At 40.0% G+C, this 55,436-nt stretch overlaps 2 protein-coding genes across 2 annotated transcripts; one reads left to right on the top strand and one right to left on the bottom strand.

Moving 5' to 3' along the window:
• Positions 1-8,402: 8,402 nt before the first annotated feature.
• On the bottom strand, positions 8,403-22,119 carry Clec12a (C-type lectin domain family 12 member A). Its single transcript, XM_051155451.1, has 6 exons — positions 21,960-22,119; positions 18,920-19,018; positions 18,193-18,381; positions 17,258-17,409; positions 11,598-11,695; positions 8,403-8,793 (listed from the first exon to the last, which is right to left on the bottom strand). Exons 1-6 carry the CDS (start codon positions 22,060-22,062, stop codon positions 8,625-8,627), a joined length of 810 nt encoding a protein of 269 aa, XP_051011408.1. The 5' UTR covers positions 22,063-22,119; the 3' UTR covers positions 8,403-8,624.
• A 3,913-nt stretch (positions 22,120-26,032) lies between these two features.
• On the top strand, positions 26,033-42,665 carry LOC127197701 (C-type lectin domain family 2 member F-like). Its single transcript, XM_051155670.1, has 5 exons — positions 26,033-26,171; positions 34,448-34,534; positions 38,717-38,904; positions 39,695-39,807; positions 42,288-42,665. Exons 1-5 carry the CDS (start codon positions 26,033-26,035, stop codon positions 42,400-42,402), a joined length of 642 nt encoding a protein of 213 aa, XP_051011627.1. The 3' UTR covers positions 42,403-42,665.
• The last annotated feature ends 12,771 nt before the right edge of the window (positions 42,666-55,436 follow it).

The raw sequence follows: 55,436 nt of genomic DNA, 5'->3' as shown, positions 1-55,436 counted from the left end.
GGCAACTTACAAAAGGACGGGTTGTTTGGGGCTTGTAGTTCCAAAATGATATGGGTAGACATGACAGTACACGGAAGGCGTAGTGCCGCAGCAGAAAGCTAAGAGGTTGTATCTTTAACTGAAATTAAACTTGAACTTGAAGTAGAGTGAGGCTCTGTACTGTACTTGCAAAGCCCTTCCACAACCGACATACATTCTCCTGCAAGGTTATGCTTTGCAAACCTCCCCAAGCAGTGTCACCACCTGGGGGATAAGTGTTCAAATGCCTGAGCTTATGGGGACAGTCCTCTTATCCAAACCCCACCACAGACAAAACTACTAATGCTAGTGTCAAAGTAGATGTCTCTGTCTGCAATTCTAGCAAAAATACTTCTTATTCAGGAAATCATGCACAAGAGAAGGCAGAAGGATTGTGGGCGGCAGAAGAGACAAAGGACACAAGAAGAAACCAACTGAACAAAGCTCATATGAACTCAGAGAGACTGAAGCAGCAAGCACAGGGCTTGTATCACATGGGTTTTCACGAGGTCCTCTGTATATTTCATAGCTTTCAGTTTAGCTTGCTGTGGGACTCCTGAGCGTGTGAACGTGTGGGTCTTTGATTCTTGTACCTTCTCTTGGGGTTCTTCTCCTTGTGATGGTTTTTGTTTTATCTTATTTTGTTGTTATGAAAATTGAGAAAATAAATTTCCCTCTCCTTATAGTCAAATCAACCCCAAGTGAATTAAGGAAACAAATTCAAGACTAGGATCCAAAATTACTGAAAGCAAGCATATGAGAAATGGCTCAGCACATTGTTCATTGGAAAGGAGTCTTAGATGTGTCCCCAAAAGCACAGGTAAGGAAGACTAAAGGGATAGATGGACCTTTGTTGTGTTTAAAGACTATCAGTCAAAGGAAACAATCAACTGAGTGAAGAGGAGGCCCGCAGAATGGAGAATGACCCCCATCTAAACAAAGATTATGACCAAGAATATACAAAGAACTCAATAGCAAAATTAAGTAAATAATTTACTTAAAAAATTAAGTAAAAAAATTAAGTAAATTAAGGGGCAGGAAGAGAAGTTAAAGTTTTGTGAGAAGGGAGAGGAAAATGAATAATTTGGCTATGGAAAGAGGTGTGGAAGGGATGAATATGTTCAAATAGCATTATAAATTCTCAAATAATCAATAAAAATACTATTTTTAGAAAAGAAAAGGGTGAGATAGGAGGATCACTACAAGATTGAGACCAGCCTAGCATTGGGTATATATAAAAGTATATCATATATAATATAAAATACTTCAACTTCATGTTGCAAGCCTTAGCACCACAGCAAAGACCTGTCTAACTTCAAAACAAAATACCACCTATAAATAACTAAATGAGAAAATATAGTACATACACAGAATGAAATATTATTCAACCACAAAAAATGAATGAAATGCTCACATTTGTAATGAATAAAACACGACTATTATGTTAACATGAATGAAACTAGAAAATTAATGAGGGGATAACAATTTAGATATAATCTGAATAAATTAATTTTAAAAAGAAACTAGAGCATTATGTAAAATGAAGTTTGTTATGTTAAAGTAATTAGGTATAGAAAAAGGCAAATACCACGTGTTCTTAATAACATGTGGAGACTAAAAAGTTATCTCCTGTAAGTAAAGAGTAGAGGAAAGGTTGTCAGGACTATGGATGAGGGCAGAAGAAGAAGAAAAAAGATGGCCATAGGTACCTGATGCGATTTACTGAAAACCGTAACTTCTAATACTCAATAGCACATTAGATAACTACGATTAGTAACAAATTCTATAATTTCAAACACCTACTAGAGATTTTGAATGTTCTTAATGTAAATAAAGGATAAATATATGAAGTGATGCATGTGACAACTGTTTGCCAGGTCATCGAACACAGAAAGGCCAGTTGGTACCCCACAGATATATGAAACCTCTGTCACTCAACAAAAATCATAATATATATATTTATATATATGTATGTATATATGTAATTTTAAAATCCTCTCTTCCCTGGCAAGGTGTGTGTGTGTGTGTGTGTGTGTGTGTGTGTGTGTGTGTATACAAAGGAGGTGTTGAGTGAATATCAGTTGAGTATACCTGTTATTTCCAGCACCATTCCCTGTGTGTACCTGAGCAACAGATCCCTCCAGTCCTTCTGGTCTGTGTCCCACCCCCCAGTGCTCTTTGCGTGGTTCTCACCACTGATGCTCTTCCTCCATGGAGATGCTCAACATTGTGCTCAACATTTTGTTTTATTTGGTTAAGTTTGGTTTGGGTATTTTATTTCATCTTATTTTATTTTGTCACCTTGGCCCAAACTTGAGTCATCTGGGAAGGAAACCTTAGGTGAGAAATTGCATTAATAAAATTGGCCTGTAAAGGAAAGTCTGTGAGGCATTTTTTTTTGTGTGTAATGTTTGATGAGGAAGGCTTCATCTCAATGGGGGGGGGGTGCCGCTCCTGGCCAGGTGGTCCTGGGTTGTATTAAAGGCAGGCTAAGTAAACCACAGAGAGCAATCCAGTAAGTGGCTCTCAGCAGGGCTCTGCTTCACTTCCTATTTCCAAGTTCCTGTTCTGGGTTTTGAAATCTATTAGGGAAATAAACCATGACTTTTTGGCCATGGCGTCTTTATTATAGAAATAGAAAGCAAATTAGGACGAATCTTTACTTCTCTGTCTACTGTTTGTTCTAGGAAGATCATCAGAGTGTGGGGAAAGACATTTTCCATGTGCCCAAGCACCAGCTCATGCTGGATGAAAGACCAGGAACTAAGGAACAGCACAGGTAGAGGTTTGCTTGGGCAACTCCTAGACCTGAGGCTACTGAACGCAGACTATTGTTATACTTCCTGTGTCCGCTATGAGATGGTGGCCAGTAAGGAAGTGGACAAAGCTAGCGTCCATGTCTGTTCATGTTGCTCATTCTTTCTCAGTTGAAAATGAAATCTCTGCAGAAACAAAGCAAACCTTGGAGGAACTGATTTAAAAAAAAAAAAAAAGCCATCATTCCCAGTCAGTTAAGCAACTGTGTTTCTGAGTGAACTACCCTCACGAGTAAAGTCCTGTGGGAAATCATCTACCTCTTAGATTTGATACAATACTTCAGTTGGCTTGTTTATTTCTAAAAATAGGGGGTGAAGAGAGAGGGGTGGGGTGTCTTCCAAAAACCGCTTCTGTGTTCTTTCCTCTTGTCTTTGTTGTCTGCTCTTAGGCATGACTTAGCTGCTCTAATTATGTGATGGTAATTTGTCTTCAGGAGAAGCTTTTCTTAGGCTCCAAATAAACAGGAGGTTTATTTGAACCCATGATCGAGTCAGTCAGAAACACACAAGTCTGATGCTAGTGTGGACTATATGACAAAATCCTGTTTCAAAAATTAATAAGAAATGAATAACAGGTTTTATTAGGGTATATTGTAATATCACACAAGGAAAGAGTCAGACACAAAGTGAAGGTCTTTAAGGACACAGCTGACATCACTGTGGTACAAACTGGGTTCTTAAGACAAGAGCAGTGGCGTACAACAGCAATAAAATTAGACCACCATGGAAAGAAATGGTTTGTGTATCATTTCTTCCAGAAACAAACTTTGGTAGGCAACAACTAATGCTACCCTGGCAAGTCTCGTCAGATGTGCGGTTCTCTGGAGATGGAACACTGCCTGACCACTGTGTGCTGTGTACCATGTAAAATCAGTAGATGGCAGACATTAGGAATAAATCTTCATAATGAGTAGCATCTACCTTCTTTTTGTAAATGTAGAATTTACTTCATTGTTCTCCCAAACAGTAAGTCTTTTAGTTTCTCTACCAGCATTCAATTCTTTTCTCTTCACCGTGCCCATCTTTTTCTTTCATTGATACATTCAGTGTGTTTTCCCATCATTAATTGAGTTGGTGAAGTTGCACATTTTTCTCTAATGAAAAAAATCCATAATTTGTGTTTTGGAAAATTCTAGGATGACAAATTCTTTAACATATCCCTGACTCTTTTATGGTCATAAGACATCCAGTTAAAGAGCATTAGAAGTGTAATTTTTCATGACAACAGCATGTTCTAAAACAAGTTTGGGGGTCTGATTTTATTATATTTTGGATTTTGGTCCAAGACCAATTGACTGTTGAACATAAGCTGTGGAACTTTAATCATTGCTCTCCTCGGTTTCTGTGGGGTTTAAGGTGAGGCAACATAAAGGATGCAAAGAGTTTTAATTTAGTAAGTTAAACATTTCTATGAATTTATTAAATCCTCATACTGAAGGTTCTGCCATTAAAGCATAATTAACAAGATCAAAGACAGGGATGGAAAAGTGTAAAGGTTAAGGAGCTTCCTGTAGTATCATGAAGAACGCACACAGGACTGCAGCATCCAGTTGTCAGGGCAGGCCTCCTACCCAGGCATGGTGGAAGTACATGCAACTGCGATGCCCTCTTTTGGTCTCCTCATGCACACATACACAAAGGATACTTAAAGAGAGAAAAAGGAAAGGAGAGTTTTGCTAGTTCACTCTGTAATTCCCTATCTCTATATTAATATTCTGAGAGCCCTTGTGGTTTTCTCTTATTAATCTGGATCGTGCCTCAGAAATGCTCTTAGCTTTTTACACATCTGTTCTCTGGGATTACATTCGTTTGAAACTTCTGTGTTTTGGTTTTGTTGTTGTTGTTGCTGTTGTTGTTTTACAATGTATGCTGTTCAAAGAACAGAAAACACACTGAGACTTCTACTTTAGTGGAGCACCATTTATATAGGGGAGTTCAGCTTTCTTCTTTGGGGGTTGCTTTTTGTTTTTCTGAGACAGGCCTGCTTTCGCGTGCTGCAGGCTGGTCTTGAGGTCACTATATAGGCAAGGGTCACCTTGAACTTTTGGTCCTCTTGCCTCCACTTCCATGACAAACATGGTGACCGACCACTATGCCCTAGACATAGTTATGCTGCTGTGCTTAAAAACTATTTTCTCTTTGTCTACCCAAAGGTAGTTTCATCTAAGGATGTAAGTCAAATCCATATGACCAATTAAATATAGCTCCTCAAAAGTATGAGGGCTGGAAATCTCCCCAGAGTTCATAAATGCAGCAGGAAAGACCGTGCGAAGATGACTGAAATCTAATAATAAATAATAAATAATAAATCTGCGAAGACCAATAAAGGTCCCAGTTTGCTCCGTTTGAGGGAGGTTGGTCCAGAACTCATCTGTCACTCTGCATCAGCCTCTGTGTGTTGAGACGTGCACCACCCCTGCTTTGTTGAATATTATTCAATGCCTTCCACATAAGATAGGACTGGATGGCTGTGGAGGGAGTGGGAGTGAGGGGGAAAAGGGGTGAGGGGGAGAGGGGGATGACGACTCTGCATGTGGAGACCAAGTCTTCTGTTTCCAGCAGAAGCAGGCCTATGATTTTATTTGAGCTAAAGGCTTCCTTAGTAAAAAAAAAAAAAAAAAAAAACAAGAGAAAGTTCTTCCATAACACCACCAGGGGGCAGTATCTCTCCAGGGAGAAAACTGGTTCCTCCCAGCCTTGTGAAGATTTTCTGGTTGACATTCCAGATTCTATTCCATGACAGATCTTCTGCCAAACCACTCATTCCTGCCACAGTTTTGCAGCTGCTAGCACTAAAACTTGTTTTAGAGAACTAGTTTAAGAACAGAATCCAAAACTTGTGGATTCAAAAGTATAGACTTAAAAAGACCAAGGTTCTGTTTCTCTGTTGTAAGGTGCATTTACAGAACACTGTACACGATGGCAAATGCTTATAAATTATTTTCACCTGGAATCAAGTGTCAATAGTCTCATGAGTTTCAAAGGACACACACACATAACGCGTGCATACACACACACACACACACACACACACCAGTAGTAGAACACTAATATGCATGTGGAGAAAATAAATAACTTGACTTTTTTGTTTCTTCTAAAGTTTGCAAAACTTAGCAGAAAATAACAGCCAACTCAAAGCTTTTATTATTCTCAATGCTTCTGTAAGGACATAAAGGTCTGTGCATGCTGTTAACTCCTGTCTTCTCTAGCCAAAGAGCTCGACACCAGACAACAAACTCTAACATTGGAACCCCAAGGCTTTTGACTTACAAGTTAAGACAACCATACAACCTCCAGAGACTTCTCCAAGTAATTACAAACCAAGAGTAAGACAGGGTGGGACTCATGTAAGTTTTGGACACAGCTAAAGAAAGACCCAGAGTTTTCAGTACACTGACCTCTTCTGCAATATTTTCTTATCTTTGAGACTTCATTATCCTCTCTTTTTTTTTCCTGAAGGCTAATGTTTTGTTTGGATGGAAGCATATCTCTCTTGTGGATTTCACTCCTCTTAATAATAATCAATATCTGTCAGCTCAACAAGATGTAAAATCACCTAGGAGACCTGCCTCTGGGCATTCCTGTGAAGACTCTTCTAGATTAGGTGACTTGGTATAGGGAGACCCATTTTAACTGTGGGAGACACCATTTCTTGGACTGGGGTCCTGAAGTGAATGAAGACAAGAAAGCAAGACAAACCCAAGCACTGCTCTCTGTTTCTATGGATGCAGTGTGACCAGCTACTTCAAGCTCCTGCTATTATGATTTCCTTGTCATGTGACCATAGCCGGAAAAAAATACTCATGGACCAGTAGGCTATGAAATTTAATAGATGCTCTCCAAAGGGGATCCAGGAGATATAATAACTTCTCTGACAGAATAAAAGAGACTTATTCTGTTCTGTTCATATCTACACCCTACTCAACACAAAGCACTTCCAAGAAGACTGACTTTTAACCTTCCGGTCCCCCTTATGAATTAGAGAGAAAAATCTTTCAGGGAGAAGTTCCCCCTGGCCCGCGAGGTCTTCAAACAGAACCTGGGAGGGGGATGCCAGAGTGAACAAAGGACAAGAGACATGAAGAAATGAGGGCAAGTCTGAATTGTGATCAAGCCCTGTTTATTGAAAAATCTCACAGGGTTTTTATTTCAGAGAGGCAAGAGCAGGTAGCCTGGTAGTAAAAACTTCAAGATAAGAAAGTAAGCAAAAGTGATAAGCAAGTGGGTTCCTAGGACCTAATGAAGATGTTCTGCTATATATCTCAGTAGTAAAAACTTCAAGGATAGGAAGGTTAGTCCTGAGGAATGCAGCTGCAGAGATAAGGTAAGCAAGCAACTTCCTGGAACTGGGACTGGGATGGGGTGGTGTGTCCCCTGGCTGACCCTCAGCCTGCTACATGCCAAGCGGAGGTGTAGAAAATGGAGCCTACAGGCAAGGTGGAATTGCCTATGTTTTAAGCCAAGAGGCACTAAAGGTGGTCCCCCACAGAAGTTGAGGCAGGAGAGTATAAAAAGTAGTTCAGCAACACAGGACTAGTCTTGGCATGGACTTTGTATACACCATTCCTCTAATCATGTACTTGGAAGCCTGAGAATTCATTTGCATAAGCTAGTGACATCCAGAGTCTCCAGTGAAACTTATGCTTTTCTTCAAAGACTCATGCAATGACTTCTCAGGGGCCCACTGCAGGGACTGTAAAAATTCACATGGAGGACACAGCACCCTTTATATGTGCATGCAATCAAAACCAGTTCAGAGCTTTTATACAGTATTCATCTGTGTGTGAACCAGAAGATTCTTGGAATAGAAATAAAAGCTACCAGTTATTTTAGTTTCATCTCAAGGCCAAAGAAGTACATGAAGCTCACATTCTCACCTGAAATTAATGATAAACTTTCTTATCTAAGAAGTTAGCCAACACAAGTATCTTATCAAGGCTGTGTGAGGGTTTGCAAGCCAAGACCATAAGTTCTCTGGCCTGCTTCTGTTAAGCACTCCAAAAATGGCTCCCTACAGTCAATTGAAAATTTTATGTTTCCTTTACATCTTTTTTGTGAAAATGTTAATAAATAAATCTTAATAACATTTTTTTCATATCATACTATTCTTTCCATATATTTCTAGACTTAATTTTCTTTGAGGTTGAAACTTGCCTAGTCTATCTTTGGAAAAAGAGGAAAAATGGGCTGCTTGATCTTCTGTTCAGCATGCTGTAGTCTGAAAAAACATTGAGATTAGCTATGACTTAGTATCCTAGCAGTCAGAAAATAAGGCAAAGAAATCTAGACAGAAGCATTAGGAGAGGCAGAACTGTAGTCACATTGATGTCACTATGTTTATATAAGGTAGGAGATACCCACTGGCTGAAGTTCCTCTGAGTGACAGATGTCCAGCAACTATTCAATTGTTGTGACAAAGCACTATGACCAAGGCAATTTATAAAAGGAAGAATTTAATTTGTGGGTTCTGGTTCTGGGAGGTTAGAGTCCATGACCAGTGAGGTGGGGAGCATGACCGCAGGCAGGCCGGCAGGCAGACATGGCTTTGAGCAGTTGCTGACCGCTCACAGTGCAATCCTCAAGCACGGGACAGAAACAGAACTAACCAGTAATGGCATGGGCTTTTGACCACTCAAAGCCTGCCTCCAGTGACAGAAGTCCTTCAACAAGGTGCACATCTTCCTGTGCTTCTGAAACAGTTCCACCAACCAAGGGCCAAATACTCAAATACGTGAGTCCATGGGGCGCATTGTCACTCAAACCACCATAGCAGGATAGTAGCTACAGTAGCTACATGTCACCCTCTGGAAGGTGACTCAGCACACTTTCCACCTGCACCTTGCTGGCTGTCTCCTCACACATGATACGTTTCTTCTGATTGCAGTTTGCATAAGAAACATATATCCCATCTGTATGTCCACAGTACATCTTACTTAAGTCATATGTGCTTCTTTCAAACCTATAAAAGAAAAATAAGTACACTTGGCTAGTTACATTTTCATTATAGCCACCAAAGAGAATTTTCAAAATGGCATTTATTGTTTATGTAGCCTATTGTATAGTTTAATTTGAATTGATGACTGGGGTATATTTGTGATATGAAATCCCGTTTTCTAGACTCTCCATATCTAGAATATTTTCTACCATTTGCTTCCAGACTTAGCCATTCTTCCTATGGTTGATGTGATTTAAAATAATGCCATGTAATAAGTCTCTATCTTAACTTACCCAGTAGCACAGCTTGGGCACTATCATTGACGTGCATTTTACATAATGACCAAAGCTAAAATAACCCCAAATTAGAAGCCTTAAGTCCTGCACCATCTCTCATGTGGCATTTTCTCCTAGCAATATCTCAGCTTCTCAAGAGAAGCCCTGAGTTGGGGGTGTGTTGTTGACATGAGCTGCTCTGGTCCATGTGCTGCTGTTGATGGTATGTGCAGAAAATGTTCACCATAACATTCTCCCTGTGAATCTTTGTGGCCTGAAGACTGCTCCCCTTCATAGACAGTAGTTCTTACTGAACGTGGCTCCTTGCCAGAAGTATGTAAAAAGCATACTGAGCTTCTGAGGCATCTCAACTTTTCCATCTGAGAGGCCAGACTTTGCTTGTATGTGCTTGTCTACCCCTAAGGCTGTGAAAGAATGTAGCAAGTTACATTTTCAAGAATGGGATTTCCAGAGAGCTGGAGAATTGGCTCTGTGGTTAAGATGGAGATTCTAGGGGGTCTGAGTTTAGTTCCCAGCTCCCAGCCATCTATAACTCCAGCTCGATGTATACAATGATTCTGACCTCCTCGCCTACCTAAAATAATGTGTGAAAACTCATATAAAGAGGCATACACATAGACATGTAATAAAAAGTAACGCAACTTTTGAAAAAATAGATTTTCTATGATGTCAAGGTAAACATCACATCACTCTCCTCCAGAAAAAATTAACAATGAAAATAAAAACAAAATTTCAAACACACACATATGTACCACACACAAAACACATATAGCACACACACACACACACACACACACACACCACAAGAGTGCTGATGATACACTTATTATTTAAAGACAGTTTGACAATGTCAAACATCTACTGTTCTTATTACCTTGTATTTTATCTTCCCCTGTACAATAATTTCTATCAATGCTTATTCTATTTTATAAAGATAAGACTCCACTAGTCTTCTCTCCTAATCCAAACCCTGATGTTAGCTGAACTCCTTCACTGTCCTTTAGGACATCCGTCCATCTCTGCTCAATGTGGACTAATTTGCATTCTGTCCCATCATTGCATTGTCTTTCTGACCCACACTCCTCCACTAGCTGAGGGGAAAAAGAATGTGAAACAGAAGCCAGTATTTGTGGTACAACATGTAGTGATGAGCATGCAGAAATCACAGTGCTTAATCTCAGGATGGTTGACATTCAGCAGGGTGGCCCTGGGTGGCTTCCTATCTGATGTGTCCTCAACTAACAAGCATGTGGTCAAGTAGTTGAAGTGCAGCTTGATGGTAGTGTTTTTGCCTAGCCTATACAAGATTCTGGATACAATCTCTAGTTTTGCCACAAAGTGATGGTAACAGGGATGGAGAGATGGCTCAGCGATTAAAGTGCACACAGCTCCTGCACAGAAGTAAAATTCAGTCCCATCACCCAGCTCAGAACTGCCTGTAACTCCAATTCAAAGGCTCAGATGCCCTGTTATAGATTCTGTGAGCACAGACTCTTCTGCAGCTTCTGATAAATGTGGTGCCTGCAGCAATATCCAACAGCCTGAGACTAAAGGTTCTTATTCTAGTCTCATATTCTATTTCCTAAATTTCAAGGATTATAAATATAAGTAGAATTTTCACATGTTGATACAAATAAAGCCTTCATTTGTTCTCACTAAAAAGAAAAACAAGTACAATGTAAAAATCCAGTTACAGCACCATATTTATAAACACCCTGCTAAATACACTTATAAATTCATATATAGCCATGTATGCAACCTATGTGGAAGTTCATATTATTCTTTACACTGTAATGCTTGTACAGTGTGTCTTCAATCACTGAACTTAACAATCTCTACTTCAGGGCTATGGATATAGTTCAACAGCTGAGTCTTTCCCTAGCAAGCACAAGGACTTGAGCTTGGTCCCCAGAGCCCAGGGATAAAATCTGAGCATGGTAGCATATGCTCATAATCCTAGTGTTGAGGAGACAAAGCATCTTACTGTGACTTGCTGGCAGCCTAGACTGCTTGGAGAGTTGGAGGCCAGTGAGAATTTCTTCCTCAAAAAAGAAAAAGTAGAAATACCTAAAGAATAGCAGCATACACACACACACACACACACACACACACACACACACACACACACACACACACTCCCAGTACAAAGTTATACATGCAGCCTAAGGTTAACCAATTTAGAACTAAGTCAATCTTTCATTCACATTTGAATTCCAGAATATAGCACAATATTAAGTTCTTAATGGTGTCTATTGAATGATTTTGGCTTCTGCAGTCTTAACTGTAAGCAATAATTACAAAACAGTTTTAATAATTTGGTACTGTAGGTTGTTAGAGATTTGTCAAACTAATGACAAGACATGTGTGGTAACTCTCTACATAATCAAATACATCACAGAAGCCTAATGGGGAAGTTGCCTTTAAAGATGTGGTGTCTGCTGAAGCCGTTTATAAAGGCAATCTTCCAAGATCCAGAGGAAGTCATCTCCATTCAAGTCTAACCATAAAAATCCAACAAGAAAAAAGACTTACTCTTCAGAGAGGAACATTTTCTCATTCCCCATTTCAGTATCTTTTCTAGGCAATAACCCCAGCCAATAATTGCGTTGCTTCTTGGACTTTATAAATTCCTACAAAAACAGTAATGGCCTGTTTAATAAGCTGTTTATGACATTATATCTTGGAATAGTATTACTACTTTTGATGTCATTTAAAAGGGTTCCCTTATCCTGCCTTGATATGAAAATATGTGTCCTGTTCTACTGTAGCATGCTATTCTGAATTTAATTAATGTTTCTGGGAGGCCTGCTCTTTTCTGAGCAGAGGTAGATCTGGGGGAAATGAGATGTGGGGACAAATTAGGGAAAGGGGAGGGAAGAGAAACTACAGGCCGGATGTAACATACAAAAGAAGAAGAAATAAAAAGGTGTAAATAAATGGAAACAAAGAAGAAAGGAAGGAAGGAAGGAAGAAAGGAAGAAATTGAAAGTTCTTCTTAAGATTTCAGTGTTTCAAGAGATAACTTCCTGAACAGAACATCAATAGCTCAGCACTAAGATCCATAATTAATAAATGAGACCTCATGAAACTGAAAAGCTTCTGTAAGGTAAAAAGACACTATCAATAGAACAAAATGGCAGCCTACAGAATGGGAAAAGATTTTCAGAAACTATACATCTGAGAGAGGGCTAATTTCCAAAATATATAAAAATGAAGAAACTAGATGTCAACAAACCAAACAATACAATTAAAAATTCTAAGTAGAGGAATCTCAAATGGTGAAAACTGTTCAACATCCTTAGTCACCAGAGAAATGCAAATTGAAATGAGTCTGAGATCCCATCTTACACCCAACAGATGGCAAAGACCAAACCCGCTTAGTGACAACTCTTATTGTCAAAGATGTGGAGCAAGGAGAACTTTCCTCCGTTGCTAGTGGGAGTGTAAACTTCTACATTCAATTTGGAAATAAATTTGGCTATTTTTCAGAAAATTTGTAATCTATTTACCTAGTTATACCTAGTTATACCACTCCGAGGCATATCCCCAAAGGATGCTCCATTCTACAACAATGGCACATGCTTATGTATATTCACAGCAGCTTTATTCATAAGAACCAGAAACTGGAAACAACCTAGATGTCCCTCAACCAAAGAATGGATAAAGAAAAATGAGGTACATTTACACAGTGGAGTATTACTCAGCTTTTAATAAAGTGGCATCATGAAATTTGCAGGCAAATGGATGGAACTAGAAGAAATCATTTTCATCTTGAATGAGGTAACCTAGATCTACAAAGACAAATGTCAAATGTATTTACTTATAAGTGGATATTAGCTATAAAGTAAATGTTAATCATTCTACCATCCATATTGTGTGTGGCCTGGTGGCAGGTGGGGATGAGAATATGTGGATCCCTGTGGGAGGGGACGGTGGATGGAAAGGGTACTGGGAGATACAAGTGGAACTGGATGGGGGAATTTTGGGGCATGGTAGAAACCTAGAAAATGGAAAGTCACAGGAATCTATTAGGGTGATCCCAACTAAGACTTCTAGTAATGAGTGACACAGAACCTGAATGGACCATCCTCTGTATCCAGCTTGATTTCCAGTGGAGGGATTGGGGCACCAACTCTGCCACAAAATCTACAATTAGTCCTGCCAGCAGGATATGCTGGGGTAAAGATGACACAGAATTTATGGGAGTGGCCAACCAATGACTGGTCCAGCTTGAGACCCATCCTCTGAGACAGAGTCCACCCCTGAAACTGCCTGGAGGACCAGAAACCAGAGGTTGGATGGCCCAGAGCCCTAAGATAGTACCAAATATGCACAGAAAAAAAAGTAATGCAATGATTCTAATGATGTTATGCTATAGTCGTAGACTGGCCTGGCACCTAGCATAATCACCATCAGAGAGGCTAAATCCATCAGATGGAAACAGGTGCAGAGATCCATAGTCAAACATTAGGTATAACACAGTGAGTCCTGTGAAGGAAGGGGAGAAAGGATTATAGGAGCTAGAAGGGGTAAGGACACCACAAGAAAACCCATGGAATCAACAAACTGGGACACTTGGGGGCTCACTGTGTCACATGGAGACTCAACCAACAATCAAGGAGCCTGGATGAGTCTAACCTAGGCCGTCTGCATATGTTACAGTTGTGTAGCTTGGTGTTTTTGTAGGACTCCTAACAGGGAAGGGGGTTGTCTTTTACTCATTTGCCTGCTTTGGGGACAATTTTCTTCCTACTGGGTTGCCTCATCCAGCCTTAATATGAGGAGAGATGCCTAGTATTCTGGCAACTTGATATGCCATGTTTGGTTTATATCCCTGGGAACGCTGTCATTTTCTGGAGGGAATCAGAGCAGGAGTGAAAGGGGAGAGAGGACCTGGAAGAGACTGGGTGGAGAGGAGGGAGGGGAAATTTTGGTCAGGTTTTAATATATGAGAGAATAAATTAATAATGAAAAAACAGTTCAGTGTTTTTACAGCATAATTTCCTGCCTAGCAGGGAGAAAGAAGGGCCTGCTGTGCAGATTCAGGGGAAATGAGAAGGAAATTGCAGTTTCTGGAAGGTGATGCAATCACAGAGCTGTGGTACAGCAGAATATCTTGCAAAGGTTCAAACAATAAAACTAACACCACCCCAAGCCGCTCAGGACCATGGCTGACCCTGGTCGTTTCAAAAGGTAAAATTTCTCACAAGATAAGCAAGCCATCCCAGGGATGGGTTTCTCCCTTGAGAAGCTCACATCCCTTCTCATTGGTTATGTTTTCTTTCTTTTTAAAATAATTGTTTATTTATTTTTTTATGTATATGAGTGATAGGTCTTCATATACACCAGAAGAGGAACCAGATCCCATTGCAGATGGTCGTGAGCTGCCACATGGTTGCTGAGACTTGAACTCGGGACCTCTGAAAGAGTAGCCAGTGCTTTTAAAAATCTACTTTTTATATTCAGATCTACTCTCTGGAACAAAAACAAGAACTGAATATAAAAAGTAGATTTTTTTTTTAAAGGAAAAATGAGACAGAGGCAGAAGGGAAATAAAAGAGGGTGGTGGAAGATTAACCAAAAACACACTATATTCATGTATAAAATCTTCAGAGAACAAACTTTATTGATGCAAATAAAAAAGTTAAGAATTAAGAAATCTTCAGACGTCTGGATGAGATGAGAGACTAGCAACTGTCTTTATTGTGGCCCGCTGGGTCAGGATAAGGCAAAATAACCACACTTTTTCAGGGAGATAAAATAATAAACCAAGTCAAACAGGATCCCACCATATCACTCCCCTGTGGGAGGAGAAGAAGCAGCAGCTTTATTTTTTCCCATTCTTCTCCTTTCCTCGTTTTACCTTTTTAAAAATATTTGTTTGAGGAAGGAGGTTCCCCTCAGTCACAGACATAGGGGAGGGGAGTAGAGGGAAAGTGGGAGGGAGGGAGGAATGGGAGGATACAAGGAATAGGCTAACAACTGAGATGTAAAATGAATAATTTAATAAAATATTTAAAATATTTGTTGTTTGTTTGTTTGTTTGTTTACTTACTTCACTTTACATGACCATCCTGCAGAAAGAAGAGAAACCATGGGCAGAGGCCTCTCTGTGACAAGCTAGAGATATAGGACAAGGCAGGCATCTGGGAGGGTATGGGAGTGACTCTAGCTGAGATTCCTAGTAGCAGGGGTCATACAGACTGAAGAGGACACCCTCTAACTAGACAGAACTCCTACTGGAGAGAACACCAACCCACCCACAAAAACTTCGGCCCAAAATGTACCCTGCTTACAAGAAGTGCATGGATAAAGATAGAGCAGAGATTGAGGGAGTGTTCAAGCATTCCCTGCCCTACCCTGAGACCCAGCCCATGGGAAAGCATCAACCCTTGACACTAACATTAATGATACACCATTCTACTTGCAGACAGGAGCCTAGCATAGCTCCTCTGAGAGGTTACATCCAGTAGCGAATCCAAACAGATATCAAGACTCATAGACAAACATTGGGCATTGGGAAGCATAGGGAGTCTTGTGGGAAAAGTGGGGGGAAGGTTAGAAGGACCTGGAGATGATAGAAGCTCCACAAGAAGACCAACAGAGCCAACTAATCAGGGCCAGAGGTGCATGTCGAGACTAAAGCACCAACCAAGGACCACACATAGACTGGACCTAGGTTCCCTAAATAGAGGCAGCAGATGGGCAGCTCAGGCTTTATGTGGGTCGCCTAGTAAGGGGAGCAGGGGTTGTCTCTGACATGTACTTGGTTGCCTGATTTTTGATCACTTCCCGGCCCCTGGTGGGGCTGCCTCAAAAGGCCACAGAGGAAGAGGATGTGCTCAGTCCAGATGGGACTCAATGAACTGGGCTTGGTAGGTAGGGGAATCCCCTTTTCTGAGCAATAGAGGAGGAGAGATTGGAAAAGAGGGAGGGCAAGTGAGACTGGGAGGAGAGGAAGAAGGGTTGTTTTTTTTTTTTCCTTGTTAATCCAGATGTGTTTTTTAAGTAAGTAATTATGAATGATCATTTGAGAGAGGTCTGTGAGACAGAATAATCAACTTCATTCCTTTATCCTATAAAAGATGCCATGTTTCTTATAGTACAGAAGCTGAGCCATTAAGAGGCTATTTTTTTAATTCAAAATGAATGATGACTACAATCTAGGATATGCAGGCCCCACTGGTAATTCCAGCACTTAGAAGGCTGAGGCAGGAGGATTAGTATGACTTAAGGTTAGCCAGAGCTACTGAGTAACTCAGAAAAACAAACAAACAAACAAACAAACCCTAGAGAATAATAAAGGATTACAACGTGAAAGACCAGAACTATTGACTAATGAGTGAAATACGAAGACATTATTTAGACTAGCGATTCTCAACCTATTTGTCCCTATCTCACCGGGAGCCTAATGACTCTTTCACAGGGCTCATCCAAGACCATAGGAAATATTTAGATATTTATAACTAGAGGTTATAACAGTAGAAGAATTACAGCTATGAAGTAGCAACAAAAAATAATTTTATAGTTGAGGGTTGCCACAACACGAGGAGCTGTATTAAAGGGTCACAGCATTAAGAAGGCTAAGAAGAACCACTTATTTAGACATAAGCAAATAAAAAAATGATCGACCTCACTTCCCATTGGTCCTAATAACTCTGTGCAATATTTCTGTTTTGCATTTGCTTCCTCCTCTATCATCCCAGCCCACTTATTCACACATATATCATTCTGTCTTGCTTAACGTAGATTTTTTTTGTTTACTCAATAAAAGATATAATGACAATAAAGAATATCCTCCCGCGTGTTTTTTTTTTTAATAAGAGTGGGGAACCTTAGCCTCGATCATCACACATTCTGTCCTTGGATAACTATTAGGAAGGCATATACTGAACCCTGCTTCTACCCATCAACTTGGAAATACACAGACCTGAAGACTCTGGGCATTCCTGATCTAGCCATGTATCTTGCAGCTTCTAAGATTCTACTTAAGTTAAAGCCTTGTGTGTTTTAGCTTGGCTGTGATTTCCTTGGGACAAATGCAGAAGTCCCAGTCCCCTCCACTTGCAATGAAAACAATCCTGACTCATGAGTGGGTCACTGTGCGTCTTCCCAATATGCCCCTCTTTACCCCACATTTTATGCTGTGAAACTGATTCCTTTCGGGAAGGAACAGAGACATGGACACTTACCAGCACATTCTTGTTCTTAATCTTCAGCAGGCTGGCATTCCGAGCAGAGCAGAGCATTTCACTCTTTTGCCATGTTTCAAGCCCACTAAGTTGAGAATAACAGCTGTTCTTGTGCCATTCTGAACCCTTTGGGCAAGGTTTGCATTTGTGCTCTAGAAAGACACAGTTTTACAGGCAGAAAACTATTCGATTACTATCCGTGTGGCCTTGACCAGATTTAGTGTTTCCTCTCTTTGTGTCAACAAGAAAAAAATAAGCCCTCTACATCCCTGCCCATCAGCTTAGAAACCTGGCACAAAATGTAGACAAACAGAAAAGTTCAAGTACCTGGCCAGACTCAAACATATTATCTATCATTAGGGATCTCACTCAGGACTCTAAAAAAATCACAGCAAATGTGCCATCCAATAAAAACCAGGCTCACACAACCACATCAGTCTGGCTTTCCCAGCAGGTGTCTCTCTGGCTTTCAGCTCCTGGATTATTGAAGAGGCATCTCAGAAGCACAGGAACATAGTTTAGCCACAAAAACTAGAAAAGCACTTGTAGCTAACACATATTTCCCTGGTTCGTTACATCACAGAGACTTCATTTCTTTGCCAGGACCTTTTACTCTTCCAGCACTAGCTGGAATTTGGGAATAAAGACATCTGCAAAGAGGCATCTTTCCCTGGTCATCACCTCTTGAGGTCTGTGCCCAGGACAACGGTCATAAACTGCATATTAGAGAAACTCTGTGTAATGAACGTGTAAGTTGACACTCTGTAGTTTTTACTACTTTCCTGTTTTTTCTCTAACTGGGGAAATAGCAATGACTCATTTACCAAACTCATTTAATTCCACAGTTAATATTGGCTCTGTAAGAAAGTGGTTCTTAAAGAGCTCTGAGGCTTATTTGCTGCCCGGGAAATGGCTTTGAGAGCATACTGGCTTACCTGGTTCTTTTCCATACAGCTCACGGCACAGCTGGGTGGCTATGTTCTGCAGCATGGCAGAGAGGTTCCCGATCTTCTTGGAAGTGATGAGATTATGCATCATCTGTAGGGAAATATTTTCCTGAAGTTCTTCCTTAATACTTTGTAGTTGATTTGATTTTATCATTTCTGTCTCCAAAGTTGTATAAACTCCAGGGTGTTTTTTTTTTAAGACAAAAGAAGAGAAGAAAATAGTAATGACTAAAACTTATAAATTCTCAGTTATCCTATCATCTTTGGAAATTTCGTGAGGTTTTCTCTTAATATTGACATATTAAAGTGGCATGAAAAGGCTTCTCTAGAGGAGTGACGAGCAAGACCAAGTGTATGTCTATTGCCCACAGATTAAGGCCCTCTTTGAGGCTTATTATTATGAAGCCTTATTTCAAGAATAAGCACTGGTTCAACAACTCATGGTGTTCTAAAGGCCCAATCAGCCTGAAAATATCTATATAGATACATACACATATAATATGTAAATAAATGCAATATCTAATAGACTCAGCAGGCTGCACTTATAAATTTATGTACATATCTATATGATAATAATAATTACAGACTAAGAGGCTATGAATTTGAGAGGGAGAAGGCAGAAGGATGAGAAGGATTATAGGGGAAAGGGAGGAATGATGAAACTATATTTTAAATAAATTTAAAATTCCTTTTTAAAGGATGGGTTGATACGTACAGATGCCGCCTAGGACTCCCAGTCCAGCCAACAGCAGAAGGCACAGAAGAGTCAGAGTCAAGACTCTTTTATGCTGAGAATGGGAAGGAGCAGAAGGTACTGTAGAAAGAAAGAAAGAAAGAAAAAAAGAACCACAGTGTCTCAGAAATAGCTCCCGCCTAAATTTCATACACTTATTTATTCATCCTCCCCTCACTTCTTTTCCTTTATTCATTTTGCTAAAAACTCACAGACTATTTTTTTCCAAGAATTGTCAGATAGGAAACCATAACTAAGACACAGGCTTAGTTTTAGGTATTTGACTATGCTACACCAGATTTTCATTTTACATGAAATGTCTTAAATTTCCTACCAGTGATACCAAGGCAATGATTTTTAAAAGGATAAGAAATATCCAGTAAGTTCTTTTAAAGGAGAAATAAGTCTCATAGGCAAAGACATTAACTCTTAGGCTGATGAAAGATACAAAGAAGTAAAACAGAAAGGAAGGAAGGAAGGAAGGAAGGAGGGAAGGAAGGAGGGAGGGAGGGAGAGAGGGAGGGAAGGAAGGAAGGAAGGAAAGGACAAACAAAATGGGAGAGGGGGGAGAGAGAGAGGGGAAGAGGCTGATAAACTAAAGGAGGGAAATGGTAAATAAAGTAGACTGTGCCCTTGGATATATTTGGGGTAAGTAAGTTTCTGGAGACTTAGGGAAGCTTTCCGAGGAGCCTTTTGGAATGTAGAGGTGATGCTTAACAAATGAAGCAATTTCAGCTGTTTATGTACCCCCCTAAAGCCAAGAGTGGGGCTACTGCACAACAGTGCAGGCTCTTCTTGACTGTGTCCTGGTGCCCCTCACCATCTCTGTGTCTTACTTAGTCTGGATCTGTATTTCTCATTACAATTTTTCCAATATTTCCTATGATTTCTTAGCAAAACATGCTGATGGAATGCTTTTATTATTTTCTGAATAATGAGTCGCAGACTAGATCTTTTTCCTAAAAATGTTACAAGATTTATATTGTGAAGTATTGTTAAGGTGTTACATGATTGAAATTATCACCGTGTATGGATCTATGAAAAGAATGTTTCAAGAAAGTAATTCAAGAATAGTAACCCAATATTCTTACTCTGTTCTTAAAATGTGTTTTATACTAATCAATGATAGCATAACAGTGTTGCAAAATCTCACATGTTACATTTAAAATATAAAACTTGATTTCTTTTTTTAATTTAACTAATTTATTGAGATTATATCTCAATTGTTATCCCCTTACTTGCATCTTCCTGTTCACCCCTCCCTCCCTCTTTCAGCCTTTCCCGTCCCCTAGGTCTGTGAAAAATTTTTTGAAAATTGCACTATGAATAAATTAATAAAATATATTTTAAAAAAAGAAAAATTGTTGTTAATGAAAGTACTATAAATGTTCCAGTCTTTATCTGAAGTTTGAAATAAAAACTCATAGGCTATCTTTTTCATAATTATTTTCTCATTTATGTATGTATTTAATCATTTAAAAATTATCAAATATGTATCATTTAGATACTAGACACTGTTGTGGCTGCTAATAAAACAAAGTAGTAAAGTGTGTGTTTATGTTGTGATTTCTATGCATTTTAAAGTGACAAGAAACAAATTGTTAAATGATTGATTGATAGATGGTAGATAGATAGATAGATGATGAAAGGTGATAGATAGATAGATAATTAGATAGATAGATAGATAGATAGATAGATAGATAGATAGATAGATAGATAGAAACTTAGACAAGAGCAGGAGTCCTGGACCAAGCCCTGGAGTGCTTCATCAAATAACACAAACAAGAAGTCAGGACAAGCAGAAGAACAAAGCCAGCTCAGCCATGAGTAGTAGAAAACAGATATATCCCAGAAAATGCACAGTGTGAAGGAATTTCACTTAGGTTTGGTGTATGTATTGTGGGTGTTGTGTTGAGTGTGTCATGTTGTGTAATGTTGTACTGAGAGCCAAGCCTCACACATGCTAACCATGAGCTCTAGCACTGAGCTGTACCCTCAACTCTCTTCTTACTTCTTTTGAGACAGGTTCACTAAACTAACTGACTGGATTGACTTTGAACTAACTCTGCAGCCCAGGAAGGACTTGAACTTTCAATCCTCCTCCCTCATTCCAACTAGCTGAGATTAGAGAACATCTCCCTGTGATGTAGAAAAAAAAAAAAGAAGAAGAAGAAGTAACTTTAAAAGGGACTGTTCAACATTACAAAAACAGCAAGGCAGTGAAAGAACAGATAAGAAGCCACGAGGCAGCTCAGGGGCTCAAGGCATTTGCTGTGCAAGCCTGACAACCTAAGCTAAATCCTTGGTGATTCACATAGTGGAAGGAGAGGACTGACGCCTCAGGCCTCCACACATGCACTGTGGCATGTGCACACATACATACATGCACACACATATGCACACATACATACCCACCCACACATATTCAAATGCATGCAGACACATACACAAATTAAGTTTAAGCTAAATGTAAAGCCAAGAATAGAGATCTGAATGCTAGGATAAAACAAGGAAACCTCAGAAACCTGGACCAGAGCAAGCTTCATGAACAATGAGGAAAGAAACCCCATAAAGTGTCCTGCCCTCCTTTTTTTTTTTTTTCCTCCTACTCTTAAAGCATTTTACTTTTTAAAACTCTAAAAAGAGGAACATATAAGTGCATTACTTTCCTGAACAATATATAGCCCTAATGTCATGGTTTCATATAATGAACACATACACACACACACACACACACACACACACACACACACACACACCCTTTACAATGAAACACCAGCATTTAGAAATACCACCCATTTCCACATACCTGAGTTTACTATAAAAAACAATCACATTAATGTAAAATACATGTCTAAGGCAGTGATTTATGCCTTAAAGAAAAAAAGCATCTTCATAATCACTATGTTACTTTGGGTTCAAATGAAACGCTTAATTAAAAATTCACACTGCATAATTACAATATTTAAGACATGGCATTGTAGCCACTGCCTTACATCACATTCATGGCTCAAAATCTTACCTTTTCCCCCACATTTGTCAGACTTCTGGGTTTTTTCTTTCTTATCAGAGTCCTCAAATTTGAGATTTGCATAAACGATTTCTTCAACAATTTCTTCAGACATTGATGAATATTCAAAGAGAGCTCCACAAATTTTCCTTTGAAAAAGGTGAGAGGAACAGTAGCTTACAGGATTTATCTAGAACTTTAATCTTCTGCTTGTAAGTGGAAGCTAACCTCACAAGCTAGAATTTCTTTTTAAAAAACCATGCTGTACCAGTTTCTCAAGTATGTGCCCATGAGCTACAGTCAGTCTGTGACCTCAGATAAGAACAGAAAAGGGTCAAAAGAGGAAACATCTTCCTTCCTCATATTTCTTCCTGTTTCTCATTTCTATATAAAAGTAATTTTTGAAATTGTGCTTGAACGATATAAACATCATACAAGTTGCACAACTCACTGCTACCACATAGCACAGATGCAGCACAGCATTAAACTCTTCATCAGGGAAACACTTGGAATGATTCAGATCTCAAATGCTCCCACAGTAGACTGCCGCCGCTGCCCTGAGCATAGAAAGGTCAAGGTCCACAGAGAAAGACTGACTTGTCTGGACTGCACATTCACAGGGAGGACATGCAAGGAGTGAGAGATGAGGGAGGGACCATGTTTCCTCTCTACTGCAAAGGTTCTGGTTGGACTAAGAGGAGCTTTGCTCTCAGCACTAGAGAGGCAGAAGCAAGTAATGTCTGTGAGTTCCAGGCTAGACTGGTCCACATAGTCTACATATGGCTAGCTACATAAAGAGGCATCGTCCCAAACCATATCCCCAATAGGTAAGTAAGTAAATTTAAAAAATGAAACGCTACCACCACTACTTGTGTAACTGGTAAATGTATGAGTTCAAAACTGGTATTGCCGAGTGAAAGATTTAAGACATAACCTGGGTTGAGCTGATACTAACTTCCTTCCCTTTTTCAATGGCTTGTTGAAGCACCTCATGTGGATTGAGCCTTCCTGTGAAAAGAAAAGGCTGGCTTCGGGTTCCCTGGCCTGCAGAGCTGTAAACAGAGCCATCAAACACAGGTTCTGCTGTAAGTAGGCAAACTCCCAGTATGGTTCAGTGATCCTGGCTCATAAACACTTCTTTTGTTGTTCAGGGAAACTAAATGTTTCCATGGTTTGAGACTATGAATAAGAGCCTGAGCAGCTTCAGAGGGCAGATCTATTCTTTAAATCCTTCTCCTAATATTTCTTTGAGTTTTTTTTTTTTTACTGATATTGACACATATAAATAATGTTAAGTAGGTTGGCAATTTGTATTTTTATTAATTATCCACTTTACCCCTCCCTCCTCTCTTCCCAGTGCCACCCCTCTCTCCCTGTTTCCCCTAGCTCCCTTCCGCTATTCGTCAGAGAATGGGAGCCCTCCCCTACCCACGCCAGAATATCAAGTTGCATCAGGACTGAGGGCATCCTCTTCCCCTGTGGCATGGCGAAGTAGACCCACCATAGGAAAGTGATCAAAAAGCCAGCAGCAGAATCCATGTCAGAGTAAGGCCCCATTCCCCTTACTAGAGCATCCATAGAAGGACTGAGTTGCTCATTGGCTACATCTGTGTAAGGGGCTTAGGTCCAGCCTATGTATGGTACTTGGTTGAAGCCTCAGCCTCCACAGGATCCCCTGGGCCCTGGTTAGTTGTCTTTGTTGGTCTTCTTATGGTGTTCCTATCTGCAAATGTCACAGAGTATTAGTAATAGTGTCAGGGGTTGGCTGTCTCCCATTGGTGGGTCTTAGGTTGGATCAGCATTTATTGGACATTTCCTCAATCTCTGCTTTATTTTTGTTCCTGAACATCTGGAAGGCAGGATAAGTTTGGAGTCAAAGTTTTTGTGGATGTGTTCCTGTTCCCTTCCTTCCACTAGGAGTCCTGTCTAGTTAGAGGGCAGCCTCTTCAGTCTTCATGACCCCTACTACCAGAATTCTCAGCTAGAGTCACCCTCATTTTCTCCATGGATCCTACCCTGTCACAGGTCTCCAGTTTGTCAGAGAAGCCCCTGCCCAAGGTGCTTTTTTTTCTCTCTGCAAGCCCTCTCTCCTCCTGCCTCCACTCTCACCAGGCTGATATCGACTCTGATTTTTCTTCATGCTCCCTCTTTTATCATGTTTCCTCTCCTTGACCACTTCTGCTGTCTATTCTATTTTGACTTCTGAGTGAGATTTAAGCATCCTCCCTTGGGTCCTCCTTGTTACTTATCTTCTTTGGGTCTGTGAATTGTAGTGTGGTTATCCTGTCCTATATAGTTAAAATACACTTATAAGGGAGTACTTACCATGTGTGTCTTTCTGGGTGTGGGTTACCTCACTCAGAGTGATATTTTCTAGTTCCATCCATTTGCCTGAAAATTCCATGGTTTCCTGGTTTTTAATAGTTGAGTGGTATTCCAATTTGAGGGACATCGGCTTGGTTCCAGTTTCTGGCTATTATGAATAAAACAGCTATGGACGTAGTTGAGTAAATGTCCTTGTTGTTGTCTGATGGGTATATGCTCAGGAGTTGTATAGCTAGGTCTTGAGGTAGAGCTGTTCCTAATATCCTGAGGAAGTACCAGCTTGATTTCCAGAGCAGTTGTGTAAGTTTGTCCTCCCAACAACAATGGAGGAGTGTTCTCTTTTCTCCAAATCCTTGTCAGAATGTGTTATCACTTGTGTTTTTTATTATAGCTATTCTGATGGGTATAAGACAAAATCTCAGAGTCATTTTGATTTGCATTTCCCTGATGAATAAAGACATTGAGTGCTTCTTGGCATTTGAGATTCCTCTGTTGAGATTTTTCTGTTTAGACCCATACGTCATTTTTAATTGGATTATTTTGTTTGGTGGTGTTTAATTTCTTGAATTCTTTATATATTTTGGATATTATCCCTTTGTAAGATATAAGGTTGGTGAAGATCTTTTCTATCGTTGAAGATGGTTTCTTTCTTCCATGTATGTTTTTGGCTTCTTTGTCAAAAGTCAAGTGTGTGTAGGTTTATTTCTTGGTTTTCAGTTTGGTTCCATTGATCAATCAGTCTGTTTCTATGCCAGTACCATGCAGTATTTATTACTGTTGCTCTGTAGTACAGCTTGAAATCAGGAATGAAAATACCTCTAGAAGTTCTTATATTGTATAAGATTTTTTAGCTATTCTGTTTTTTGTTTGCTTGTTTGTTTGCTTGTTTTTCCATATGAAGTTGAGAATGGTTCTTTCAAGACCTGTAAATAATTGTGTTGGTGTTTTGATGCAAATTGTATTAAATATGTAGATTGCTTTGGTAAGATGGCCATGTTTACTATGTTAATCTTACCAATCCATGAGCATGGGAAATCCATCTTCTGTTATCTTCTTCAATTTCTTTCTTCAGAGACTTGAAGTTCTTGTCATATAGGATGTTGACTTGCTTTATTAGAGTTACACCAATAAACTTTATATTATTTGCAGTTATTTTGAAACGTGTTGTTTCTTTCTTACCCCAGTTGTACAAGATGGCTACTGATTTTTCTTTTAAAGTTAATTTTGTACCCAGCCACTTAGTTGAAGGTGTTTATCAGCAGTAAGAGTTCTCTGGTAGAATTTTGGAGTCACTAAAGTACACTATAACATCATCTCTGAACAGTGATACTTTGACTTCTTGTTTTCAAATTTATATCCCCTTTAATTGACTGTCTTAATGACTGAGGTGGAGGAACACATCCCATTGGGAATCGCATCTTCAATAGGCAAGGGGACAGGAGCTGTATAAGAAAGCCAGCTGAGGGATCCTCAAGATGGCGGTGCCCAGCAAGCACTGTATCTGATCTATTGCACGGAGACCAGGGACTTGAATGGAGCCACAGACTGTTAAATCCAGAGAACTTTAGGTGAGTTGGGTCCCACACAGTGCAGACCATTGGCAGGCCTGGCCCTGAGTCAAGTATCAGTCCACAGAGGCCCTAAACCCACTCTCCGGGCGCTCGAACAGAACCCACCTGCGGGCTACAGCTGGTAGATAAAGCCCGAATTCAGAGTGCGGGTCGGTACCGGAGTCCCTGGCCCATGGAAGTTACAGGGAAATGGGAAGCTGCCCTTGGTCCCATCCACCTGCCCTACGCAAAGCTGCCAAGGACCCCACGCCGCATGGAAACACAGGCAACTGGGTCCACCTAGCTTGGAGAGAGCGGCACGAAGCCTGCGGCGCAAAACCGTGCCCACGTTGGAACAGAGCGCGGGATACAGAGCTGCTTGGGTCCACTTAGCTCAGAGAGAGGGGCGCCCACCCTGTGGCACCATACCCTGCCCATTTTGGAACAGTGCATGGGATTCTGAACTGTTTGGGTCCTCCTAGCTCAGAGAGAGTGCGCACAACCCGTGGCGCCAAACCAGGCACTCCTTGGAACAGAGCACAGGATACTGAGCTGCTTGGGTCCACTTAGCTCATAGAGAACAGTGCCCACCCTGTGGTGCCATACCCTGCTCACTTTGGAACAGTGCGCAGGATACTGAGCTGCTTGTGTCCGCCTAGCTCAGAGAGAGTGTGCACAACCCGTGGTGCCAAAGCAGGCATACTTTGGAACAAAGCAAGGGATACTGAGCTGCTTGGGCCCACTTAACTCAGAGAGAGCAGCGTCCAGCCTGTGGCGCCATACCCTGCCCACTTTGGAACAGTGCGTGGGATACTGAGCTGCTTGGGTCCGCCTAGCTCAGAGAGAGTGCGCACAACCCGTGGCGCCAAACAGGCACACTTTGGAACAGAGTGCGGGTTACTGAGCTGCTTGGGTCCATCTAGCTCAGAGATAGCAGCGTGCAGCCAGCGGGGCCATACCGGGCCCATATTGGAACAGAGCGCAGGGCCTGAGCCTGCAGATCCCAGCAGTTAGAACCTAGTGTGGACACTACACACAGCCTCAGCAGAATCTCCCACCCCGTCAGAAAAGGCTGGAAACCCCAGAGGTGTCTGTATGCTGGTCTAAAAGGTGCATTTAGCTCAGTGGGTCTGAGCTGGGCAAGGACTGAACTACAGGTCTGAGCGGGTAGTGCACCCAACTGAGAACATCTTGCCCAATCAGAGCTTGCCAGCCTCGATTTGAGACCCCATAACAGCGGGCCTGAATCACAACACTAACATGAAAGGAACCAGTCAGAAGCCTACTTCTTCTGACCAATCCCAGAGCCTAAGGTGTAGAGTAAAGTCTCCAGTAGTGGAAACTAGGTCACCTACCTGTGTCAGGGGGAAAACTACCTGATCCCTACAGGCAAGAGCACGTGACCTATAATCATTCACCAACTATCCACTCTCAACCAGTGAAGGTCACCAGAAGCTACCTCACAACATCAGAGACACCAAAATGACAAGAGGACAGTGAAAGAATGCAAACAAAAACCAAAACAGTTTGGAATCTCCAGATCCCAACAATCCCGATGGGAGCAACTCGGAGAACCCAAAAACAATTGAAATACAAAAAAATGACCTCAAGTCCTTAGTAAGGAAGATGATAATGGAAGAAAGGAATGAAATTCTGTAAACAACTTCAGGAGGAGACAACCAAGCGGGTGGAGGACATAAAAGAGTCATATAGAAAGGCACTGGAAGAATTTCAGGAAAATACAGACAGACAGATGAAGGAAATTTAAAAAAAAAAAAAAACCAACACTTCAAGATCTGAGGACGAAAACAGAATCTATGATAAAGGAACACACAGAAGAAAAATGTGACCGAGAGACCATAGAGAAGAAAGCAGCCAATAAAGAGATGGTCTTCTCAAACAGAATCCAGGAAACGGAGAAACGAATTTCAGGACTTGAAGATACAATTGTAGAATTTGAATCAACCATCAAGGAAAATGCTAAATCAGAAAAGTTCCTAACACAGAATATCCAAGAAATCAAGGACACCATGAAAAGAAGAAACCTGAGAACAATAGGCATTGAGGATAGAGAAGACTCCCGACTCCATGGCCCAGAAAATATCTTCAACCAAATTATAGAAGAAAAATTTCCCAATTTGAAGAAGGAGATGCATATGAACATACAAGAAGCCTACAGAACACCAAATAGAATAGATCAGAAAAGAAAATCTTCCCACCACATAATAATCAAAACACAAAATATACAGACTAAAGAAAAAAAATTTAAAGCTGCAAGGGAAAAAGACAGAATAACATACAATGGCAAACCTATCAGAATTACACCTGACTTCTCAGCTGAGACTATGAAAGCCAGAAGGGCCTGGACAGAGGTCCTGCAAACCTTAAGAGACCACAGATGCCAGGCTAGACTACTGTACCCAGCAAAATTATCAATAACTGTAGATGGAGAAAACAAAATATTCCATGACAGGAACAAATTCAACCAATACCTATCCACAAATTCAGCATTACAGAAGCTACTAGAAGGAAAACTCCACCGCACAGGAATGAGTTACAACCAAAACTACACAGGAAATGGATAACTACACCATCGCTAAATCACAACCTCACAAACCCTCAACTTAAACATCAAAATGAAAGGACTTTAACAGTCACTGATCATTAATATCTCTCAACATCAATGGTCTCAATTCTCCAATAAAAAGACATAGACTAACAGAATGGATGCATAAACAAGATCCAACATTCTTCTGCATCCAAGAAACACATCTCACTCACAAGGACAGACATTACCTCAGGGTAAAAGGCTGGGAAAAATATTCCAAGCTAATGGTCACAGGAAGCAAGCAGGTGAAGCCATCCTAATATCCAACAAAATAGACTTTCAACCAAAATTAATCAAAAGAGACGAGGAAGGACACTTCATACTCATCAAGGGTAAAATCAACCAAGATGACATCGCAATTCTGAACATCTATGCTCCAAATACAAGGGCACCCACATTTGTAAAAGAACTATTAACAAAGCTTAAACCACTCATTGATTCCAACACATTAATAGTGGGAGACTTCAACATTCCACTTTCACTGAAGGATAGGTCATTGAAACAGAAACTAAATCGAGAAATAACATCACTAACCAATGCCATGAATCAAATGGATCTAACAGATGTGTACAGAACTTTCCACCCAAACACAAAAGACTATACTTTCTTCTCAGCACCCCATGGAACCTTCTCCAAAATTGATCACATAGTAGGTCACAAAGCAAGCCTTAACAGATACAAGAAGATTGAAATAATACCTTGTATCTTATCAGATCACCATGGTCTAAGGCTGGACTTCAACAACAACAGAAATAACAAAAAGCCTATTCACACATGGAAACTAAACAACTTTCTACTTAATGACACCTGGGTCATGGAAGAAATAAAGGAAGAAATAAAAGACTTCCTGAAATTCAATGAAAATGATGGAACAACATACTCAAATTTGTGGGACACATTGAAAGTGGTGCTAAGAGGAAAATTCATAGCACTAAGTGCCTTTAAAAAGAAATTGGAAACATCTCACATAAGCAACTTAACAACACATCTGGAAGCCCTAGAAAAGAAAGAAGCAGAATCACTCAAGAGGAGTAGACGTCTGGAAATAATCAAACTCAGAACTGAAATCAATAAATTAGAAACAAAAAGAACAATTGAAAGAATCAACAAAACCAGGAGCTGTTTTTTTGAGAAAATCAACAAAATAGACAAACCGTTAGTCAAACTAACTAAAAGACAGAGGAACAGTATCCAAATCTCAAAATCAGAAATGAAAAGGGAGATATAACAACAGACACTGAAGAAATACAAAGAATCGTAAGATCCTACTTTAAAGGCATATATGCCACAAAATTTGAAAATCTAAGGGAAATGGACATTTTTCTTGATCGATTCCACTTGCCAAAATTGAATCAAGATCAGATAAACAAATTAAACAGGTATATTTCCCCTATAGAAATAGAAGCAATCATTGATAGTCTCCCAACCAAAAAAAGCCCAAGGCCAGATGGTTTCAGTGCAGAATTCTATCAGACCTTCAAAGAGGAGCTACTACCGATACTCTTCAAGCTACTCCAAAATTCATGTTATGAGGCCACAGTCACATTGATACCTAAACCTCACAAAGACCCAACAAAAAAGGAGAGCTTCAGACCAATTTCTCTTATGAACATAGATGCAAAGATACTCAATAAAATACTCGCAAAATGAATACAAGAACATATCAAAGATATCGTTCATCATGACCAGGTAGGTTTCATTCCAGGCATGCAGGGATGGTTTAATATACGGAAATCCATCAATGTAATCCACCATATAAACAAACTAAAGAAAAAAACCACCTTAGATGCAGAAAAAGCATTTGACAAAATCCAACACCCATTCATGTTTAAAGTGTTGGAGAGATCGGGGATACAAGGCACATTCCTCAACATAATAAAGGCTATATACAGCAAGCCAATAGCCAACATCAAATTAAATGGAGAGATACTCAAGGAAATTCCTTTAAAACCAGACAAGGCTGCCCACTTTCTCCATATTTCTTCAATATACTTCTTGAAGTCCTAGCCAGAGCAATAAGACAACAGAAGGAGATCAAGGGGATCCAAATGGGAAAGGAAGAAGTCAAACTATCCCTATTTGCAGATGATATGATAGTGTACGTAAGTGACCCCCAAAATTCCACCAGAGAACTCCTACAGCTGATAAACACCTTCAGCCAATTGGCTGGATACAAAATTAACTCAAAAAAATCAGTAGCCTTCCTATATACAAATGACAATCATACAGAGGAAGAAATTAGGAAATCTACACCCTTCATATTAGCCACAAGCAATTTAAAATACCTAGGAGTAACTCTAACCAAGCAAGTGAAAGACTTGTTTGAAAAAAAACTTTAAGTCCCTGAAGAAAGAGATTGAAGGTGACTTGAGAAGATGGAGGGATCTCCCTTGTTCGTGGATCAGGAGAATCAACATAGTAAAAATGGCCATTTTACCAAAAGCAATTTACAGATTCAATGCAATCCCTATCAAAATACCTACACAATTTTTTAAAGACATTGAAAGGTCAATTCTCAACTTTATATGGAAAAACAAAAAACTCAGAATAGCTAAAACAATCTTATACAATAAAAGATCCTCAGGAGGAATCTCCATACCTGATCTCAAGCTGTACTATAGAGCAATAGTAATTAAAATAGCATGGTACTGGCACCGCAATAGGCTGGTTGATCAATGGAATCGAATTGAAGACCCAGATATGAATCCACACACATATAGTCACCTGATTTTTGACAAAGAAGCCAAATCTATTCAATGGAAAAAGGATAGCATCTTCAACAAATGGTGCTGGTCTAACTGGATTTCTACATGTAGAAAAATGCAATTGGACCCATACTTGTCACCATGCACAAAACTCAAGTCCAAATGGATTAAAGACCTCAATATAAAATCAGAGACACTAAATCAGTTAGAAGAAAAAGTAGGGAAGAGCCTGGAACACTTTGGCACAAGAGACAACTTCCTGAACAGAACACCAACAGCCCAGGCATTAAGGTAAACAATTAATAAATGGGACCTCATGAGGCTGAGAAGCTTCTGTAAAGCAGGAGACACTGTCAAGAGAGCAAAGCGACAGCCTACAGACTGGGAAATGATCTTCACCAACCCTGCATCTGACAAAGGTCTAATATCCAAACTTTATAAAGAATTCAAGAAATTAAGCACCACCAAACCAAATAATCCAATTAAGAAATGGGGCTCAGAATTAAACAGAGAATTCTCAACAGAGGAATATCAAATGGCTGAGACACACTTAAAGAAATGCTCAACATCTCTAGTCAGCAGAGAAATGCAAATCAAAACAACTCTGAGATTCCATCTTACACCCATCAGAATGGCTAAAATCAAACACTCAAGTGACAACACATGCTGGCGAGAATGTGGAGAGAGAGGAACACTCCTTCATTGCTGGTGGGAATGCAAACTAGTACAGCCACTTTGGAAATATATCTGGTGCTATCTCAGAAAACTGGGAATAGCGCTTCCTCAAGACCCAGCTATTCCACTCCCTGGAATATACCCAGAAGACGTTCCAGCACATAACAAGAAAATTTGCTCAACCATGTTCATAGCAGCCTTATTCATAAAAGCCAGAACATGGAACCAGCATAAGTGTCCATCAGTACAAGAATGGATAAAGAAACTGTGGTACATTTACACTATGGAATACTACTCAGCTATTAAAAACAAGGAATTCTCGAAATTTGTGGACAAATGGATTGAACTAGAAATAATCATAATGAGTGAGCTAACCCAGAAGCAGAGAGACTCAAATGGTATATACTCACTTATAACTGGACACTAGCCCAAGGGGTATGTCCTATGAAAGTCTTCACCTATCAGGAAAGTGGAATAGAGGTGAGGACATCCTATTGAGACTCTAGGTGAGAAAAATATAGGGGATAGGGAAGTAGGTGGATCCAGAGGGTCCTAGAAACTACAAGAGGAACATTATGATGGGTGGAGCTAAGCCCAGGGGTTCTGATTGATCTAAGGCACCAATCAAGGACAATATGTGCAGTCATCATCAAACCCTTACCCAGATCTAGCCAAGGAACAGAACATTCTCCACAGTTAAGTGGAGACTGGGGACTGACTTTCACACAAACTCTGATGCCCCATATTTAGCCATGTCCCTTTGTTGGGGAGGCCCAGTGGCACTCGGAGGAAGGATAGCAGACTACCAAGAAGAGTCTTGATACCCTAGCACCATATTCAGGGGGAGGAGGTCCCCCTCAGTCACAGTCATAGGGAAGGGGGGTTGGGGTGAAAGTGGGAGGGAGGGAGGAATGGGAGGATGCATGGGATGGGATAGAAAATGAGATGTAATATGAATTATTTTATTTTTCAATAAAAACGTGTTAAAAAAAAGAAAGAAAGAAAGCCAGCTGAGCGTGAGCCTGTAAACCAGGCAAGAGTTAGCTAGGAAGGAACAGTTCTCCAGAATCCTGCCTGAATTCCTGCCCAGACTTCCCTTAATAATGGACCAGTGGTCTGAAAGTGTGAGTAGGATAAACCTTTTCTTCCCCTGAGCAGTTTTTGGTCAGAGTGTTTTATCACGGCAGCAGAAAAGCAAATGTAGACAGCTAACAGTCTTCTATAGGATTACTGATGTGAGCCACCACATACAAAACACAGGCGGTCTCGATGTTCCTAATGTTTGAGTTACAGTGGGTTTAATATATACCCCGTACTTGTCTTTAAATGCCCCAATGCACTTATGAAAAATAGTTTCAGTGTTTGGGGGGCGGGGACTAAAAGTCAACAAAAGTTATAATTCCCCTCGATTACTGAAATCTTTTGGTGAGATTCCAGCTTCTGCAGGAATCTATTATTCTTCGCTTCTGTGCGGAGGATAACGCCTGTGTTTACTTTGTCAAATTTCTCTATGCAATTCACCGGACAGTTGGAAATAGAGAGAGATTAAAAAAAAAAAAAAACAAAAAAAAAAAAAAAAAAAAAAAATGGGGACAGGACTAAAAGACCAAAGGAGAATAAGTGAAATTTATAATTAGTTCAAATACCTCCGACATTACACAGTGTTAACAGATTTGTGATTTGGGGAAGACTATACACAGATCCAGGACTGGAAAGCTGTGATTGGCGTTGACTGGCTAGCAGAAGGGGGAGAGGGTGCCAATCAGGCTTCCCTGGTGACCGCCAGCCAATCCGAGGCTGTCGGCAGGACACCGTTGGGGCGTGTCCCGCTGCCGTTACTCACAGCAGAGGAGCGAGGACACTGCCAGTGAGATGTCTTGTGGCCCACCAAATACAAGTGCGGCCTTCATGCTGAATCATCATGCTGGAGGGGTGCCGTCTCATTCACCTACCAGTCTTGGTCTGGCCCTGATCCCAGAGAAACTCAGCCCTCAGAGTCCAGACGTTTGAAGGCAACGGATATATTTGTCAGTTCTCTTTTCATCCTAAGAATTTTCTCAGCTTCTGTAGTCACTAGAGAGCCATTTCTATGATCACCGAAAATACACACAGAGAATCCCAGACAAACCAAGCGCCCAGTCATGGCCACCGCAGGACATCATTTGGTAAGGGGATGACAAGGTTTGTTTGCAGCCTAAGACTGGTGTTTGCTTAGCCTGTGAATTAGAGGGTATGGGAACGAAAGCGGTCATCATCAACAAAACAAAGGCTCAAAACTAAAAGGAAAAATGAAGAAGATACATTTCCCCTCCACTAGATCAGTCCCCACTCTCCCTGCCAAAGGAGATATTTCATTTAAAATCAAGCCGAACAAACTCACAAAAGGCAGGCGCTGGGTTTTTAGTTCTGCAAGCCTTGCTGGAGAATGTTTCACACAGCTCTTGGAAATGACACGGGTAGATTCAAAGTACTTCCTTCCAATAGAAGATGAAGATGGAGCCACACCTGAGTGCAATTTCCCTTTTTCCCAATAGATCAATGAGTGAGCTGTGAAAATAGGGCACAGAGATTATGTAGGTTTTGTTTGCTTGTTGTTTTTGTTTGGTAAATCGTGACCTGTCTGTTTGCCTTGTGCAGATGGAAAGAAATTGATGTCCCTCTGGTTCCTGATAATTGGTGTTGTTGCCGTCCTTCTTTGGGGACTTTTCAGTTTTCCTAGAAAATGTAAGTGACCAGTTTCTGCTGAAACAAAACAACAACAACAAAATACTGATAGTAGTATTAGCCATCCAGCCTGAGCCCGCCAGCTGCTTTACCTCCTACAAGATCAATCTTTAATATTATTGCATTCAGACAGAGTGCCAGCTGCTGCTGCCTCATTCAAAAATGGGATGTGCTTGCTGCCTGCAAGGAATTTTTCTCTAACTGGACATCGACGATCATAAGTAAACAGCCGTGGAAGAGTAGAGTAATTGATGTGCAGAAGCTCATACAGTTTGAAGCAGGAGGCAAGGGGCTATGAGTCAGAGTGGTCAGGCAAAGCTTTACAAAGGGCTGGGTACCATGTCCTCGAAGGGAAAACTTAATAGACATGATATTTGTGTCAGAAAATCATACTAGCTATAATGGTGGTGGAAGTAAAAAGAAAAGTGGGCTTAAGCTCTGTGGCATTTCCAGAGTGTGTTAACTCGGTTCCATAGCCACTTGAGTGTTTGGAACCTTGATTCCAGTTTATTCTAACAGAAGCAATGGGTGGTGGACGTCACCAGCTGCCACAATCCCCACATGGGCTCTTTTGCTAGTGGCATGTTCAGGTTCTACACTAGATCCTATATCATCTCACTTTATCGCTGGCACTGCCCTCTTCTCTCTCCTAAACCATTGTTGTTCATGATCTGCTGCAACATCTTTGTCAGCAATACTATAAGGTCATAGCTTGCCAATGAATTAAATGAAAACAAAAATATCTCATTAGCCCCCACTCTTCCTTTACAGTGTTTATGTTTAGTGCTTGATATAGAAACCTTCTTGAAATGTTTTCTTTGTTCATTTTTTCTCTTCCCTCCCTGCCTGCCTGCCTTCTCCTTTACACCCACCCATGCATCCATCCATCCACCCATCCACCCACCCATCCATCCATCTAACCATCCATCCACCCACCCATCCATCCATCTAACTATCCATCCATCCATCCATCCATCCAGCCAGCCAGCCAGCCAGCCATCTAACCATCCATCCACCCACCCATCCATCCATCTAACCATCCATCCACCCACCCATCCATCCATCTAACTATCCATCCATCCATCCATCCATCCATCCATCCACCCATCCACCCACCCATCCATCCATCTAACTATCCATCCATCCAGCCATCCAGCCATCCATCCATGCTTCTGTGCTTTCTCTTTTCAGGGTTTCATGTACTCTAAGCACATAACCTGCCTTTATACTACATCTCAAGCTCAAACCGCTAAGTTTTTGTTTGGTGTAGTTTAGTTTCCTGTGAGAACAATTAGTGTATAGAGATGAACCCAGGTCCCCGCGCATACCAAACATAGGCTCTGCCATGGAGCTACGCCCCAATGCCCTTCCTTTCTAAAATTTCTATTAAATGCATTCTGATCAGGTTTCTGCTTCAGCTTTTCTCATAAAACATGTAGTCAAGTTTATCAAAAACTTTAATAGCTATCATCCATTTCATCTTATTTGATGATCCATATTCATTTTTCACAATACTTTTATTTTTGAAAATTTCATACTACTATACAATATATTTGGGTCATTTCCAGCTCCCTTGTACCATCCATGATGACTCCTGTCTAATTTCATGCTGTTCATTTTGTTGCTGTTGATAATCCTCTGAATCCAATTTAGCACTGCCTGCATCTAAACATGGGCAACCTACTTGCAGTCACATTCCCAAAGGTGAGTCACTTCCTCCCTCTGCAAGGATTCACTGTCAATCCAACAAGGATGGGGCCCAGAGAGAGTGCCTCCCCCATTCGTCTTGGGATTTTTAACTGGTTTGATATTGAGAAAAGTCTCTTTAAAGCAAGCAGTAGTGATGCATACACAGATAACTGGTCAAAGCACCAAGTGTAAGTAACTGTGAGTACTCAGCCTTGGATGAGACATCTATATTAACTTTTTCCCATCCCAGACACAAGGAATATCACAGAAGGGTGAGTGAAAACTATGTAACCACTGAGGGGTGACATAGAGATATTTGAAATGCCGACTTCTGTAAAAACAAGTTGTTGCTTCCATCAACTCAGGGCAGCTCTGGCTGTTTGTACATTTTATGAGAAAGGAACGCTACCTACTGCACTAATGAGGTGCCTTCTGTACACATTTTAAAACTCCTTCCTAAAAATCATTCCATGGTTTGTCTCCTGCCTACAGCACTGCTAACTGTTTGTTTTGTGCTCATTCCTTCTCCCCACTCCCACTCCCTGCATGTACTAGGCTCAGTATTTGAACTTCCTGTGTCCCATCTTTGAAGCACTGTTGGCCTGTTAGCCTCCTGAACTGTTCTCAGAACTTTTTTTACATAAATGCATCTCTAACCTGGGACACATCCTTTAATTCAATAAGTTTTAAATTAATCTAGCTCCTTGATTATCTAATATCTCAAACTTAATATCATTCATGCCAACTCTCTCCTTTTCTCTCTGTCTCTCTGTCTCTCTGCCTCTCTGTCTCGTCTGTCTGTCTCTGTGTATGTGTGTTTATGTGTGTGTGCTCGCGCGCGCGCTCGCATGCTCACAAGAATATGTGTCCCAATATAAGCCAGAAGTCAGCCTTGGGGATATTTCTTCAGGACTTATCCACCTGTTTTTGTGAGAAAAGGACCTCTCACTAGGAGCCGGGACCTGCCTTTGTACTGCAGGGATTACAAGAGAGTGTCAGTCAACTTTTCCTGTGGGTTGCAGTCTTCATGTTTTAATGGCAAACAGTGTATTAATTCAACTGTAGCCTCAGAATCTGCTCTCTATTCTCTTGTGTCCTTCGTCTGTGCCCTTCCTCATTGCCTTTGTCTAGCCCGACCCCAAATGCTGTGCTAATATTCAGAAGTTATTCTTATCTCTTTACCCCAGATTCACTTCATGAGAAACTGTATGGTTTCAGGTATGCAACTTTCATAAAATCCAGAATGTTAGATTTATTTTATGTATTCCAACAGCTACAGAAAGATAAATGTCTGCCCTAGGGTACATGCTCAGCATAGGATGGCTGGATGTACAAATAAAAGAAGAAAATGAACTAGTAAACGAAAGAAAAAAAGCTAGATTTCTGATAGTCCAAGTTTTGAACTAACTATATGACTTTGATAGGAATTGTTTATTTGAACCTGAAACTTTAGGGCAAGGTGGGACTTGGTATTTTTAAAGAAATTTCAGTGACATGAGTAATTTTGCTGGGATGTCATATCAGGTTTTGTGTATACAGAACCTCACTGCTAGGCCATGCTTCGAATTGAATAGTCTCTCATTCATAGGCTTGAATAGCAGCCAGTCATTTTGTTTCTTTTTTCAGGCATGGGGGAAATCACATTAAGTTCTATTTCTCATAGAGCTATTCATAAACAAATGACTTCATATATCTACTTCTGTGAGTTAAAAAGGAAATAGGAAATGGTTTTTTCCCTTTTCTGTTTTTTTTTTTTCCTTTCTTTCTTTCTTTCTTTTATTCACTCAAGAACAAAGGACAAAGAAATAGCTTCAACTTCTGAGGAAATGCTATTTCTAGAAAACAATTATTGGGGGCTGGAGAGATGGCTCAAAGGTTAAGAGCACTGGCTGCTCTTCCAGAGGTCCTGAGTTCAATTCCCAGCACCCATATGGTGGTTCATGATCATCTGTAATGTGATCTGATGCCCTCTTCTGGCCTGTAGCTGTACATGCAGGCAGAGCACTGTATACAAAATAATAAATAAATATATATTTTTAAAAGTGTGGTTAGGTTCTAATAAACTAGCTTTAGAAAAAAAGAAACAATTATTGGTTAGGCCACTGGAAGAAAACAAACTCTTTGATGTTATGACTATTGAAGAATCTATTTGTAGTAAAATTTGTCTCAGGTGGCATGTCCAAATTTAAAAGAAGTGAATAAGTATGTAAATTCTAATAGTATAGATATGAAACAAACAGTTGGAGGATATTATATTTCTAGAAGTTGGTTACTACTGGTTTAAATTACATGTACATCTTCCCTGGTCCTTCTTTCTCTCTTGCTGTGCTCTTGGTTGACCTGTTATCTTGTGGTTGACGGTTAAAGTCAAATGACCGAAGTGGTATATGAAAGTGAAATCCATTTTATCAATGTGAAATATAGAAGAATCTGTCACAAGGAAAGTCAGACTTCATTCTCTTATAGTGTCTTCATGTCGTGTATTTATTTTAGCAGAAGTCACACGACTGATCAGAAATAAGACATGTGGTGAAGAAGCAAAGATATGCATGAATTCCTGGAAGAAACTTAATCAGAACTGCTTCTTTCTTTTCCATCATAAAAGTTCATGGCTCTCTGCACTGGAGAACTGCCAAAACTACGATGGAACTCTGGCTAAATTCAACAACAAGATCGAATTGGTTAGATGTCCTACTTAGCATGTTGAGTAGTTAAGACCCAGATCTTTTGCCTTTGGGGAACTTGGAGCTCAGAGGGAAAGATAAAAAAAACCCTAGGAATAGTAATAGAAAATGTATAAATTATATGGTATATTAGATACAAATAGAAGTATGTTATTACTCCTCTAAGTAGGTGGGTTGGAGACAAGGTCACATTTTCTTGAAACAAAGGTAAGAATGTGACTACAAGGGTCTTGTAGACCATTACAGAGACTTGGCATTTTTTGCTTCAGCAAAATTTGGAGCTGTTTCAGAATTAGGGTCAAAGGTGCTATGTTCTAACGTCAGTCTTATAATTAATTAGTTAATTAACTTTACATCCTAATTTCAGTTTCCCCTCCCTCCTCTCCTCCCCATCCCTCTCTTCCCCTTCATTCTCCCTTCCTCTCATTCTCTCAGAAAAAAAAAAAAAGGAAGGTCTCCCATGGGTATCAACCAGCCTTGGCCTATCAAGTTGGAAAAGACTAGAAGCATCTTTTCCTATTGAGCCTAGATAGATGAGCCCAGTAGAGGGTCAGGGTCCAAAAGATAGGACATGTAGTCAGAGACAGGGCCCTGTTCTACTCTAACTTCTGTCTTAACAGAATCCTTTTCTTTGCTGTAACAAATATCAAGACATGGAGTTAGGTATTCAGCCCCCTGCAGGACCTGTGTTAAGAGCATGATGGGCTCAGAGAAGGGCATTGCAATTTCATGTACTGAGAATAAGATCATTATGAGATGTCCCTGATAGCACTCTGTTTTGTCACAGGACACTCTTATGAACCATGTGAAGGTGGGAAGTTCTTCGTATTGGATTGGACTGAACAAACGAAATTTACTCAGGATGTGGGTTTGGACAGATGGAAGTAAATACAATAATTTGTAAGCCTGCGTATTTATTTAATGTTAATTGTAAATCATGGTCAAAATTCTAACTCTATAAACAGATATATCTACAGTTTCTTAAATAATCCCTCTAACAGATGATGAAGAGAAGTTTCAAACCGGTAGTCTTTAGGGACTGTATGCCTTCAAGCACCAGGGTTTGTGTCTGTGTGTTTAAGTTGTATATGCCTTCATTTCATTCTAGATTTGATCTAAGTCTAGGCAATTTAACACTTGCCCGAGGATGGATTGTATTTGTGTGCATGTCTGTGTGTGTGTCTCTGTGTTTGTGTGTGTGCTTGCACATGCACGTGAGCGCTTCCTTTTACTTCACATTGGTAAAGAGTGAATATTTAAAGACAACTGACATGTACATTTTCCTTATCCACCAGTGACCTAACAATATGGATAAGAATACATTGGGAACTGAGATGTTTGATTTCCTTTTATTTAAAATTTCATAACTTCTCTATTGTCCAAAATCCAAAGAATTAATTGTATCCTTGGATGATATTTTTTGTTCTGAAAACATTTAAAATATCTCCCAACCTCAGAATTAAGGAAGGACATAGAAGAAGATTGTGTTTTCCAGAGAGGAGCCACAAACTTCATTGCACTGAGTGCCTCTTATATGGCAGGTGTTTGCTCTGTCGTAGTAATATATTGTGCCTTAGCAGAAGAACTTCCTCAACTGAGAGACACAATGACTTTGAAGAAAGTGTTAGAAATATATGACACAAGTTAAATTTTGAGTACAAAACATAATTCCTATGGCGTTTTCTTGAAATAAAATATTGAGAGTTTAAGATGTTATGTATTCCCATTTTTTAAAAACTTGGAAAAACATAAAGTTATGATCTGGTGAGAGTTGGTGTGTTACTTTACTAGGGTCACCACAGTAAATGACACAGACAAAGCAGCATAAGCAATAGATCTGGAGTCTGGAAGTTCACATTCAAGGTGTTGTCAGGGTCTGCTTCTTCTGCCCTCTTGCTTTGGCTATAGATTCCTGCCACCTCACTCTGTCTTCCTCTGGCTCAGCCTGTGTTCATACTCAAGGAAGTGACTGGATTATTTCTTCTCAAAAGTGGTGCATGGGGTTGTGGGAGTGTAGGTCAGTAGTAGAGAACATGTGGCCTCACTCTCAACATGTCAAGAAAGGAAAGAAGGAAGGAAGGAAGGAAGGAAAAAAGAAAGGAAAGAAGATTATATGATATTACTGTTCATCCAACAGACATTAGTTTAAGCCAGTATAGTAGTGTGTCTAGAATCCAATTTGAAAAACGAATTTAAGAAAAGAACTCATATCATTTAGTTGGTCCTTTTAAGTACAGTTACATTCTGCACCACTGAGGGGTAGGGCTTCCTCATATGGAATGCTCATAACAATTGATGAGAACACTAGCACATTGGCCATGTGTAAGCATGGAAGTACAACAAATTCTCTCCATCTTCAGGATCCATGTGTGAACTCAAGCAGCCAGAGGTGAAAAGCTTTAGAATGTGAACTAATGATGCCTCTACCAAAAATGCCCAGCTTATATCCTTGTCACCATAGCTTGACAATAAAGCATACCTACTACTTACCTAACATGGACATGGTTCTAGATAAGTTATTGAGGGACAAGCTGAGGTCTGTGACAGGAGCTATGCAGAAACTGCATCCTTTTATGTAGGGGACCTGACCTGAGCATTTGTGGCTGGTGGTCGGTCCTTCAACTACTTCCTCAAGAATACTGAAGAGCTGAGTATGCACACATATTTTAGAAAAGGGTGAGATAAAAATTTGAGAGTCTCCTAGAAATCAGTCAAGCATACACCATGGCTAACATTTCCTCTCCAAGAAAGGTACTGAAGGCATTTGATTTCATTATAATCAAAATTCCACCAAAGCTCACTATTGTGTATTTTCTCATTTTGAATTCTCAATGTTACATGTGACCTAAAGTAGGAACTTAAAAATCCATCCTAACAACTTGCTGTAGTGCCTTATATACACCCTGTCACTCTGCAAAGTAAATAATCTCACAATGGAATTGATTACAGAGTGGCTACGTGAATTCATAATTGAAAGTTATGAAAGACCTGTATTAAAAAGCATGAAAACGTTTCCCTGAAATGCCAGTTACACTCTCCCCCTACACATCCTATAAATCCCTAAATACACTGATTTATTCATTTTTCATTAGAAACATGCATGGAAGAACCTGATCCCTCTCTGAACAATTATGATGTTTCCCTCCTTGTCAGCAGCGTAGAGTACCAGGCTGTGCTGCTGAGGAGTGGAGTCACACAGTACCTCTCTACCAGAGTCTGAAGGTTAAATGTGCTGTCTGATGAAAGAACAGCAACAGCATGCATAACTTCCTCTCCATAGAGCACATTTGAACTATGGCCACCAAAGTTTAGAGTCATTCATTATATGAGGCTGTGTTTGGTCTCATAAATAAAGAAGTCATCCCTTTGTTTTTTTCCAGGATGAGAATACAAGACCATGGTCAGTGTGCCCTCATGTATAAAGATGGCATAGCCAGTATCCATTGTGAAGATCTAAATGACTATATTTGTATCAAAGCAAGCCAATGCCCTTGAAGATTTCTTCCAAAAGAAAATGAAGGAGCAGTGTCTTGTTTTATGCATGATGTTTTTTCCTCCTCACCGACACGGTTTTTAAATAAACTTTGACTGATAAACATTTACATGAATTTTATCTTCACTAGAGATTAAACTAAGTTTGACATAGTACTTCTGGGTCATCAAGTTGGTCCGTCAGAGGCTATGAGCGTGAAGGATCTTGCTTGGAAGTATCCATCTCAGTGGACTATACTGGAGTGAGGAAAGAAGAGAGAGAAAGACCCATCTGCTTGTCTGAACTTCAGTTAAATCTGCAAGAAAAAAAGCAACAAGAGCTGTGGGACAGGGTGAGTGGGAGGAAGGTTTCATTTGCTTTTAAATAATGCACTAAGGATGTGGAACTGTAAAGGAAGGGCATGAGGGGAAATTATTTTGATTGAGGACCTTGTGTCACCACTGAAGACCAGGCAACTCTCCACAGGTCTCTAGACACTCAGTCAAACTGCCAAATGGAAGGACTTAAGGTAATCTGGGTTTGTTGTTGCCATAGTTGCTGGAAGAGTGGAAGAGGCAAGTCTTGTGATGAGCTACAGTGAACAGTGCATGAGCATTCGTCGGTAGAGAGGAACATGAAGGGACGAAGCTGTGTGACCTTGAAAGGATATGTGGAGATTAGCCTGGACCCCAAAAATCTGTTTCACTCACATTCTGTATAAGGGGGAAGAGGGTGAAGAGGTGAAAACTGGTCATCATTAAAGTTCTCTTCAACTGCCACAGGTCTTCCCTCAATGTGATATTTGAGTTTACATTTTATATGTATGTGTAAGTGTGGGGAGTTCTGAAGGAGGAGAGAAGGTAGCACACTACATATGACATGAAACCAGGAGGACCATTATAAGGATGAGGACAGAGGGACAGAGGGAAAGAGTGGAACAGAGGGACTTAGAAGAACAAAACGTGCAGCCCCTGAAACCTGTGCTGGGCTAAATAAGTGCCAGTTGCTGCATTTCTTGACAGGGAGGACAAGGATCATGCAGCATTTAATCAACTCTGGCTTAAAGACTCTGGTTTGTCATTGAATTTTCCACGATCCAGATCCTGGATTTGCATTGTGGAAGCTGAAAATAGAGACAGTCTTGGGGAAGACAGGAACTGGTTCAGGAAGAGGTAGGAGACTCTACTATAACTGGTTCCATTGGTGACTCTCATCTCTTCTTTGCATTCTTAGTTACAAATTCCTGGATCCACTTTTGTCCTCTGTTGCTCAATACCCTCAATGTTAGGGTGGCATCATCTATAAATAATTATAATAGGGAGCCAGTCACTGGATTGGTCGTTGCATTGTTTGAAGTGTGTTTACAGCAGCCTTAGCTCAGAGATTCATCCTTGGTATTTTGTGTTAGCTATTCTCATCTCTAAAGTCATTTTTAACACCAAAGATAAGTGCACATTAGCTTCCCAGTAGATATTAAGTAAAAATACATAAGGTACAATTGATTGTTTATTCCAAGTAAAAGAAAAAGCATGTATGAAAATGTTACAATGAAACCCATTACTTTGCAGGATGATGTACAAACTGATTCTAAAACTAAAGTGTCTCTACATCTTTTAGGCAAGGAGGGTCACTGCATGCCTATAATCCCAGCACTTCACAAGATGACAAAAAAGAATGGTGAGGTCTGTGTCAGCCTAGGCTACACAATGAGATTCCATGTAAAACCCAAAGTAAGGTTTTGGGGACGTAGCCCCGTCAGTTTAGTACGTGCTGTGCAACACAAGGGACCGAGTTTGATTCTCCATCACCCACATTAAAAACCCAACTTAGCAAAATCAGTTCATCACCCCAACACTGAAAAGTAGGAGATGGGGTTCCTGGGGCTTGTAAGCCAGCCAGCCTTTAAAAGGTAGGATTCTGCTCCAGTGAGAGGCCCTCTCAAAAACTAAGATGCACGGCTGGAGAGACAATGCAGTGTGTTTGAAGGTCTTGCATAAGACCAGAGTTAGGTTTCTAGAACCCACACCCAGGGACTCACCTCTGCACTGCAGCTCCAAGGTATCTGACATCCTCTTCTGCCCTCCAGGGACATCTGCACAGACATGTTCATACATGTGGACATGCACACACATTTTAAAGATTCTTTTTAAAAATTTAAGATAGTAAGCAGAAGAATAACTCACCCAGTGTCAACTTTTGGTTTTCACCTATGTGCATATGTATCTGGAGCTTCCTCTTCATACACAGACACAGACACAAAAATAGAAGGCCAAAATAAAGTGAAATTCCATTGTTTAACATTTTAATTTAGCTTCATGGTTGTGTGCCCTAATAAAGAATTCTTTTTTAATATTAACATTTTCCACAAACTATAGTATTTTTATACCCCTTAGTATTTTAGCTAATTCTTTGAGCAAATTAAAGCTTAAATTATTCACCTGAAATTACTCTTAAGTGGTAGAAATGCATTTTAAATCATGTTCCTTCTAATGCACAGTGTAGAAGTTCAATCAATAGAAAAATAGAAATCACATTCTCATCACAAACAAAAGATTTTTTCAACATTTTAATTCACTGTAGGGCATCAAGAGTAATATTCTTTAAGATATGTTAACAGGGTAAATAGAGGCTTTGTTATATGCTGTGCAAGAAGCATATATGGTCTAACATTTCAGATTCCAAATGAGACTCATACATGCTCAACTTTCTTGTACATAAGAGTACTCTAGAACTCACTGCAAGAGCAATGTCTTGTGGACTCCTTTACCCATCCATCTCCCTCACTCACTCCCCCAACTCTTCCATAGGACTCCTGAGCTCTGTCCAATGTTTGGCTGTGGCTCTCTGCATCTGTTTCGATCAGCTGCTTGCTGAAGCCTCTCAGAGGAGTTTCCCTAGATACCTGTCTATAAGCATAGCAAAGTAACATTGATAGTGTCAGAGATGGGATCTCTCCCATGAGATGGGTCTCAAGTAGGGCCAGTCTTTGGTTGGCCATTCCCTCAATCTTTGTCCCTGCACATCTTGTGGGCAGGACAAGTTTGGGGTCAAAGGTTCTGTGAGTGGGTTGGTGTCCTTATCCCTCCACTGAAAGTCCTTCTTGGCTATAGAAGGCAGCCACTTCAGTCTCCATACCCTCTTCTGCTAGTAGCCTCAGCTATAGGATAACCCCATAGTCTTCCTGGGCCCTCACTTATTGCTGGTCTTTAGCAAATCTCAGAGATGCCCCCCACCTCAGATTTCTGTTATCTCATACTCCACCTCCCTCCTCATAATCCCCATCCCTGTTTCCTTCCCTATCCCCTCTCCTATCTAGTTCTTTCCCTTTATCCATCTCCAATGCCTGTTTTATTTCCTGTTCTAAGGAGATTCAAGCATCCTCTCTTGATTCCTCATTGTAACTTAGTTTCTTTTGGGTCTGTGGATTATAGCATGGTTATTCTGTACTTTATGGCTAATATCCACTTTTAAATGAGTCAATACCATACATGTCTTTTTGGATTACCTCACTCAGGATAATTTTTTTTCTACTTATATCCACTTTCCTGAAACGTTCAAGATGTTCTTGTTTTTCCACTATGTAAATGTACCACATCTTCTTTGTTCACTCTTCAGTTGAAGGGCATCTGGTTTGTTTCCAGCTTCTCGGTATTACCAGTTAAGCTGCTGTGAACATAGTTAAGCAAGTGTCATTGTGGTATGGTAGATCACAGAATCAACTAATCTGGGCTTTATCAGGGCTCACAGAGGCTGAACAACCAACCAAAGAATATGTATGTACCAGTCCTAGGAGCCCTGCACATATGTAGTGGATGTGCAGCTTGGTCTTCATGTGGATTCCCTAATAACTGGTGTGGGGGCCCGCTTTGGCTCTGATGCCTCCCTCTGGACCCAATCCCCCTAACCTGGCTCTTTTGTCTGGCCTCAGTGGGAGAGGATAGGATGCACCTAGCTGTGCAGCTGCTTAATGTGCCTGGGAAGACTGGTACCCAAGAGGTCCTCCTCCTCCTCTTAGGAGAAGAAGAGGGGAGAATGGGGAGAACAGGTGAGTGAGGGGGAGACTTGGAAAAGGGGAATGCTACAACTAGGATTTAAAGTGAATAAATAAATGAATTTTTAAAAAAGAGAAATGTCTTACGTCTGTGTATGATGAACTTGTCACCATATGTATGTACTGAGAACATATGTGTGTATGTATGTATATATATGTGTGTGTGTAATATATACATATATATAAAATCCAGACTTACTGGTGGTGAATAGGAAATATTATAAAGGAAAACAACAAACAAATGGACAAGGGATGAACTTCATGATGATAATTATGGCTTTATTCAGGATAGATGAGTTGTTTTCACCCACTCCCAACTTACTCCAATGGTGGTACCCAGAGCAGACCTCTCATATGCATATGGGATCACACTGCTGGCTAAATCCGATTTTTTTCCATTACACTATTTCCTTGGAGCATGATCCAAAGACCTTACAATGGCGAAGCCATAAGTGAGCCTGTTGTCTGAAGACATCTTCCACTATAACCTCCCTCCAGAAATCACTGACTTCACACCCTTTCTACAGGGTAACCTTTGCTTAAGACCTTGTAACACTTGTGCAGGAATGATATTCTCCCATATTCAGTTCACTTCTCCCTTTTCTCTCAAGTTCGCTCCAGTTCCACGTTAGTGATGACCACTCAATATCTCAGCATTGGTTCAGCATCTTGTTTTTACTGACCAGCTTTTTTCCTTCCTTTTCTAAACAGAACTTACTACAGAGTTAAATGACATGTGATTTATTAATTTTACCTTAGTTTTTAGTTTTAGCATCTCTTCCTGGTATGTAAACTTCAGGAGTCCAGAGGCTTCCAACTCTTTTATCTTTATACATTTATCCTGAGCGTCCAGAACAATATACAACACATAGTGTCTGCTTATTAACTAAAATAATGGGGACATGAATAGATGTAAATATGGAATTCAAAGAGGTAGCAAGTATTGTGTGTTTATACCTTCAAGCTAATTATTGGCAAATGGGAAAGACTAGTTATCTGATTTCAATCAGTGTTTTTTTTTTCCAAAAGGATTTACTGGAAACCTATTTGAATACTGGCTTTAAGTCAGGAGTTGCAAGAGTCCATTGTATGCATGAAGCACATCTCGGTCTTTACTCTTCAGTGCCTTTCCTTTGGAGTGACACCAATTGCTTGCTAGCTAGCCCGCATCGTTTTGAGAGGCAGAGTTAGGAGCCCATTTCTGACATTACATCTATGTCTTCAGTAACAGCATTTTCAGTAATAACACCAGTATTCTGAACCAGCGAAAGAGGAGACTACAGCTTTCCCACTTCTGAAACAACCACATAACCATCTTTGTAATAAACCTGCTCTGCAAATTCTCACGACTCTAAGCATTTCTGTCTCAGAAGTTTGAGGGAGCTTTTTAGGATCATGGAATACGTTTGAAGTTTTTCATTTGAAAATAAATATGTTTTGGAGAGACTTCAGAGTAGAACTTCATATCTTCTAGAATTTAGTGTTTCACGTATAAGCTTTAATTTGAACAGCTTTCACAAATCTAACTATCCGTAGAGAGATGGAGATGCACTGTAATACAGGAGTCTGTACTCATATATTCAAAAGCATGAGCTTTTATGTGTGCCCTAAATATATATGAATATGCAAATATGTGTATGTTCACATTCTATACATCAATACATATATATGTCTATATATTAGTGTATTCATAAATTCTTATAAATATGCATGCATGAATTTCTTGTATGAAAACAGACATAAAATAAATGTTGACTGTCTACAATATTAGATGGCAAAACAAATTTCAGTAGAATTAGCAAAATTACTGTGCATAAAAAGACAAAACAGCAAACAAGACAATCAGTTAATAGAACATTATTAGAATTATATAGTCTAATAAGATATTTTAAATACATGAAACAGGGTCAGGAGATAGCTTAGTGCATAAGGTACTTGCTACACTGTGAGGACTTGAGCTCAGATTCCCAGCACCTACACAGAGACCTTCGAAGCATGAAACCCAACTTACAATCCCAGTGATCAGGAGGTAGAGATTGGAGAATCACCAGGGCAAGCTTTCCACTTTGAATAGCTCAATTAGCAAACTCTGGGCTCCACAAGAGACCCTGAGCAGAATATATATATATATATATATATATATATATATATATATATATATATATATATATATATATATATATATATATATATGAATGAAACAGCTGAGGAGATGGCACATCTGTTACATCTCTGTGATGTAGATAGAAAAGGTTAGTCTCACTCTTAGTGATAGAGTACCACTACAGACAATCTTTCCTGAAAGAGTCTCTGTCATATGTGCTATTCATGCATTGATCTACTCAGTTATCACATAGAATTTTAAGATATTGGAAGTGTTTGGCTAAAAACCATAATTGTAAGAAAGGGATGCCAGAGTTTCCCTTTAGTGAATCTATTCTGTGCATGTATAATAGATTATGAGGCATGCAATAGAAGTATCTGTACCTCCTGTTTTCATAGTCTCATCATTTGTAGCTTCCGTGCACTTGTTTTATACACTGAGTCAGATTAACAATTGGCTGGTGGATAGAACTCCATGTACATGTCCAGATGGGGAAGAAGAAGGGTTGCAGGGAGGGCTATAGGAGCCCTGCTCATCATTCCTCAAAAGAAGTCCATCTGGGCTCAAGTAAGACCTCCTCCATAAGGCTTCACACAACCAGCAGGGGCACAACCAGGCCAGACAGTCTTCAGTGACCGACCTCATTGGGATTGTAGAACTGCTACGTCCAGGAAACACAGAACCAGTAAGTGGTAGTTCTTAATTCACTGACTCTGAGGATTCTAATTATTAGGCTAATTGTTTTCTTGACATATAAAGAAATTATCAATTCAGTTCTATTTCGTGTTGATTTAGGTATTTTTATTGATCTAGTCATCGCCTCATGATTGCCACATACTATCTAATAAAAGTCTCTGAGATAAAAAAGTTTCATAGTATAAATTTTGGGGGAGTGTCTTCCCTTCCAAATATTACTAAGATATTTTAGATTTGAGTAGACCATCTCTGCTGGTAAAGGTGATCACCTTCTTGCCTGACTACTGAAGTTTGATATTTGGGGCACACATGGTGTAAGCAAAAAGCCAAGTCCTGCAAGTTGTCCTCTAATTTCCACTCACAGCATGGTGTGTGGGTGTATACATCCACACTCACCTACTCCCACACAAATTTTAAATATCTAAAAATTTTTTATTTGTTTTCCCTTATTTTTAAATGTTGTGTTAGATAAAAATGTGCATATCAAATTTATGACTGGAAATAAGTTAAGTATTCATCCTATGGTATCAAAATCTATAGTCCTTATGTGCATCTAGTTTTATTGGTTGCTTTGTGTTTTGAGACAGGGTCTCACTGTGTAGCACTGGCTGTCCTGGAATTCACTATACAGACCAGGCTGGTCTTGAACTCACAAAGACTGCCTGACTCTGCCTTCTGTGTCTTGGGACTGAAGCCATGTGCCACCCTGCCTAGCCACTGAATAATGTCGGTTAAGTACTGTGCCAAAGTAAGTGCTGCTAAGCTCTGCCACAGCCCTCCTCTACATGATGTTTCCTGTCTTCCTAGGGATTCCTAAAGGAATCTACTAAGTAATCAAAGTAGAGCATGCCCTTTAGCTCAACCAACAACACAGCTATGGATACCACTGGCTAGTTTTGCTCAGCCACCCGTGCCATGTGAAACAGTTGCTAAATTGTCACTCAGACTATGACTACAACATTTGTAATTCTTAACTTCTCTGTGGCTTTGACTGAGCTCCCAGTTTTCAGAAAGAAATACCCAACAAGTTAGGTAGTTTTATTCCCATTTTGGGAGCATGCTGGGGACTGAATCCAGGATCTGTAACATGCTACACAAGTGCTCTACCACTGAGCTATATGCCCAGACTAGATAAAATGATGCACTCTCTCCAAAGTTTGATGAAACATTTTTCAATGCCAGATAATCTTTACATGTTTTATCATCGGTTGGTCTGTCTGTCTCTGTCTCTCTAGCTAGTTCTATCTATCATTTATCTATATTCATCTATCATCTATCTTCTATTATCTTCTTTCATTCTTACTACACAATGTCTGTTACATGACTGGAGCTTCCTTTGAGGTGGAGTGGTTACTGTGATCATACCTGACAATATGGAGCAAATTGTGGAGCTGATTGACCGAAATGTGAAATAGTTTTGTGGAGAAAACTAAGAAGACTCACAGTGCAGTAAAGGAGAGGCTGGTGATTGATTCTGTTGGGGCCTCACAAGCCAGGAATGATGAAAGAAATGGAATAGCGGGGATTACTATGAAGCTGCAGATGGAAATGAAGATTCTATTAGAAATTAAACCACCAGCCACACTTGCACTCCATGAAAAATAATTTCGCTACACTCAACAATCAAGCAAGGAGAGGAAAAGTACACATAAAATAAATCGATTATTTAAGATTATTTTTTTAATTTTTAAAATTATGTATATGAATATAGACCATGTGTGAGTATGTGCATATGATGGCAGGTGCCCACAAAGGTCAAAGGTATTGGATCACCCTGGACCTGGAGCTGCAGACCGTTGGGAGCTACTCAACATGGTTGCTGGGAAGTTAAGTTCTTTTATTAACTGACCCATCTCTCCAGCCCAACCAAAGTCACAGCACTTGTTGCTCGGTTTTGAATTTGTTTTGTTTTTTGTTGAGACAGGGTTTCCCTGTGTAGTCCGAGATGGCCTGGAACTACGTAGCCCAATCTTCCCTCTAACACTTGACAATCCACCTGCCTCATCCCCCTAGTGCAATCCTAGGATTACAGTCAGGAGCCACTACACTGGTGTTATACACCTTGTGAATCTTCTCTTTCCACCCTCTTTTTAAATTCATTCAGCTGTTTGCTGGATTTGTGTACACTTTGTATTAAGGTATTCTCTGATTAGACTTATAAATACTCTCATTGAGACAAGTCTGTTTTGGGGGGTTTGGTTTTTTGTTTGTTTGGTTTTGTTTTGTTTTTGCTTTTGTTTTTTGTAAATGCATAAGACCTCCCAAACTACCCTTGTAATTTGTGACTTCTTGTTTCTAGGAAAAGAACTAAACTGAACTTCTGATAAATGACATCGTTTTTGTGGTGAAATGAAAAGACACTGTAGAGGAAGCAGCCACATTGGGCGGGGCTTACATCCTCATTTGGTAATAAATGAGTTTTAAATTTTAATGAAAAGGAAAGGAGAATTTTCCTAAAACCAGCATAGAAAATACTCCAATTTTCAAAGATTTTACATGTAGTTGTTGAAAACTGGTTTATTATATAATCCCTTAGCAAACTTTATTATTTACTAACTTAATGCCTACAACCTTGTTGTAACCTTGTGTGATCACATCATTTTGCAATGATTTTGTAGATAAAATGAGTTATATGTGGAGCTTGTACTTAAAATCAGTCTGCAGACACACAAAGCAAAAGGGCATGGTATAAGTGTCGCACCTTCCGTAATTGGCTTCTTTAAATATTTTTCATGAAACATAGGACAATAATTATTTTTACATTTAACCATGAAAAACAATGACAAAAGACATTTTCTATTTTGTCATCAATTTAATAGAGTATGCTCTATTGTATTTCTGGGTATGAAATGATCATTTATTTTACCATTGAATCACATTCAACTCAGTACATCAGTCAAGCCGATCATTTGTTTAGTATGAACACACACGCACACACACACACACACACACACACACACACATCACCTTAGCTACCGTAGTCAGGTTTACAAATTTTGCACTTTTGGTATCTTTCCTGCTATTTCTTTATAAGAGGAAATGTATGAATGCACACTCTATGGCCAGCAGAGGCTGTTGATGAGATCCTCCCCTTCCTCTGTTCAAAGCCCTTACCTTAAGATGGACAGATAGCATTGCTGATGAGATAAATTAAAATGTATGCGTGCTCACCTTGTTAAATACAAATTTTTGCTTTTGGTTTGCCTGAGACATTTGTGGTTTCTATAAATCTGGTAGGTTTCACCAAAAACATTGACTTTCACTTGTTTGTTAGAGAAGCAATTAGTGCAGTTATCTCCCAAATGCTAGGTTCACAGAGCTGAAGAAGTAGCTGTTCAGGAGGCTTAGACTGAGGAAAGTTCTGCATCCCTCCGTGGCAGTCATTGATGCTCCTACTAAGAAGTAAAAATTACATCACAGTGCAAAGAATAAACAAGTCTCAATATTTCCTCTTGATGGATGGTCAAGTTCTCTAGGGAAAAAAAGATGATGCACATGGAGGTTTGCATTTGATACAGGATTCAAATTAGGAAGAGGTTCCCCAAACCAACACCCATGCCTGTGAAAGACAGGAGTGGGCAAATAGAAATGTTCAGCAGAGGCCTTAGCTAATTAACACCACTGGAGGCTCAGGAAGTGAGTGTCAGTCAAGCTTATCTTGATATAATGCAAGTGCCTGGTCTTCCATAGTTCCATATGTATCAAGCCTTTTGGGACAGGATAGAAAGGCAAGGAAAATGAAGGTGACATGGGAAGGGAAGGGGGCCACTTGCAAGCATCTGACTGAAACTTCTCAGTGGCTGGCAGTTGAAAACTCTAGCACAGTTAACCTTCCCTGTGAAGGTTATTTTCAGAAAGACATTGTCCCTTCTTATACACTGGTGTTTCAAATAAGACTGTCCAAATGGTAATGAGTCAAGCTCAAAGCCTAATTGAGTATGGCCTTCAAATACAGCCTAACTCCTTTCTCAGGTCTAAAACTTTAGTTGTACAGCAATCCCTTAAGAGCCCTTAGGACCCATAGTTTCACCTTATAGTGATCTTATCCAATACACATCCAGAGCCAACTCACAGTCTCATTTAGAAGAAAAATAAATAAAAGTGACTTAGCACACTTTTGAGATATAACTTGAGGTCCACCAAAAGTATGTGAGTCTACTGTTATAACACCTAAGGGTGATGCTCATGTGGTCACTAGAGTCTTATCCTTTCTCTGGGCACCTCTCTACTAACTTCTGTGATTTAAGTCGATCTTAAAATTTCTAATGAATGTCAGCTCGGCTTCACAGTTGCTTCTCTGAAATCGATTTCAGAGAAGTCAGGAATGCTTGCTAGGAACCAAGAAGAGGAAAGCTGTCCCCAGACCACCTGTGCCCAACAGCCTGGATGATGTTTCAAAAGTAAGAATGTGATCACAGTTCATCACTAATTTTACAACACTGGGGATGTTTTCTTGCTTTCTTTAGAGTGGCTGTAAAAAAAAAACTTTAGGTCTTGTTATCTTTTTCTGTCTCATGCTTCATTCCTTGGAAGTAATCCCATTTTATGAAACGTCTTTTAATTCCTCTAATAAACAATCTTTTCCTTCATTTCTGAGCTTTGTGTTGTCTAGTCTTGCTTTTTCTTTGTAGGCCACAAGATGGCTCAGTGGGTAAAGGAGCTTGTTGCCAAAACTTATGACCTAAATTCAATCCCCAGGACCCATATGGTAGAGGTCTTCTGACCTCCAAAAGCACGACTTCAACACACAAAATAAATTTTAAAATGGAGGATAGAGAAATGCCTCAATGGTTAAGAGTATTTGACTGCTCTTCCAGAGGTTCTGAGTTCAATTTCCAGCCACTACATGATAGCTCACAGCCTTTTAAAATTTTTTTATTTTTTATTAATTTATTCAGATTACATCTAAATTATTATCCCTTTATTTGTATCTTCCTGTTCCTCCTTCCCTCCCTCTTTCACCCTACTTTCCTCTGCTAGGTCTGTGACAGAAGGGACCTCTTCCTCCACCACATGGTCACAGCCTATCAGGTCTCATCTTGGTATCTGACTTATCCTTTCTCTGAGTGCCACCAGGCCTCCCCACCAAGGGGAAGTGGTCAAATATGGGGCACCAGAGTTCATGTCAGAGTCAGTCTCCACTCCCCACACAATTGTGGAGAATGTCCTGTCCATTGGCTAGATCCTAGTAGGGATTCAATGCTTACTGCATGCATTGTCCTTGGTTGGTGCAGTAGTTTAAGTAGATGGCCCTGAGTCAGATCTGCGCATCATGATGTTCTTCTTGTAGGTTTCTAGGACCTTTTGGGTCCTTCTATTTCTCCATTCTTTCATACTTCTCTCACCTAGAGTCCCAAAAGGAGGTCCTCACATCTATCCCAATCTTCTAGTAAGTGAAGACTTTCATGGGACATCCCTTTTGGGCTAGTGTCTAATTATAAGTGAGTATATACCATGTGAGTCTTTCTGGGTCTGGATTCACTCTCTCAGTATGATCATTTCTATTTCCATCCATTTGTCTGCAAATTTCAGGATTTCCTTGTTTTTAATAGCTGAGTAGTATTCCATAGTGTAAATGTACCACAGTTTCTTTATCCATTCTTCAACTGAGGGACATTTAGGCTGTTTCTAGGTTCTGGCTATTACAAATAAGGCTGCTATGAATATGGTTGAGCATATGTCCTTGTTGTGTGGTAGAGCATCTTCTGGGTATATTCCAAGGAGTGGAATAGTTGAATCTTGAGGTAGCCCTATTTCCAGTTTTCTGAGAAAATGCCAGATTGATTTCCAAAGTGGTTGTACAAGTTTGCACTCCCAACAGCTTTCTATAGTGGGATCTACTGCCCCTTTCTGGCTTCTATAAAGACAGAATACTCATATACATAAATTTTAATAAATCTTTAAAATAAATAAATGTAATTTAAAATTCTGATGTTCATTGTCCACTTCTTGGTTTAAATGTTACTTTTCACATAACGCTACACTGAGAAGAAGGTCAATTCTTCTCTGTCTGCTCTACAGAATCACTTTCTTCATTCAACATTTAAGCTGTGTTCCATCACTATCCCTAGCCCTGTCTATTGAAGGCACATGTGCTGATTTGAGACTCCTTCCTAATTTACCTCCTGTGAAGCCTCTAATTTAGAGTTATTTCCCTGAGCAATTGACCCTCAGCAGGATTTTATTGAGAATAGTGAGCTTCATGA

This window comes from Acomys russatus, chromosome 13 (genome assembly GCF_903995435.1).
Source record: "Acomys russatus chromosome 13, mAcoRus1.1, whole genome shotgun sequence".
Lineage (NCBI taxonomy): Eukaryota > Metazoa > Chordata > Mammalia > Rodentia > Muridae > Acomys > Acomys russatus.
Note: the sequence above shows the minus strand (reverse complement) of the source record. Positions and strands in the feature narration are given on the sequence as shown.

Bases quoted from the DNA above. Each gene is read 5' to 3' on its own strand.
- LOC127197701 (XM_051155670.1), top strand. From the start codon at position 26,033: ATGGGAAGCTGCCCTTGGTCCCATCCACCTGCCCTACGCAAAGCTGCC. The intron at 34,535-38,716 runs GTAAGTGACCAG...TATTTATTTTAG, and splicing joins TTTCAGTTTTCCTAGAAAAT to CAGAAGTCACACGACTGATC. The intron at 38,905-39,694 runs GTTAGATGTCCT...GTTTTGTCACAG, and splicing joins TCAACAACAAGATCGAATTG to GACACTCTTATGAACCATGT.
- Clec12a (XM_051155451.1), bottom strand. From the start codon at position 22,062: ATGTCTGAAGAAATTGTTGAAGAAATCGTTTATGCAAATCTCAAATTT. The intron at 19,019-21,959 runs GTAAGATTTTGA...TTCTTTCTACAG, and splicing joins TGACAAATGTGGGGGAAAAG to TACCTTCTGCTCCTTCCCAT. The intron at 17,410-18,192 runs GTAAGCCAGTAT...GTGTCTTTCTAG, and splicing joins GCTGTATGGAAAAGAACCAG to AGCACAAATGCAAACCTTGC.